The sequence below is a fragment of the Numenius arquata genome, chromosome 1 (genome assembly GCF_964106895.1).
Source record: "Numenius arquata chromosome 1, bNumArq3.hap1.1, whole genome shotgun sequence".
In the NCBI taxonomy this organism is placed as follows: domain Eukaryota; kingdom Metazoa; phylum Chordata; class Aves; order Charadriiformes; family Scolopacidae; genus Numenius; species Numenius arquata.
The window spans coordinates 112302903-112373719 of NC_133576.1; the positions used below are offsets into that span (position 1 = coordinate 112302903).

Genomic DNA, 70817 nt, shown 5'->3' on the forward strand with positions numbered 1-70817 from the left:
TGAGGGGACGAAGTGCGGGACTCCCGCCCCGGGAGCTGATGGACCCAGTCCCCGAGGCTTCAAGCCCGTCTTAGGCGGGGCTGTGCCCCTCCCGGAGGTGCCAGCGGGTGCTCCTGTGTGTTTCATAGCGTGAAGGAGGGGGGGGGGGGGGGGGGGGATATCTCACCGTGAGGTAGAGATGCTGCTTTAATGTTATTGTCACTGTGGGTCATTAGGTGTAGTCAAAAAAACCAACCTTTGTCACACTAAGTGCGCTGGCTTTCACTACCCTTATGGATAAAGATTGTGCTCTGTCAGATGGGGGTGGCAGGAAATAATTGAAAATGAAGCAGAAGCTTGTCTGCTGGTGGCATGAGCGTAGAGCTGCTGTAGGATGGATGCTGGTATCCACTGTTTCTCCTGCTGATCTCTCTAACTAGATGTGTTTGTCTTCAGACCAGCAGAGCAAGAACAGGCAAGATGACAACTGTGAAGTATGAACAAGGGGCAGAGCTGACAGAAGGGTCCAGGTGAGTGGAATGAACTGCACCAGCATATGGGCTTGGAATTGAAGTATGCTGTATGTGGTCTCCTGTCTAGACTTTTAGTGCTTTAAATCTAGCAATGAGAATAATGGAGTGCTTGAAGCTTATATAGCATACAGTCTTTGTGGTTCCCACTCCATTCTTCCCGCCGCCCCCCCAAAATGCTGTTATCTGAGAGGAGTGATATCTTTGAGAGAAATACACTGTTATGATTGACTTCTTGGAAGTAGTTAAGAACTGAATAAGAAGTACAAAGCACCCAGCTCTGGTATAATAAACTCATGGCAGTAAAGCCTGCTGTCTTCTAGCATCCAGAAACACTGTCAATGTCTTTTGTAGAGCAAGATGCTCTTGCTCTGCTCTCTTTAGAAGCTTCAGGTCTGAAGTTCCCTTTAGCCGTGAGCAGTCAGAAAAGCTTATGCTCTGTATGGAGAATATGTGTGTGTAGGAACTAGGCTTTTCTAGTATATTCTCATTTTCCTCTCTTCCACACCCAGACTAGATGTAGTAGCTTGTGGCAGAGAGCTTGTTCCAGCTTGGACAACAAGTAGATATAGAGTGCTCAGCAAAACAAACTCCCTCCGAGGAAAGCATTATCTAGAACTGAATTTTTGTGTGAGAGCACAATGGAAACAGTGTACTCGGGCTTGGCTTCTGTTTTCTTTGTGTGTTAAAGATTGGCTTCCTAACCCAAAACACTAGTGTTGCTCATTCTTATTTTGGCTCATTTTAATCACAGTAGATAAGAAAGTGGCTTTTGGTGCACTTCATGTGTCTACAAGTATAAGCAAGTGACCTGCAGCAAAATTGCTGTAGCAGCAGCAATCTGCTTTAATGAGTGAAGCATTTCAGCTGTACATTAAGAGGAGACTTGCAAGTGAAATCCTGTAAGAATAGCCGGGAAGCAAAGCTGAATGGCCACGTATCACTAGAGCTTTGGTTCAGTTCTAGGAAAAAAGTGAGGATACTGGTGTCTAGAGATACTGGAGCTGGAAAACTACCTTTAAATACCAAAATTGTTGGGGGGTGGGGAGGGAAATAATTCTCTTCAGCCTGATACTGAGTGCAGGTGGTGAACCATCAGTATGGGTTGCTGACACTGTAGGAAATGCATCATTAAACTTCTTGCTTCAAAGGGGATTAGCCCACACTGCAGAAGCAGTCTGTTGTGGGGCATGAAGAGTACTTGGGTCCTCTAAGTTGGTACACTAAGGCTTCAAGCATGCTGGATTGCCTCAGAACAGCATGGAAACATCAATATTAAATATGTGTATTTAGTTGCTCCTGCCCAAGAAGCAATGATGCCAGGGACAGAGCCACAGCAGACACTGTGGCTGTGCTATTATGCAGCATGGTATTTCTGTGGAGGAGGCTGAATTAGGAACTCCTGGATTTGGATGTTACACTTTATTTTCCTCTGAAGTCAATCACGTGGCCTTCAGAGCTTCTCAGGTGGCTGAACAAAAACGTGATCTCAAGAGACCCTTTTAAGGAAGTTATGGCAAGCAGCCACTACCCCGAAAAAAAAAATGCTGTTCTAGCACTAGCTCAGCTGCTGCTCTGGTCTTCCAGTTTCCGGTCTGGTATCCTGCTCTGCACAAAAACATCTCTGTGCTATGGCTTTTCCTGGTGAAAACATTCGTTCTCTGAACAAGTAGTTTACTGTAATAACATTAATGTCTTTTGGACTCTGAAGCAATTTTGCATATGCATGCTTCCAGCACTTCCAGAGTCTGGACTGGACTGTTAAGTCCTCAGTGGACTCTTGGATGCCCTACTTCAAAGTCCTTTATCCTATCGCCGAACACATCTGTTCCCTTCCTCCCCCAAAAGAGAAAGTTTTGAAAGATGGATTGCTAACAGAAACTTGATCGGTACAAGCCAAGAGGTTCTGCTGTGCCAACATAACGAAAGTCTTTCTTCCCCTGGTCTTAGGCCTAATGGGCCTGTGCCGCGGTCCAGGCTGCTTCTCACTGCTCAGCTGACAGTTAATATTATTTTCTCTGGAACAATGTATAAACCTGACATCTGTATCAGCCTTTGACTTGTATTATTCCTCTGCCAGCTCTCCAACAGCAGAAGAGCCCACAGTAAAGATTGATGATGGTCGTGATGAGGAAAATGAACCAGACAGCTGTTCCAGGTAAGCTAGTGATATACTAGATGCCTTGCTTGCCCCCAAAAGTGGAAACCTTTTAGCCAAAATAAGAAGGCAGATGGCTTGCTGAAGTAGAGATAAGCCCAGTAAATCACTTGATATTGACATTTGTTCTAGTATATCACAAAGGCAAGTAAGTTCAGGAAACTTCTTTATGACTCTAGAGATGAAAGCCCAAGGCAAGAACTAGCTACAAGTCCCTTATATTATGAAGAATGCATAACCCAAACTGCATTAATTAAATTTTCCCATAGTAACAAGTTTGGGAGAGCACAGAAGAACAAATGCTGGTGAGAAAATGAGGTAAATGAGTATCTGAGGCAAATAATAAGCATCATGCCCTTGTCAAGACTAAACTATCTGAACTTGCTAGTGATTAACTCTGTTCTTGAAATAGTTATTTTTCTAACAGTGTTTAGCTCTTGTCACCAGACTACTGACTGTTGTAGCATACTTAGTCAAGTCAGTGACAAGTGAATAGACTTGTTTTTCTGTTCCTGCAGCTCAAGAACAGTAAGATTAAGCCTGTTATCTCAGTTTTTCTATGTGACAACACATCTTTCTAGAATTCAGAAGCTGGCATTTACAAATGCATTTCACAAGGGCTATAAGCTAAGTTCTTGAGCAAATGTGCTGCATTTTCTTCAACTTATTTAAGATGTTGTCAGACACACCACTCCAATTTGGCCTGTGTTTCAGTCTTTAGTGTATCTAATAAAGGTACTTGTCCTTAGACTGTGGAAGTTGAAGTCTTGGTGTACTTACTACATTTGCAGTGTAGGACTTAATGGATGAAGATATAGACCAAAAAACTGTTAGTGTAATTACTGCAGTGCTTCCTTAGATATTAGGCATTCTGAACACAAGGAAAACCCCCTATATGCTAGGCTGCCTTCAAGACAAGACTTGTTATTACATCCTTGACTTCTATGGAGAAAAGTGGGTACTGCAACCTAAGTATCTCCTTCCTGCTTAAGGGTGCAGATGCTTGCTGGCTAGACCTTGTTTCTTAGTTTAAAGTCTCAACTAGTATTAGTTTTGTTATTAGGAAAGTTTTCAATTAGTATGGGCTAATTCAGTAAGCCCAGCAAGATGCTTCCTCATCACTTCAAAGATACGCAGCCTTGTTGTAAAGGGAGTTATTGAGGTGTTAGGGATGTGCACCTGGTGGAATGCAATGCTCAAGTTACCTTAGAGGAAACAAGTAACTCAGGCAGGATTGCTGGGGTGCAATATGCATTATTGAGCTGACAAAGACTTCCTGTAACAGTGGTAATCTCTAGTGGTGGTGAGGAGGGGAAGTCTAGTGACTGTATATAACAGGAAAGATAGGGTAGATATATGAATAATACAAAAGGAATCTACCAGTGCTTTTTTTGTCAGTATGTCAGAACCTTTGGTAGGTCCTACTGTTAGTGATATATATGGAGAAAGTGTTTTCTTTTAAGTGTCTAAGAAAAGACTGAGTGCTTACAGTAGTTAAGTAATTCCAAGAAGGAAAACAGATTGCCAGTCTGCTAAGTAAACTGTCAGAACTTGGGGCTTGCAGATAATTGTTTCTACCTTAGTTCTTGGTGTAACCTAAAGATACTTTCAGCTAGTGAGATAGTTACACAAAGGCCTAGCTTTAAACCAGAAGGCTTAAAGCATACCAAAGGGGCAACAAATTTTCTGTTACTGGAAACAGGAGGTGGAACCCTGTTAGAGCTGGAGATAACACTCACAATTGCAAGAACTTAGCTTCAGTAACCCATTTTCTGCCAAGGCACTTGAGTCTTTAATCTGAAAGCCAAACCAACATTTCTTTTAAAGGTAGAAGAGGGATTTTTCTTCCTCTATTCCAGGAGCACAGAAGCAGTAGTGGAGTTATTAACAAGTGCAGCTTTTTCCAGGCCTGGAAAAAATTTTTCTGATATAATAAGCAAATATCTTGAACAAGATGCCTTAGCAGATGTTTATCCTCTTTAATGTTCCTCTTGACCAATAGCTGTTGTGTAAGCCCACTTCTTGAAGCTTATAACTGGACATTAAGCCAGACTTCTAGTGGTCACTGGAATTGTGATGCTGAATAGTGTTAAGCAAAAGTACATACTGCTGTACTTCTAGGGTCTGTAACTGGTGAATACTACTTCTAACAAGTGGTCAAAGTATTGCTTTCAAGTACTGTCTTAACCTATATACTTCATGAATGCAGCTGAATAATCTCCTCTTAAAGAAATCCCTACTGTGCAGAATTCTAAAACTAAAATAATGTTATAGTGCTCTTGTGGCTAATATCAGTAGCAAAATGTCACTTGTCTTGATGCCAGTTCTCTTCTCTTGCAGTGCAATTAGGAGAAGAATTTCCCCATTTGTGATGTCATTTGGATTCAGGTAAAAGATCGTGCTTGTAATGATATTGGTAAGGTAGAAGTAGTCCTTATTTCTGGTGTGAGAACTTGAAGAGTTCCTTGAACAACAGTGACTCCAGCCTGCTCTGTCGGGAAAGTACTGAATCCCCTATAACCCCCTGAAAGGGTGACTTGAGAAAAGTACTTTGGGAAAGAAGTCTTAAACAGATATGACTACATTCTCCAAAGAGCTGGAAGTCAGAACTGTAAATGCTGTTGACTGAGAAAAAAGCTCTTTAATGGCTTACTCCAGACTGCGGCAGCCTTTGAACAGTCACTTAGACACCTGTATGCAGTCTAGTTGCTGAAACAAGGTAAGCCATTAAAGACAGTTATTTTTAAGGGACCACACCAAGTCATGACTGGGAGGGAAGGTATGTAAGCCAAAAGACAGCACTAACACTTGTGTGCCTTTAAAGCATTCAGGTTTGTACCACTTCTAGGTAGCTGTGGAATTATGGGTTAATAACTACAGCTGAGTCTGAGGTAAATACACAGTTCCACATGGTGGATGTATTCTGTGCAGATCACTTTAAAATGCAATTTGAGTCCTTCAGCTGCTTATACAAGCAAGCCTCAATCTGTATGTAAGAGAACGCACTCTCACTGAAGCAGCTTAAAAAAACATATCTGGGCTCGTGTTCTTCAGTCAAATGTCACCAATTCATTCCTACCTCTCAAGTTGTATTTTTCTTTTTTGCAGAGTATTTGGAGTCGTACTTATCATTGTGGACATTATAGTTGTGATTGTGGATCTGGCTATCAGTGAGAAGAAGGGTGTTAGAGAGATTCTTGAAGGTGTTTCCCTGGCAATAGCACTCTTCTTTCTCATCGATGTTCTCCTGAGGGTGTTTGTTGAAGGGTAAGGCATGGGCAAAAGTTAAGTGAATGTGGCAAGCCCTTAAGCTAGTAAGGAAGCAATAGTTCAAGGCCGGACTATGAATGTGTCCTGTAGACTAATTTTCTGGTCATGGAAAATGGCCCCATCTTTTCTTGGTGCTGTATATTGTCTGTTACCCTTCTACAGAATAATTTGTAAAGTGCTTTTGATATAAGTGAGCACTTGGAAACTGCATCAGCTTTGCTGTGACTTATGTGTGTAGACCAGGTGTAGGATTATTTTCTTAGCGAGCGTTCAGTGCTTAGTGTTAAGAACTGCTTCAGGAGAGCTTGTCTCTAGCAGTAGTTCTGTATAGGTGATTCTCTTCCTGAAAGTGTCTCAGTCTTTTCTATCCATATGGGCACCTGTCTAAAACTTTCCTTTGTTTCAGGTTCAGGAACTATTTCCGGTCTAAACTGAATATTTTGGATGCATTCATAGTGGTGGGCACTCTGTTAATTAACATGACGTACTCCTTCTCAGACCTTGCTGCAGCAGATCAGATACCGAGGTAAGAATGGTATGGCAGCTCTTAAATGTGAGCTCTCTCTTCTTGATAGTTTTCTGAGAACCTTCTTGGGCACCTCTAAGCTAGGTGTGTGCGTAGGAGGTCACAAATACAGCTGTGATAGTATTTCATGGTACAGACTAATGAAGGGTAGAGACAGCTGACTTTGGTCTACAGTTATGCAGTCTACAGACTGTCCCTGTCTCAAAGGCAGAGATGATCTAAATATATCGGTTGAGGTAATTAAAAGCTAATAGTGAGACCATCAAGTGCTCTCACTCAGGGATTTTTTTTTTTTGGGTGGTAAGGTGAGCAGCAACCCTGATAGAGAGGAGAGTCTGAAGAAAGCGAGAAAGAAGAGTTGGATTAAAGTAGCAAATGGAACATGGTAGCATATATTGGCTTTTTCAGGCATGCCCTGGTGAGGAGAGAAATGCTGTGCATAAGTTAATTCAAGTCACATTTCAATCTGTTTTCTATAGATCAATGATAACCCATGAGAGGAATCTATTCCTGATGGAGAGAGAACTGCAACTCTAAGATTAGTTTATCTGCACTAGGTTTGAATTAGTGAAACATGCTTGCATCAGTGAGGGAAGGAAGTTGAGGGTGTTTTGGTTGTGTGTTTTTTTTTTTTATTAAATAATCACCCCCCCAATTCAATTTGCTACTGGGCCTAAGGAGGAGAACATTCTTCTAGAAGAAACCATCTCAAAGTCTAGTTATTGAGGAACCCAGAATAGTTGGACAAACATCTGGAAGTATTAGTTGTCTCTTCAAATGCCAGCTAAACTCGGGTTTCAAAGAGTAGAACTGTCAAAGGAGTAGCTTTTGCAGCCTCAGAATCATAAAAGGCTGTTTCCTTCTAGGTCGTCTTAAACATTAAGCTGAGTTTAATGATTACTTCCTGCTTCTCTGGGCATGTTTTTCTAAATCAGCTTTCATCTTATGGCAGCATCCAGTTAAAGGTAGGAGAAATAACACTGTGACAGGGTAATCTGTGCTGCTGTCTTTACTAGGCTGTTAGTAGTAGGCCTGATGCTGCACTGACCCACCCTGTTGCAGACCAGTGTGTGCAAGTTCCTTGTATTCTAACTTGCTGAAGTTGACGGGGATTTAGAATAGGTTTTTTGGGTCACATAAAAGGGAGTTCACGCTGATCTCAGAAGATGCTCAGCTGGGGCCTACCATCTCACCCATGCAGTTCTTGAGACCCTCTGTAAAGTTTCTCTTGTTAAGGGCTCCTCAGTCCTGCTCTGACCAAAATATTGCTACCTGGCACTAGATGATACCTCAGACTTGGCCAAATCCCAAATGCTGAGATGGTCTTCCCGCCTAACATTACAGCAGTGCCCACACAATCCAACTAATTCCCAATAGCCTACCTGGCGTTTATTACTTTTCTTTCCTCACAGACCTTCCTCAAGAAGCAAACAGTAGTCTTAAAGCGCCTGATATATCTCAGAATAGTTAAATCTGAGCAGCCTTTATGTGAATGAGAGCATATATGTGACAAGTGAGATTTCAGTGGCAGTCCATAGAGGTAACATGCCCTGATGGAGGGGTATGGTCTCCGTTTCTAATCTGATCTAGCTGGGTGTGCATTGGGATGAGTTACCCGTTTGCGTGAAGTCTGACATGTTAAAGGACACTGAGGAATGAGAGTAGGGTATTAGTCTGGGAGCTAATGTTTAATGAGCTAACTTCCTAAAGGGCAGAATGCAAACTGCTTTTATCCTGAACAGCTGCCACTCACAGTTGTAGTTCAGGCTGGGGAGAGTGGCCATGGAGTCTTCACTCCAGTGTTGGTTTATCTCCTTGGCTTCTAGCTCCAAGGGGACTCTGTTTTTAAAACAGCAGGGTGGTCTGAGACTAGGAAGGAGCTGGGCGGGAAAAAACTGAAGCTTTCCTCCAGGTGTCCAGGACAACCTTGTTTGGTTGACTTTAAGCTTCATGTCAGTGGAGAGCAGACTGTCATCAACTGGAAGGTGATGGGATAATGTTTCTATAATACTGTAGGTATTCACCAGGATTCCTACCTAAGTGTATCAGGACCTGAAATACGTGCATATGCTCACATAACTCCTTAAGGAATAAGTGTTAGTTTGCCCTAATCCCTAAGGGTACATGAAAGCAGCTGCCCCTGTTCAGTTGTTTCCATAGAACCACTCGCATAAGCATCTTGCCTGCTTCAAAGTTCAACAGCAGTTCAAAGTTCCTCAAACCAAATCATCAGCTTAAATTGCTGAATGATTAAACACAGGGTTTTATACTGATTTTTTTTTTTTCTTCTTAGGTTTCTTAATCAAGGTATGATGTATAGCTTCTTTTTTCAGGTAGCTACTTACACTTAAATGTATACTTGAGAACAAACTTCAAGGAAAAATAACTTGGGGATAATAACATAGGTAGTGTTGTTTGCTGGAAGGAGGTGCCTGGGAAAGCCTGTTTGAGCATGTAGGGGGTTTCCTAGTTCTGCTAGGTGCTCGGAACATGTACTTCCAAAAAAACCTCAATAAAACAAGGGTATTCTTCAAGCATAGTATTCTTTCTCCAAAATCAGCTTGATAAGTCATAGTTTTGTATATGAAACAAAGCTTTAAACTGTCTCTGAAACAGCTTTTAAATAATTTTAAGCTTTCCAGCTAAGTTTAGTTGTATTCATTTTCTTTCATGGTGAATCTGACTCTCCTCTAGAATGGTTACTTTCCTCCGAGTTCTGAGAATTGTCATCTTAATAAGAATATTTCGCCTGGCTTCACAAAAGAAGCAACTTGAAGTGGTGACCAGGAGAATGGTAAGTTGGCTTCTTAATGTACGTAGGCTGCTGTTACCATTTCCAACTCTATTTCTCCAGGCAGCCATCAGTGGTGAGCAGCAAGGCTGCCCACACAGCCTATTGGTGTCCCACTGATAATATGGCTGAGGCAGCATGTCTCTTCAGTGTCCCCAACAGGGTACCAGAGCTTTGCCCCCAACTTCTAGTGTAGCTAATAATTCTTAACTTTGCTCAAGTCAGCAGTGGCTTGATCTGGAAGGCCACCATATCGAAGTGATTGCAACACCACCTTGTGGCTCAACTGATAGTTTGTGTGGTACACAGATTGTTTTTCCTCAGATGGGGGAGGATAGGAATTTTAATGCTTCTATTGCTTATTCCAGACAAAACCAAAACAATCTAGCTATTGAAGCCCTATCCATTGTAGACACCTCTTGTTTTCATCAAGGGCACTACAGTGGTACTTTAAGCTTCAAGTATGTCTTTTTGCTCAGAAATAAGCAGTCTTGGTTATGCTGCCCTTAACTTTCTTCTTTCTTCCTTCAGCCCCCAAACACTCAAATAGCAATGACAGATTCATGCTGCAGTCTGCAAAGAATCTGCAGTGGTGTTTCCACTAGAATAAACTTGATACTTCAGGGTAAAAATTCTTTATGGATCTTCTACCTAAATGCTAACACAATAAATATTATTCTTGGCTAATTCTGTCAACCTTGCTATAGCAAAGTGAGGCTCTGCTACTCATGACTTGATTTCAGACTCCAGGTAGCTGTTTTTTCCTAGAAACAGGCAACACTTGTTGATCTTTGGCATTCCTTTGGAAGACTCTCTATTTATTATTTTTTTTGGCAGGTCTCTGAAAACAAAAGGCGTTATATGAAAGATGGCTTTGATCTGGATCTCACTTACATTACTGGTTTGTAGAAGCAAATGACACTTTGCAGCATGTTACGTCCTGCTAACACTAGTCTGTTAATAAGTGCTTGACATGAAATACAGGCAATGTTTTAGACTAATGAAACTTAAGTATGAAGTCAAACCAGGCCTACTCCTTTTCTGTGGGATTTTGAAATGTGGATTCCTGACTCTGATACTGTTCTCAAGGATTAGCCTTCTGGGAGAGAGGTTGTACATGCTGTATGGAATGATACAAATTCTCCTGAGGCCTAGGGGACTAGAGCTGAGAAACTGTTGACTAACTCATAGAATTTCTGGCCTGTGATTCTATGGAGACTGACACTTAATGGTAGCTGATGCTTCAGGAAGCATTATTCTCCTGTTCTACCTATACTAAATGCAGAAGAAAACCTCTCTCAAATGAGTAGGTGGTTCTTATAATTAGGGTAGAAATAAGCAGTTTCATAATGATGCTGCTTTCAGTTGTGTAGTTCCTACATGTGGAGAGGGTTCCCCAATCCTTCTGATTGCTGTCTCTTCCACAGATCGCATTATTGCAATGTCATTTCCATCTTCTGGGAAGCAGTCTTTCTACAGGAACCCTATAGAGGTAAAAATCTCTGCTCTACCAAGTTCAGTATTTCTGAATGCTGTTTCACTACTAGGTTCCCACGAGCTTGCGTATGGACTGGATTGTCAAGTCAGTCCTAGTCCTGCTGTCTTAAAAGATCTGCATTAATGCCCTTTAGAGCTATGCTGCCTGATAACATGGAAACATAAATACAGCGGGGAAGATAGTTGCAGTAGTACTTTTATTCCAGACAAGAACCTGAGCTATTGGGCTGAAAGGGCCTACTCTCCAAGGGCAGTTTATGAATGGGGTTGGGGTGGCAGTGGAAATAAAGAGTAGAGTACTAACTACTCTGAACTTGTATCTTGTTGTTGCTGTAGGAAGTTGCAAGATTTTTGGACACCAAACATGCAGACCACTATAAAGTCTACAATCTCTGCAGTAAGTATGTTTAGCTGCTGACTGTATTGAAATACTGCTAAACAGGAAAACATCTTTTCAAGGTATGATGCTGGCAATACTAGATCTCCAGGAATTCAAAGTCTGTCAAAAGTACATAGTTGTTTCTGACTACCTTGTCCTGAATGTGGCTACTGACTTTTAGTATCTAATATATTGTATTGAAGCTTGCAAAGGAGATAAGGGATGCTTCACAGTTTAGAATTCCTTGCTCATGCTGTACAACTGCTTCAATGTTCCAAAACTCCTACTACAGAAGTATAAAATGAAACCTGGGCTAAAACTTGGGGTGATGTTGGAGGATTTTTCTAATGAAGGCTCAGAAGAATGAGGTGAATGAATAGTTAAAAGATCTTCTGTTTAGAGGTGGCTAAAACAATGAAAAATACTTCAGGAACAACTATTCTGTGGCTTGTGCTCTCCCAGTGGAGCATCAGAGCTGGAAGCAGACAGGGTGTGATATAGAAGCATTGATACTGAAGTTGTGAAAAAGTAAGACTGTCTTCTGGCTAACAGGGGTAGATGAGGGGTCACAGACGAGGAGTGTGGTGTTAACAGCTCCTTAACACTTTTTAGGTGGTGTTGCTGTCATTGACCCTTAGAGTACATCAGAACATTAACTTTCAGATCCCTAAATAACCCCTATGGAAAGGAATGGCCCTCTGGGCCTGTAGGTGAATTTTCACTTAAAAGTGAGAGGTGTGAAAGTAGAAGCTAAGAAGCGTGGTCTTAGCCAAATTACTCATAGTTTTTCCCCTTTGATCTGTCCATTTTTACTACTGTACTTCAACTAATATATGCTCAGACCAGCAGTTGTGTGTCAGTAACTTTCTTTGTTGCAAGTCTGTTGCCCTTCCTGTTATAATTCCAGATCTTTCTTTGCAGGTGAGAAAGGCTATGACCCCAAGTACTTTCACTACAGAGTGGAAAGGATCTTTATTGATGACCACAATGTCCCAGCGCTACAGTGAGTCTTGTCAAGAAACATATGTTACGACAGTTCTTTTGTGAGCACTTGCTTTGATCAGCTAATTTTCCTCTTATGCAGAGACATGCTGAAATTCACTGCCAGTGTCCGTGAATGGATGAGTCAAGATGAAAAGAACATCATAGCAATTCATTGTAAAGGAGGCAAAGGTAGGACTTCTGTAGCATACACAGATTACACATGAAATTACATATTATTCTTATCATGGCTTCTTTGATGTAAGTATGGCCTTAAGCCATAGCATGGGATGGGTTTAGAATGTAACTTGACAAATTTGGCGGATGCTGTGATGACTAGCAACAGTAGAGCACTGTGTGTTTAGTATTACACAGCCCCATTTCTAGGTGCCTAAATTGGCTTTTAATCAAAGCTGGTATCTGATATCTTAAGATAGTCTTCACTAACTTCCTGCTGTCCTGACTGCTGGGAGAGCAGTCTCCCAGAGATAGGGAGCTGCTGAAACTGTTATCAAAAGTGTTATGCTGTTGCTTTGGCTCCCTGGCAGTCACCCACACTGAATATCCTGCACTGTAATATACCTCAAGCTTTTTAATTTCTTGAGGTGGGGGGTGGAATGTTGTAGGTACTGGATTTTAAATCAAGATATGCAAGGTATTATGCAATAGAGTATAATGTATTCTTATGGGAACAGGCTACTCAAAGCTACTGCACATGAGCTGACCTATTGGTGCTATGCGCAACCTGTAGTAGAGCGGGAGCTGTTGAAGTGCATATATAGCTGTACAGCTAAGTCAAATTTCCCTGCAAACTTCTGCCACATCTTCAGCTGCCTGATGTTACTACTGCAAACACTTGGCTTAAACCAGGTGGTTACTTAACATAAAGAAGGCTCTTTCCCCCCTCTTGAACCACAGCTTAAAAGGTTTTGCAAAACTGAACATTGAAATTACCTGCAGGACAAAACCAGCTTGAAGAACCAGTGTAGGGAGGGGTGACTTGACCTCTGAGATCTTAAGCTCAAAACTGAGACTCTACTGGAGTCTTAGTGCTAGCAGTCCTGATGCCTTCTTAGTAGGGTTGGTGGCGGGGGTCGGGGGGGAGTTGGAGCAGAGAAGCAGCTCTTGAGGCTTAGAGCACTGGTAAGTGCCAGTCTTTAACCTAATCTAGTAGCATGTGCTTAACTCTATCCCCTGCTAAATGCAGTGTGCAGATACTTTGGAAGCTGGCCAGTATCTCTAGGAATACTACAGAGAAATGGGAATGCTTTCAAGGAACAAGTTCACAAACCGCAGTACTTTCTTAACTCATTCTTCACAGAAGTACAGATGCTTGAGTACTCTAGTGTCTATTATGTGCTGTTATCTCTTCTATATCAAAAGTTAGAACTTCACAAAAATAATCCCAAATACCTTTGAACTCCTGTAGTTCAATTTGTCTCTTACTTCTAATACAGGCAGGACTGGAACAATGGTCTGTACCTGGCTCATAGACAGTGACCAGTTTGAGAGTGCAAAGGTAAAAAAACTGTGTTTTTTTATTCTTCTAGTATTCAAAATGCCCCTTTAGAACCTATTGCTAGGTGTGAAATGCACTAATAACCTCTATACTTGAACAAGGATACTGTGAACAATCTGTTCTACAAAAACGTTCTTGCAAATCTTGCTGCTATGTAAATTCCTTTCTGATGAAGAACTGGGAAAAATAGAATTTAACAGGATACCAACTTTGAAGGCTTTTTTTTTGAGGCATAGTAGACCTAGGATCTTGAGCAACAACTTTCTTAAACTGCAGATAGCTTCTGAGCATGCTCTACTGAAGATAGTGTCAGTGTTTTGAAGTGTAGTGTGAGTCATCAAGAATTGTCCTGTCTTGACTGCCAGCATTACAGCAAGAAGCCTTTCTGGGGAAAGGGAGAAAGATCAGCAAGTCCCAGCTGGGACAGATGCATGTGCTGCTTTATATCTCGGGTCCAGTGTATCAGTCTGGAGACCTGGGTTGCAGAAGGCCCAGGTCACTCAAGGTAGTCTGGCCAGAGTGTGTAACCATCTAATAACTTGCTTTTTTGAGTCTGGCTTTTGAAGGTCCAAACTAATGTTCAGCTTGGTCTGCCACACACCACATGAGACATATAAATGGTTCTAAAACAATTGCTTAAAACATTGCTCTTCTCATTCAATGAGCTTTATTAGCACTCTCTCAAGGATGACAGGCTCAGTGTATCTGACTTCCTAATTAGTACTTTTGTTACTCTAGTTAAAAGCCTCCTTTAGAAGATACCAAAACAACTATTGCATATTTTTACTTGCATTCCCTTATTGGAATTGACTAATGTAATTCTAGTTTACTATCCGCTTCTCGGGAAGGGGAATGGTGGTGGAATGAATATCTTAGCCCTTGAAATTATCTTCCTATGTAGGAAAGTTTGGACTACTTTGGGGAGAGAAGAACTGATAGAAGCACAAGTACCAAGTTTCAAGGAGTTGAAACTCCATCCCAGGTAAGCTTGAGCAGGGTCAGTAACAGTAGCCAAACCAACACTAGCCTTGTGAGTGCTTACACTACCCCACCTCCCCTGCCTTGTTTCAGAGATGTAGGTTCCTATTAATGCTTAACTCCTGAACTTTCTGTACTCTTTCTTGAAGGGCTGGAAGACTATCAACTAGTAGGGTTGCACTGCATCTTCCCCCCACTCTCCTCTGTCCAAGCACATTCCTTATGCCTTTCTCTTTGTAGTATCATCAAATCTGAGTTATGGTATCTAAGATAACAGAATTGCTGAGATTAGGAGAGCTTTCAGTCCAACCCCACTGTTAAGCAGGGTGAGCTAGAGCAGGTTGCCTAGGGCCATGTCCCTATCGGGTTTGGAATATCTCCACAGCCTCTCTGGGCAACCTGTTGCAGTGTTTGCCCACCCTCACAGGAGCATGACCCTATAAGACAACTGGGCTGTTTATCGAGGATGTACTGAAGCCTGCAGCCCTGCCTGGGGAGGAATGCATCCTCTAGAGACTGCATTCACAAGGAAATACTAAACAAGTCACCACCTCAGACCACAGTTTGGGGCTTTGCTCATTTTGATTCACAGTGTACCAAGGGATTCAGAGGTGTGAGGTGAAGCTGGTGACAGAGGTGGTTTAGTTGCTGGCATAAAATAAAATGGAAGTACAGCTGTCCTTCAGAATGTGCTTCTTGTACATTTAAACATTCTGCCCCTTTAAAAAGCTACAGAATAAAAGCTCATTTCTTGCTGAACTCAAAAGTACAGAATTCCTCTTAGAACAAACTTAAGTTTAAATACTGCTTAAAAATGTAGATGTTGAATTTGTCTAAAATTGTTTGAACTGGGGAGGGGAAGGAGAATGAATGGCAATTTTCTTCTTAGCTTTGGACTTAGCTCTAAGAACTTGACATAGAAGATCTATTTAATCCTACTTCTGACTAATTAGTCTATGTGGGGTATAGAAACTGCATAATGTGTCTGGGTTTTTTGCATTACAGAGTAGGTATGTTGGGTATTATGAGATCCTGAAAAACAAGTATAACTTGAAACTCCCACCAGAGAGACAACTCAAAATAAAAAACCTCAAAATCCACTCTATACATGGTAAGAATTCTTGAATTTGGACGTTCCTCTATCTGGTAATGGTTTCCTAGTACAGGCAGCTGATCTCTACTGTCTCTCTTGACAAGCCCATGACAGGAATGTAGACTTACTGGGATTTGAGTATTCAATTAAAATACAATGAAGAGTATTTTGGAGTGCAATTACCCCCTGTGTTCTTTCCCTTTTTGGGTGTCTGGTCAAAAGGTGGCTCACATACAACCTACTCTGTTTTGGGAGGGGAATCACTTTTCAAGTGAGATTAACTCCACATGTGGAGCTAGATATGCTCTTTCTCAGCTTGATATACACACCTGTTTCTATACACATGTGCTGATAATCTTGATAAAAGGCTGGAATTTCAGCAGTACCTGTTCAAGAGGATGTTGAACTACTGTTCTTGTTTAGTCAGTGGAGCTAGACCCTACATTAGCCTATTCCTGCTCCACTGGTAGAATTCACTGCTACTTCAAAATACAGCTTTCAGCCACTGAATCTTGAACTACCTTTGGGATTTGACTTCTAAGTCTCTACCATTCTGAAGAGAAGGCACTTAATAAGATTGCCCTTGGTTTTCATGACCACTTGTGTTTCCAGCTAATATATATACTGTGGTATAACGCAGCTTTTTCTTCCTAGGAGTTGGGAAGGGCAATGGAACTGATATGAAGGTGCAGATAATAGTGAAGAAGCAAGTTGTACTGGAATGTGTATGTGCCAGTCAAGGAAACTGCAAGGTGAGAGTACTATGAAATTGTGTCAGTTGAGTCACAGAACCTGAAAGCTGACTTACAGGTCAAAAGTGTCTTCCCATAGAAGATGAATACTGGGCATAAAACTATCTAAATAAACAGATGTTGTAAATTCTGAGAGAATGTAAAAGCTAAGCTTTTTGCTAAATCCCAGGAAGAGTAAAATAGTGAAAGATTTTCCTAGAAGTCAACTGAACACAATAGCTCACTCTAACCAGTGTAGCTAAAATAATTGGATATTTTTCTAGCACTGCTATTGTATTTGTATACCATGAATGAGTAGCTGGGTATTGTCATGAATTGGTCCCTTGTCTCTCTGTAGTAACTTTTTATACTTTATTCTGTTATCAGCTCTTCTTTGATTCTGAAAGTAACTCTGTAGTCATTGGTTTGGAAGACAGCCCTGTTATAAGCGGTGATGTGAAAGTCCGATTTGAATCACATTCTGTAAGTACAACAGCATGAAGACCCTCACTGGAGTGCTGGGAGAGGCTGCAGTGCAAACAGCAGCTGGACTGTGTGGGGCAGAAGCTGCGTTGAACTCCTGTGTGGGGTGGCCCCGCTGTAGCAGCTGATGTTATTCCACCTCTGTGCAATGACTGATGCAGCAAATGTTGTTGTATCAGCCTGTACAGGTGAGGGAGGCATCTGGCTGGTCATATGGTATCACCAAGCTATCTTAATTGAGTACTTGCTGCTTCTAACATGGGTTTCTTACTTCATTGTATTAAATTTGAGAGACCTAGGTGTGAAATACCTTCAGTGAAAATAGTGATCTGAGTGTGATATTGGGCTCTTCAAGTGTACCAACTCTGGCACTGTAGCTTTGTAAACCAAACTACTCAGTACAGGTGGCTACTCTTGCTCTGCAAAAAATGAGTCCTATTGTCTAATGAAGTCCTTGAATAAGGTCTTTTGTGTTTAGGATCTCCCAAAAGGCTATGATGACTGCCCATTCTTCTTCTGGTTCAACACTTCCTTTATTGAAAATAACAGGTAAGTGATCATAGTGACTGCCTTCAGATCTGAGCTTCTGGTGTCTGAACAGAGGTGAAACTTCTGAAGTGTGGTACTGAAGGCTGAGAAAACTGGCTGATCAAGCCTGTCTTGCCTTCTGTGTGGGCACTGGTCTCTGACTCTCAATTGTAACTTGCAAGCAGGCAGTAAGCACTCACACTATGCCAAGTGCTTTAAACATCTGAGCTCTTTATCTTAATCAACTTAATCCTTTGGACTCTTTTTCCTCAGCACTCTATTGTAAATGAACTTGAGTTCAAAAAGGTAATGCTAACTAGTCAAGCCAAAGGCAACTCTGCCATCATAGAATGGTTTGGAAGGGACCTTAAAGATCATCAACCCCCCCTTGCCATGGGCAGGGACACCTAGCACTAGAGCAGGTTGCTCAAAGCCCCATTCAGCCTTGCCTTGTACATTTCCAGGTAACAGAGATCCACAACTTCTCTGGGCAACCTGTTCCAGTGCATGGCTGCCTGAGAGGCTGGAACTAATTCAGCAGCTTAGCAAGCAAACATTAAGACCAGAGTTAGAGGTACTGATGCTTGGGATTCCAAAGAAATGCTTTTCTACTGCTTCTCTTGCTTTTGTAAAAGTTAGAAATTACTGTGGGTTTTCTTGTTGAGGCTAGAACTCCTGGGAGAGCTCCAGTGAGGGAAGACTGGGCTTGTCTGTCTCACTAGGGGAGTGATGTAAAAACGCAGAGACAGGAGATCCTTCTCTTCTCTCTACCAAACTTGACAGATTTAGACAGAGGAACAGTGAACTTGACATTTGATATAATTACTGTGTTCCCATGACTAGAATAGGAAGGAAATAATTCTTATTTAATTGATCCCATCAGAACATGTGGAGAGGTAGCCATGAGTCTGTGTTCATAACTCTAAACTTAATATGCTGAGCCAGCATTGCACCTTGCAGCTGAGGTGCAGACAGTTAGACCAAAGCAGTGCCAGGAGAAATGTATGCCTGCTGTCTGATGGGCATATACAGTGCTATCTCAAGTTTCACCCAAGTGCTTTGTTTCCTGCAGGGCTAGGGAGGATGCCCAACCAGAGCTTCTTTTAAACATAATTTAGTAGAGACTCTCCCTTTCTGCCCAGAGAAGTCTGGTAGACCTGAGATGGACTAGGTCTGATCAGCAGTGAAAGAGCTGCTAAGGCAGTGCTCCTATCTCTGTATCTCTAATTCAGCCACAGCTAATGGGCAACTAGACGTGAATTTGGTAAAAACTAGAAGTGAAGAATACACCTGATGAGTTTGACAGGGTACTGAATCAAATCTTTGCTGTTAGGGTGGTCAGTTAAATTCCTGCCACTTGCATCCCGTCAGGAGGCCTTGAGCTGAGCATAACACTAATTTTACTCTAACAGTCTGGCACTGTGGGGCTTTAGAGAGAAGAAAAAAAACAAAACCCCACAAATCCATCAGGTTGACTGTATGTTTCTCAGACTGCTTCAGATCCAAAGCCCTGTGCAGGCATGGCTGATGTCTATCTGAATTCAAGATCTGGGGTTATATTTAATATTCCAGTGCTGAGCTTAAGTTCTCTTGACTGGCTGAAAGGACAAACATGTCTTGGGCTGTAAGATCTGCTACTGAATTTTGTCTTTCAGACTCTACCTTCCCAGGAATGAGTTGGATAACCCTCACAAGTCTAAAACATGGAAAGTCTATAGTGAGACATTTGCTGTGGAGGTGAACTTTATTGAACCATAAGTGAAAGCCGAAAGAAGGGAAACGCATAAAACTTGCCTCTTTTCCTGGAGAATGATGTCTTGCTGCTTCAGTATGAAGTGAAGCAGTCTCATTTTGGTGTATGTAATGTATTTCTGTGTAGATACAACTTCTCAAATAAACTTACATGAAGTTCTGTTGTGCAGAGCAATAATACTCTGAAGAGTTCCTTAGTGTGAGCTGACTGTTATGTCATGGTAATGAGCTGTTGGATCCTTTTGGAGGATGTCCCTACATACAGGTAATCCCTACTTTATTAACTTAAGACAATTGCAAGAGCATTAATGTGATGGTGGGTGGAGAGCAGCAGTCTGCAGGAGACTGTTGGAAAAATCTGACATGCCTTCCCTCAGCATCAGGGTTTTCCAAAGTCAGTAGAACATGGGAATTTGGAGGGAGAAAGATTCATCTACCCATGCCAGACTACCGCTTCTTAAGTAGGAGTCTTGGTATTGAACCTCGCTGCATCAGAAATCCAGTGATGTAGGGTTTTGAGCAACACCTGGCCTGGGAGCTGAATGTGGGGTTGGAGGCTGCATAGCTGCTGCTCTGCTGCTCTAACTCCCTCAAAGGGCTGAGATGGCCACATTCCCTAACCCTTCCTTAGGTCTGGATGTCATCAGCTTAGGAGTGTGCAAACTGCCTGGGATGAGTTAGCCAGGCTTGCCTTAATACCTGCATGTGATGGATTTGATGCTTTGAGCTAATACTGCAAATGCTCACTGATCCCTCTTGAGCTGGACCTGGAATGCACAAACTTCCAGGATGCTTATTCTGCTTCCAGCTGTTCTTGGCAGTGCAGCTCTCTGGTGGGGACTGTTCAGGTCTTCCTTGATATCAAATGTGTGTTGAGGTTCATGTGTACATCTTGGTCCGGTTGCTTCCTTGATCTTTTCATTGTTAGGAACCAAGAGTGGAAAGGGAGCGACAGCTTTCCATAGCTAATACCTACTTAATGAAGTAAGCAAAGAATTCACGTACTTTCCCTGTGCTCACTAGAGGGTAGTGGTATACTATGAAGCATGTGTGGACTCAACTTCTGTTATTGCTGTGCAATTACCTTTAATTACTGGAATTACCTGGTATTTAAGAGCTGGACTGTTGGAAACTCCCACAGTGTTGGAGCTTCTATCAGTGCTTCACGTGTGGAGGCTGGAACTTGTCTTGAATGACCAGCAGTGTTCCAGGTGGAGGACAGAGTGAGCCTGGGTCACCCAGATACATGTAGTCCATACAACCTTGTTCAGTTCCGTATATCTCCACGGATAGAGTTTTCATATAAGACTTGATCTTATCACTACTTTTCCTTCCTGGTTGGAATTCCCCATGTTCCAAGTTGTAGCTGTTGCAGCTTGTCCTGCCCCGGTGTAACTGTGAAGAGCCTGGCTCTGTCCTCTCCCATGAATGAGGTAACTGTAGACAGCAGCAAGATACCTCTTCAACTTTCTGCTGTGGGTGAACAAACTTGGATTTCTCTACCATCCATCCTCGTTGCCTTCTACTTGACTTGCTCCAGTATGTCACTGCGTTTCTTATACTGGGGAAAGTGAAACTGGATGTGGTATTCCATGTCTGATCTGACAGATGTCAGAGGTATGAGCAGAGGGTCAGAATTGTCCCATTTGCTGGCTCTAGAGCCTGCTGCTGCAGCCCAGGGTGTGCTGGCTCATGGTCAACTTCTGCAGTGCTGTTCCCCAAACTAGCGTTGCTTCAGGGGCTGCAGGTGTCACTGCACATAAACTGCCCCTCAGGGTTAAGGGGTGCTGGTAGATTTAAAGCAACCCCTGCATCTCTGGCTTGAGAAGGGGAAGGAATCGCCTGCTTATCCAGGAGTAAGACCACAGCTGCAGCACTAGAGGGCGATGGAGCAAGAGGGCAGACCAGGCCTCGGTGTTGGCACTGAATGGAGGAGGAGCTGGACTAGGATGCCGTTTTATTGCAGCTAGAAGTGGCTGATGACTAAGTTCCTTTTGGCTTAGCTCAGGCAACTGGATATCGCTGTCCTAGGATGCCCTTTCTAATAGTTTGCAGGGCTGTTAAGGTGAACCTTCTTCCCGCTTATGGAGCAAGCTCATCTCCTCGTGTGGCAGCAGCAGCAACGGCTGTATCAGTGAGTCAGACTTTTCTAGCTGCAGCATGCAGTGACTATTGTATAAGCAGGAACGAATAAGAAAATAGCTGTATGAGGGAGACGGATTTCTCTTAGGAGATCCAGGCACTACTGCTTAGAAGATAGTAACAATAGTTCCAGAGCACCCTGCAGCGCTGACCTTGTCTGGCTTCAGGGTAGTGGACACTCATCCCTTATATATGTGGAATTCAAGTGACCTGTGCTGGACTACCAGCATTCTTCTGGCAGGAAATTTAACCTTACAGGATATATCCTAGTAATCAACGATGTAGACAGTCAAGTTGAACCTTCATAGTGGGACTGATTCTGGTAGTAACAAAGCACCAGGCTTTATTTTTCCATAGTAGATGATATAAAACCTGCAGTTGTTTTATAGCACTTTGTTATATCTGGCACTTTCCCTTCAGTCTTGAGGGGTTTATACATTCATTGACTGCAAAAGCCTTTTCCTTTAATTCTGAAGGGGCAGTGCCACTGACTTCAACCTCTCTTTGCTCCTCAGCTAGACAACCTTCTTAAGTGTACTTGCATAAACAAGTCAGGCACTCAATTAACGAAATCAAACTTTATTCCCCTGAATTCCAATACCAACATAACAGTTGTTTAGCTCAGAACTTTATACATGTGTACAGCTTAAGCAGCTGTGAATGGAAAGATGACTGCTTACACAACCTCCCAAAGGTAAGCCCTCCAAATGCATGTCTCTTTCAGCCACCAGCTTCTTGCTGTAGGTTCAGTTCCAAATATCCTGCTTCTCTCGAAGCTTCAACTTTTGTATTAAAAACTGCAACCATCAGCTTTAAAAAATGAAAGCAAAGACAAATCTAAGAAATAGATTGATTCCACACCAGTGGAATACTCCAGTCCTCACCTTTTTTGTAATTATTAGAAACATATACAAATATACTATTTCTCTTGGGTAGACAACTTGGAAAAGAAGGGGAAATACAACTCTTAAAGCCTCACCCTTGTACCTGAATTATCTAAACATTTGGCATAAATTCTTTTGAAATACTGACTATGCACAGTGCTACTGCCCTTAGTGTACTGGTCAGTCAGGGTAAATTGGTACAACAGACACTGAAGATTCCTCAACTCTGCCCTGTTTTAACTGCCCTTCTCCTGGATGCCTGAAAAGGAGATTCCGTTCTTGCTGCAGGTGAAGGCTGGGGAAGCAAGAAGAGTTTGTGGAACTGCCACTACCACCTTTCATCAAAGAGTAACCAGTTGAAGTGCACCCTGGCTGAGCTGTGAGAGGCAGTAGGTGATGAGATACTTCTGTCTTCAGCTTTTTCCTGTCTTGGGGATCTGAAAGGGAAACCGAGCTGTCCCAGTTGTGACTGTTGTCACTTGTCACTGACAAGTTGTGGTTGCTGTGGCAAGCTGCTGCTCTCTGTGCAGCTCTGGTGATCATGGTGAGTCAGAGAGCTTGTCTGTGCTCTCCACAAAGGTGAGCTGTCATAGCACACAGGTGACATCCTGCTGTATAGCTCCAGGCCTGAGGCATAATTTGTATTTCTCTGAGACCTGCTTTGTCTTCTCCCAGGATAGGCAGTAGCTGCTTCTTACAAGGCAGAGCACACTTGTAAAAGAACATCCTACTTCAAGAATGAGAGTGGCATCTAGAAATGGGTGTTACTATATCATTTTGGCTAACACTGACTAACTGCATGTTTAATCAAGTAACGTGACCAAGCAGGAATGCCCTCCAGGCCTGAAGGTGATACAAATGATCCAGTCATATGAGCTTTTTCCACTCAGCTGAAGAGACACAGCAAGTAGCCAGACTCTGGCCCAAGTAAGCATGTGCTACACCATGGAGACCATGGTGTCAGTTGTCTTTAAGAACTCAGTTCTGGCTTTCTGCTCCTCTTCAGTCTCCTCTCCTTCAAACACATGGACTCATGTCAAGGTGACCCAAACAGGAGCCTGCAGCAAGCTACAATTCTGTGCTCAGAGCCAGCCACTATTTCCAGCAGTCTCCCTTACACTGTTCAATTCAGTGGTGCTTTGCATATTCCAGCACTTCTTGAAAGGATTTAGTAACTCTATGTTTTTATCTCTTTATGGCTTTAAGTCATACAAGGTAGGGGGGAAACACTTCCTACTTTTATAAGTGCATTTGCTGGGATAGAGTATGCATTTCAGGTTCCAACTGCCATAACCTGAAAGTCACAGAGCAGAAGGGAGCTGGAGAAGGGCAGGGATCTCAGTGAAGGGTTATGTATGGACAGGACTACTGTCACTGTGACTCAGAGACTTGCCAACAAAAACTGGGAAAGTTCACCACCACAGCACAGATTTTAAAACAGTGCTTTGCCTTAAAGAAATCACAGCTGACTGCTGCATGTTACATTAAACCCAACAGGTCAACATAAGTCTTTCTAGCACCATCACAGGTCAATAAAATACATTTATGACATGCAATGTGCTTTGTGCAGAAACTGCAAGATGGAGATGATGCTGGTCCAATTCAAGCAGCATGTACACATCTCTATAAAAATCACCTGAATTTAAAAGATTACAAATCCTAAACTGGAGTTGAGTTCCTAAAATTAGGTCACTGATTTGGCCCTGCTCAGACCAGGTTCTTGATCGTTTATTTAAATGATCCTTAAGCAACCTTTTGTTCTCCATCTGCTAGATGATGTCAGTAAGAATCTACTTGTTTCATCATAAGTTTCCGGCTGTACTCGTAGGCAAGGAACAGTGCCCCATTGGCCAGGAATGCACGGATCATAGTTGGCTTTAGTCCAGAATACAAGGCAAGTACACCTGGAAATGAAATGAGAGCCAATTAGCAATTGATTAAATTGGCTGTCTGCATCAACCACTGTGCTTTTACTTTCAAAGGAGACTGAAGTAATGCTGCTGCCTAGAGGTGCACGGACACAGAGAGCTGAGCTCACCCCTATAGCTGCTGACCCCAGTGTTACTGGATATTGCTACAGAAGGAGTATCTAGAGTTGCAACAGGAGTTTAGCCGTTTAAGTGCTTACATTAAAGCTTATCTATCTCAGGTATGACAGGGTCTTCAGAAGGGTACCTTGGTCACCTGAGGATACAGTTCACAGAAGCTGTACCACAGCTGGCAAGGGGACAGAAAGAACAGCGGGACTACATTAGAGCTGTGTCCCAAGTGAGACCCCTGCTCTGAGTATCTTCTCTAGCAACAGGATCAGGAACTCATATCTGCTGCTATGCACATTCTTATACCACCTTCTGAAGTGCTTGGTGCAGGCCTTTTGCAGAGATGAGACACTGAGGTTGATGCCCCAAGTTGCCAGGGTAGATAGGACTGATTTATCAAGCAGCCCTTGGTCAGCACTTCTAGAAGTGAAGAAAAATTCTGTACTGAACCGGTTCCTTCAATTGTCATGGATAGGTTTGATTGCGGGTAATGGAGCTCAATCCTTTATCTGCTTTTAATGCATACTGAGCTTTTGTTAGCTTTAAGTGAATGGTCTCCTGAACCAAGAGGGACAGCAGGTGCAATAGGTCTCAATTTCTAGATTCCAAGCTTTCCAGACTACATGAAGCATGAATATGCTTGTTAGAAACAGTTATTGTCCATCTCCAATATGTTATCAGTGGACTAGATTTCTTAAGCAATTTTTGGTATTGGAGGGTATAGATTTCAATCTGCAGCCCTATGGATTCAGCTGTACACTATTCACTCACCTTCAGTTCTCACAACAGTTACAAATGTTCCCATAAAGCCTGTCTGTTTTCCAGCCATTGAAAGAACCTGAATTCTGGATTTGACACAGTCCACCGGATACACAGCAATCCACAGACAGCTGCCCCCAAAACCACCACTTAGTAGCAAAGGAATGGGACCTGCAGTTAAAAAAAAAAATAAGCTTTTATACACACCACAAAATATTCACCAACATAAATATCATGTTATTTCATCTACAGAAGTCAAAGAGAACACAGAGGAACCTGCTTATGACAGGAGAGCAGTTTCCACTCCCCCACAAACCTTTAAGTTAATTTTAAGCCACTGGTAAGTTGCAAGTCTAACTAGAAGCTCAAAGGTTGTAAGGAGTGCCTCCTCCTTTACAGGCCATGCTAAAAAAGCGTAACTCAGACTGTATTAACTAAATGAACTCCACTCCTTTCCACTTTAACTTTCCAACGTTAACTGTGAAATGGTTTAGAGTAACATCACATAGTGTCACCTATAGAGATTTGGTACAGTGAAGTTTGTGATCAACCATTTTTCATGATGCAACCTCATTTTGTGTTACAGCTCAGATGTTTATAAATGTTTTGCAAAAACAAGGACCAGAATGCATACAGCTGAAATCCTCACTCCCAGCAAGACAAAGTATGATTGTGCAGTCTTTCAACGGGATACAAGCGATCTTTATTCTGGCATCTCCTCATTTATTTATTTTTTCATATCTAATCTTCCATCTCAGTGTTCTCGTACTGTCATTGTAATGACAACTAATGGTCAGCATACATTTCAGCATATGCTTCAACACACAGTTCAAGAGAATACAGCTAGACATGCAAATCGCTCTAACCAGTGGCTGAAATTAAATAATTCAGAGTTGTGTTATACTATAGAGTCAGATATTTAAGTAGTTTTGTAGTGTTACTGTTAGCTCACTGTATTTATTCTCCATCTACAATACATCCTGCTCCATTGGAAAGTAGTTACTTCAATAATTCATGACTATATATACACAAGATGTGGACCTCCATATACTGTATGTCCAATTACCTTCATTTTACATGTATTTTACAACTGCTGTGCATTCTTAGCATATCTCCCTCCCTTTTGTCCCCCAGGACAGCAGGCTAGAATCCAACTGGAAGAAGGGGCACTGTACCTAATTCATCTTTTGATCTCCCAGAGGCAAAGAACGTCCGGCTCAGCTCATATCCTCCAAAGAAGAAGAAATAGCCTGGAACTTCCCGCAGCAAAGTGCTTGACAGGCCACGGTAAAATCCAAGGGGACCATCCTTTTGAATAACACCCTTCACTACTGACCAAACTGTACTGATAGAAAGGTTGATCCAGTTAGTGATGCTTAATAGCCAGATAGTAAGAAGGTTACAGAACAATAGGCAACTGCAGCGACAATCAAGGGTTAGATCCACAGTGCGGACAACAGGACTCAGGTTAAGACTTGGAATAAAATCCTGCCAGGAGCCCTTCACTGGTGCCTGAAAAATTTCCAGGCTGGGACACTCCCAGCCACAACTCGTCTCTGGTTAACAGTGCGCTACAAATGTGCCACTGAATTAAAAGTACAGAATTAAAAATAATAAATAGACATAAAAGGGTTTCAGAGATACTCTGCAGGGTGTATACTTACTTGTGTCCCTGGATTATCTTTCCTGACAACTGCATTTCGTGCATGGCCTGCAGCCGGCACTTCACCAGCTCTGTGGGACAGAGGACAAGGGTGGCAAAGGCAGAGGCAAAGGAGCCTGCAGCTGCGTTCTGCAGATCACTGCAAGAGAGAAACTGCAGAGGGTATTTGGGCACCGACCTTCAGTGCAGCGGAGCCACTGCACCAGCAATCAGCTTCCTGATCCTGTACTCTAAATATTGAGAAAAACCGATGGGCAGTCTTGGGGGAAAGAACCTGAAGGGAAAAGGGCAGCTGCTTGAACTAGGGAAATGAAAAACCTGGCTCATCCCATCTTCATATACAACTCAAATACATCATTTTGACACCTGAGAAGATATATTGCAACCTTTACCCTTTTTTGCTATACTTTAGTGATTGCAGCAGAACAAACATTGTCAAATCTTCCCCTTCTTGGCTTTTATAAAAGTTTCCATAGATTTGTTTTACTGGGCAACTTTTGGGTACTAGTTACTTCCTCAAAAAAAAAAAAACCTAACCAGGAATAATGATTACCTCATGCAGATGTCACTGTTCCCAAATTCACCTTACCAGTACTAATACAGGTTTTCAGTGGAAGATGCTAGAAACCTGAAACCAAGGCACAATGGACCACTGTAATCTTTCCATGGAGGTGCTGCCACGAATGAAACTCTGTGAATCCGAGAGGGTGCAGTCAAACATAAGCCACACCACTGAACAGGACAGCACCGTAATCTGCACTGACTCACAGGACTCCAAAACTGGGATTTGCTTTGCAGTGATTTTACACGTATGGCAAAGTCTGGGCTGCTAAACTGCCAGGACTCAAGAGGCTGGTACTCCAGGATCTTACTACTTTATGATATATGCTTAAAATAGGCTCCTACAGACCCTGGTGTGTTGGACAGGAGCTGCACGATAGCACAGAAGCTCTTCTTTCAGAGCCTGGGGAGTCAGCACAGCCAAGACTGACCTTGCTGCTGCACAGAATGTCTTTCCATGCCAGGGAGATGTTAGCCCAGTGCCCAGCAGTTTTATACACTTAGAGTATCAGAGCTTAAAGCTACAACTTTTCACCTTAGATCACAGAACTGAAGTTGTGACACGAAGCAAAGCTCATGACGTGATTCAGATATGGCGGTGACAAGAACTGTCCAAGTGGAAGAAATCGGTAACCACCTGCAGAGCGGCAACTGGATAATATGCAGTAAATAAGAAAAGGCAACACTGATTGCACAACGCTCTCGCAGCGCACACACAGCCTGGTGTAACAGGGACCTGAGATGCAACCCACTCAAGGTGAAGACAGAGCAAGGCAGAGTTAAAAATAGAGTACGTGGCTGAACCCTGCAGTCATTAAGCTACGAGCTAGAGCAAGGCAATGAGGTTACACTTCGAAGAATTAGGAAAGGAAAATATGGAAGAGGTGCCTTCTAACTATGCAATAAAGAGTGCACAGAATCCTTCCGCCTTCAAGAGAGGAAAAAAAGAAACACTCAACAGTTCCTACCAGTCTTGAAAAGAATTCTGACACATGTATAAAGGACTAGATTTAGCCGTAATTCAGATCTTTAATACTTTCACCTGTTGATCTTGAACACAAAAATTCAACTAGACCCACTGTTTAGGCTTTGGTCTTTAATATAGTTGGCCTCATTGCAGAAGTGATAAGCCTTAAATCCCGTTCAAGTTCCCTCTCAACTCAAAATGCCAAATTCAGTGTTTTTTTCTGGATGGGAGAGTTTTGATCACGCAGCACAGGAGCAAGAATCCTCTACTGTCACACAGATGCTTCTTCTATAAAAGGCATTTAGCTTGTTTTTTCAAAGAAAACCTGCTGAAGATGACTAGTCACGTACTGAGGAAGTCAAACTGAGGTAAACAAGGATAATAGTTGTCTCAGTTTAGACTTTGGCATGGAATTAAATCAGTTTGGTTGGACTAAGTGGATGTTAAAAGATAAATGAAATTAAGTATTTCTCTTTCCATTTGTTTTCTTTCTGACTCGCATCAGCAGCATGCATTTCTTTAACTGGAAAAAGTAGTGTTTTGTAACTGTTTTGCAAGGCTTCACACACTGACCGGGGTCTCCCTAAACACAAGCAGGCTGGGCAAGCTTGTTTCCAAGCCATTTGAAGGTATGACTGAAAAGGTAACTTAAAGCAAACCCAAACTATTATAGCTGGTTTTGAGAAATAGCAAACAAAATAATGGAAAAGTGAGAAGCAATTGCTTAGATACGCATAAGAAAAACGGTCAGGTTCACCTCAGTTTGTGATCTGACACGTTTTCTTCTTCAGGCTAAGACAGCGCGACAGTTTTAAAACAGCAGAGGCAACGAAGGTAATTGTAGTTCTTTACTTGTCATGTCTGGAGGATGGCCACCTCATCGGGGTTTCTTCCCTTCCCTACAGCACACTACAAAGGCTTCTCGACTCTTCCACAATGAGAGTAGGTGGAAACATCCTGGACAGACCACACGTACTCAGGGCACCACTGCAGACCACATGAATACAATTCTCTCATACAGGCACATTGTAAGATGCCCCCACAATGATCCAGATGAAGAGTTCAAGGGAGCAACAATAAGGGAGAAACCTTTCAAGTAAACTTAAATCCTTTAGTGTTTTGTCCTAGTACAGCCATGCAATCACACTATTTGCTCTTCAATCAACAATGAATTAAACAGCCATCCTAGATCTGAGAAGTACCTGTACCTGACCAAGGAAAGAAGGGTGAGATGTCAGAGGCACTTGCTATTGCTGCTTATTTAAATTACATTCCCATTCCATACCCTACTCCAAAGATGTATAGTACACCTATGTATGCTGTTTGAAAGTTTTCTGCGCTACCTCCCTTACATACACCCTAAACATGCTGCCTCAGTCACCCAAAGATATGATCCTAGGACCTCTGCAAGTCTGTGGTCTACCTCCCAGGAGGATCACAAAAGATGGTTAAGAAGCAAAGCACACTGTTGGTAGGCCTACCTCCTACATTTTAGTGAAAAGTAGAAAAAGATGAGGGCTCTGTAAGCTGAGCAAGCAGAAAAAGCCCTCATCTAAGAAAGCAATAGAAAGGTGGAAACAATTCTGTCTCAGCTAAGAGGTCTCAACTGCCAGAAAACAGCAAAAGAGAATGCAAGTAGACAGCAATTAATGTGTTTCTTCATTATTTCATATTCCCTTCGCAGCAAGCCTCAGTCTTAAGACACAGCACATCTTAACATATGACAAGAGAACACCTCATATAGTGCCACTTAGGTCACCTGTGTCATTTCAGAGATCTCAAATGCAGGATCATGGCCTCCCCAGCTACTTCCATTTGGAGACAGACATGACAGAGGCAGAACAAAGCTATTAATAAAAAGCTGGGTGTGGTTAACTTTGCGTTACTCTTTGAATGGATGGCGTTAGGACAGAACGAGAAGTCTTTTACACACGGTGGGGCAGCACAAGGATGGAGAAGGTGCAGCTGCTCTCTGTGCTGCACAGAAGACATACCTTGACAAATGCGTAACGGTAAGGCACACTGAGACTGCCGGACCACTGACAGCTCTAAAGTGATGTACCTGGAGGAAAGACATCCTAGCTAGAAAGAGAGTATGATCGTTATGCCAGTGCATAAATCCACGACTCCTTCACACCCTGAATACTCCGCACCACTCCAGTCTCATGAGCTCAAACCCAGACACATTAGAATTACAAGAGTTTCAGAGAAAAGCAACAGGGACAGTTAAAGGAATAGCTCCCGAGTGCTCACTGACTAGGAGGGCTGGGATCCTTCCACCAAGGGAAAAAAAAAAAAAAAAAAAAAAAAAAAAATCAGGCAGGAAAGAAGGGCACAGATCAATGGATAGAGGTCTACAAAGTCCCAGCTGGCACAGAGACAGTGGCTATGGACCAACTGTGCCTCTTCCAGTTACAGAATTAACAATTATCACCTGCAGAATTCCCTGCCAAAGTGCATCACCGATGCAAGGAACTTAAAAGAATTTGAGGGGAGACTGGACAAGTGCTTCAAGAGAGATTCAAAGTCACAGACTGGATCACATCAGGCTCAAGAAATCCTCTGAACTAAGAGCACAGCCCGGCAGAGGAGTCAGAGTAAATATTAAACACTTTCTTCTCTCTCATTTCTCAAGCAACCACTTATTGCCAGTACTGTAGACAACACACTACACAAAATTAGACCCTTGGTCTAACCACCATTACATTCAAGCTTTTGAAACTTAAATTTAAAAAGCAAGGCAATATTAGAAAAATGTCCTTTCCCCTTAGCATGTCTCCCAGTAAGAGGAATCATTACCTTCTCAGCAAAGTCAGAGAAACCTAGAGATCAAGGGAATACCAACTGTCAGGTGTTGCAGTGCTTATTCCCTATGGTAAGATGTTCCAGGTCTTGAATATTCCAGTTAAGTTGTGATTATCTAAATCAGCCAGCTGCAGTGACAGGTAGATGGCTCTGTTGTAGTTAGACACCACATCCTACCACAAAGGTCTGTGTTCCAAAACTTACTACACTACATACAGGCAGAGGGGAAACTGGGACGTCAGTTGCACCCTGACAATACAGTATTTGCAAGTAGCAGCTGCATGACGTTATGTATTTATTTTAAAATATGAAACACATTTCTACTACTAACCTGAGCTTTGTTTTCCTGTCAACTCCAACAATTTTTCTTACAATTTGTTGGCAAAATCCATAGCACATGAACAGAACGGAGTTCTCCGCGATGTTGGCTACAAGTGCTGGTGTGGTTCCCTTGTAGAAGCCTCGAAACCCCACTTGCTTATAGGTTTTCACAAAGCAGTCAACAATTCCTTTGTACATGTCAGGGAACGTCTGCATCTTCACCTTGGCAGTGTCAAAGGGCTGGCCAGTCACCACGCATGCTGTCCCACCTAGAGCAAGCAGAAGAAGTCGAGAAGGTGGCTGAAGGTTATTACAACCGAAACGCCTATACACAAACAGCACTATTAGGAAAATCACACAGAAAGCAAAGATGAAAGAATTCTCCACAGGAAAAGACAGCTGCACTGATTTTAGCACAATGGCATCAATTGTCAGTGGTAACTTTAGCTGCCTGAAGAAAAAAAAAAAAAAAAAAATCACATATAAGAGCAATAACAGCTTGGTTCTCATTAAGCATTTCTTTACTTTACTAAAAGCAAGCATCTAAATGAATCAGTTCGCTTACATAAACGGGTACTGAATTAGAGGTATTGTTTTACAATCAAATCACTTGTGTTAGTGAATCAAGCAACATTTTCCCTTGCTCATTAATGCAGTGGTTCAGAAGCCATCAGATTTTATGTTCCAACAATAACAAAAAAATGAAAAATTTGTAATCAAGTGAGACAAAGACCCCCCCAGGACAAGAGGAACACTGCCAAGAGAGTGCTAGAACTGATGATGCATTAGAAATTGATAACAAAGATTCAAGCTTTTTACTTCAAAACTCTAGATGATTCTTATTTACATTTATTCCCACATACTGGAAGAAAGTGTCCAGGATAAGCTAAAAAAGGGCAAAAGGGCAGAGTTTCTCAACATGTTATCTTTTCCAAACTGAACTGCAAGGTCAATACCCTGAAAACTTGTGAGGTATTTCCATCAATGTCATCAATAACCGCTTTGCCCACAGTGCAGTGTTCTTTCACGAGTTTTAACTCAATTCAGCAGTCTGCAGAAAGAGCCAACGTTACACTTTCGCAGTAAGAAATATCAGTGTGCACTGACAGCAATCTATTAGGAGCCAATACCCAACAGGAAGCGTATGACAGGGGTACCTTATATAAACTTTATGGTTTATGTGAGGCCCCACCTCGAGTACTGTGTCCAGTTTTGGGCCCCTTACCACAAAAAAGACACTGAGGTGCTGGAGCAGGTCCAGAGAAGGGCAACGAAGCTGGTGAGGAGTCTGGAGAACAAGTCTTATGAGGAGAGGCTGAGAGAGCTGGGGTTGTTCAGCCTGGAGAAAAGGAGGCTGAGGGGAGACCTTCTCGCTCTCTACAACTGCCTGAAAGGAGGCTGCAGAGAGGCAGGGGTCGGTCTCTTCTCCCAAGTCACAGGCGATAGGACTAGAGGAAATGGCCTTAAGTTGCGCCAGGGGAGGTTTAGGATGGATATTAGGAAAAATTTTTACACTGAAGGGGTTATTAAGCATTGGAATGGGCTGCCCAGGGAAGTGGCTGAGGCACAATCCCTGGAGGTATTTAAAAGACTGGTTGAGATAGTTGCTTAGTGACCTGCTTTAGTGATGTTTTTTTATCAGAGTTAGGTTGATGGTTGGACTAGATGATCTCAAAGGTCCCTTCCAACCTAGACCTAGACAATTCTATTATTCTATTCTATGGGGGTTTTTTGGTTTTGGTTCTGGTGGTTTTTTTTTTTTGTTTTAACTGTATCAGTTTTGCTTTTTTAGCAAGAGAGAAGAACCATCCTAAAACAGAAGCCGTTCTTTAAGCAAAGCACAGTTGACATGCATATACCTTAAAGCGGGCAAGTTAACAAGATGCTTTTCCAGCTATGAAACTGAAATAATTCTCTGTAAATGCAGATAATGTAAAGAAACTGAAATAGAAACAAACACGTGAATCTAATTAAGGTTATTTTTCTTCTAAGTGGGGAATGGCAGAGTGAGCAAGTGTTTGTTTAACTAGTGTGATTTCTAATCGATTTTACTCTTTGCAAACACATTTGTGTTACATTGTTGCTGCTCCTCTGCAAAGAGGTACTGCAGGTCTTTCCGAGGAACCCAACCCGCGTGAAACTTCATTCTCAACCAGAGGGATCATTAAAAGCTTCATGCTTCTTCGCTCTGAAGAGCTGCTTCCTCTGGGAGGGGTAACAAAGGCCATGAAAAGCAGAGCTGGAAGGGCTCTGCCAATCCTACTTGCAGGCAAGTCGGGTAGGTATTAATCTACAGGACAAACACTAGGGCTCCTGTGTAAAGGTAGAACCTAAAACATCCACACGTAGTAATATAATGGCTGCTGGAAGGGGCCCAAGAAAACCACAAATGATCTTGGGAATGCACAGCTGAAATATTGGGAGTTGACTGTGAACAGCTGTTCCAAAAAGAGAAAGGGCTCTCCTTACGCTGCCATTGAAGGTGGCACAAGCAGCCCAGTAAACCACAGCAGTGAACTTTGTAAGCCTCAAGGTAAAGATCAAGAGTCCCAGTTAATATCTAAAATATTAAAGAAAAAAATAATTCTTCCAGCCAGCAGTAAAGAGTCTAAAAAAAAAAACCAACAAAAAAATCAAAGCTAACTAGAAAAACAAAAAGAAAATCCACCCTCTTTGAACATTTAGACAAATGTGGTCCTAATAATAACATGGGAACGGGTTGGGGTGGGGGGTGGGGGAAGTCCTACTTAATCAAAGAAATGATTAGAGGTTGCTCAGATCCTAGGCAAAGGACTATGACCCGCAGGCAGCTAAATGACTTATTTATTCTTGCTCAGAATTTACTTGCCCCGATGTGTCATTACTTATCAGCTAGTCAAGACTGTATCTGGAGAGGAAAGTAAAACCAGGTTATGCATTTGCTGGAGGAACAAGCTGTTTGCCTAGCTTTCCGAGGGGTGCAGAGGCATATGTAACACAGACATGAGCACCACCAATGAACCTAGGCAATACAAAGCCAGGATGTGGAAAGAATAAAGAAAATAAAATACTAGAGGAACAGTAAAACTATCTATTATAACAGAAGTAGCGAAGAAAAAGAACAAGAGCAATGATTTATGACTACTGAAGTCACACGGGAAAAGGTCTGAATTCCTTCACCTTATCTGAAGGAAGAACTATACCAGAGAAGAAAACAGCATAATTAGTTCTAAGTTCCTCTAAGCTCTGCTGCCAAAAGCCAGACAAACCTCAAGTGCATGCCCTGACAGAGTGAACGTGGGCATGGAACAGCAGCATCAACCAATATATTTCTAAGCTAAAGCTAGTTGCTTTGGCTCTTGTAGTAGCCAAGATGAAGCACACCAGGCTTCAACACAGAAAGACAGAAGAACTTCCTAAGCCAGAGCGCTCCACTGCTCTGATTGGTAACAGCAGCATTCCTGAGCTGAAGTACCTGGAAGGAAAGCAACCACACCTCCCATTTAAGCACCTGAGAACATCCACAAAACTGTCAAGAGCTGCACAGATAATTAAGTTGCTACTTTGGGAAACAAACCAGATATAATAGCTATTCTTTGCTGACACAAAATCCAAGGGGAATGAACAGACTAACAGAAAAGTATTTTTTCTAAGGCAATGACAGAATTATAGCAGAAATACTTCTCTTCCCTTGCAGGGAAAGAGGGTGTAGTCTAGTCAATAACATATTTTGCAAAGGCTAATGAAGCAGGTATCCACTGGGCAAAATGTGGTGGCAAATGAAACACTTTATGAAGGTGCCACATTGTACTCACGTTATCTGTCACCCCTTGCTCTCTCTACACTAAGTAAGGTTAACTCCACTCTGACAAATAACTGCTTCAATAACCACCTTGAATGCACTTAACACCATTAATATTGCCATACCCACAGCATTAACACAGTCATAAAAGGACTGATTGTAATAGATAGTGTATGGGCAAGAAAAACCATTAAATTGTTTAAACTGATTGCAACAGTACAATAAATAAATCTTTCTTTCCACCTTTTCTGTATGAACATTGCCAAATTAACTATCCTATCCCAATGTTTGTCATCCAGACATCATGTCAGCTTCCATTGCAAACTAGTACCTCTGTGGCTAAGCCTGCCCTCATGACAAAAGCTTTTCCAGTACCTTCTACAATAGCTTTTTTTAACCACAGATGAAGCTTAGAAATGTCAAAGATAGCCCTTTTCCCTGTAGAGTTAACAACTGCTCATGGTAGCGTCAATGAGACAACGCAACTGTTTCCACACTTGTGATTGCCACAGCTGGTCCAACAGAACTTTATAGCATGGACTAGACTGAAGTAGAAGTCAATTAAGTGACTTTATGATCCATCAGTTCTACTACTGAAGTTTCCCAGCTTTTAAAGGTTTACACCGGAATGTTGTCTGAGCCAATAACCCTTCAGACAGCCTCTTTCCCGTTTCAATTAGAGAGGATTCCTGTGACAAAAACAGCACCTCAGTCACTTGCACACTGAGCTAACTGCAAAACTCCACTTGTGACTGATTCTTAAAACTCATGTAAGCATGAGAACTAACCCTGAAACTTAAACCTCCTCCTGGAAAATTATTAGTCTGAAATAAGGATTACACCTTCATGTTTTGGCAGAGCTTTCACCTGGTAGGAGCAATAGTAATACAGTTACACCTCTGGCTGAGGTCAGCTGCTTCACCTCCATCTCCTTAACATACAGAAGGCAAGGCTCTTTATAGAAATGGGAAATTGCTTTTACACTTGTCAATGGTATTAAAATTGTCCCTTGGAAGTCTTGTGCAATTAAGTTCTCTCCAGCATTACCTGCAGCTCCTGCTGTGAGGTCAATAGCAGCCTGAATAGCTGAGTTGATCCTCATGCTTCACACTTGTTTATCAGTTACTTCAGAACGAAGTCTCTCTCTTTCCTGGCAGGTGTCGAGATATTTGTATCCTGAGAGAAGAGAAAAATGAAGCATTCACGATTTACAATAATAACTAAAGCATCACACGAATGCTTTCACTTCCACTCTTCCATTTAGCTGCTCTAAACCATTTAGAGACAGAAAAAGTTTGTCCCCAGAACTGAGATGTAGCATATTTGTATTTTGACTGACTACTTTTGCCGCATTAGGCAAGTCCTCTGGAGTATCACTGCCAAGCTTCAGACTACTCTGGCTTTCCAGATTCCAGCCTCCCTGGATCTCTCAAATGAAAGCAAAGACTATCTCCAGGGAACAGCGTTGAGCGTTACCTTTCTATTGACTATAGAAGCATAGTCCCCATCAGGTGTCTAACGCTGGCTGGCATATTTCCCCACTGTTTCAGCTCCCCACCTATCAAGCAAAACAGAGAATTGCTCTCTTCATGGTGAGCAGCAGCTAAGAAAACTGTATTCATGATGATACAGGCACATTAGGTACTTCTATGTGGCACTCAGAAGATACGAGTAGAAAAGGAATGAATATGAACATCTAGATTTGTGTCTGGCTGTCATGTTCCCAGTGTAAGTCCCACACACATCAGTATATTATAAATAAAAATTACACCTCATCTCTCAGGAAGGCAGCTGGAAAGCAGAAATACAAAGATGACACTTTCAAATAAAACATTGAAATGAATTCCGTTCTCAGGTCAGCAGCAAGGTAATTTCACTGGGCATGCAGGTAAAACAAGCTGGCTTATCTGGAGTAAAATCACTGGGCCAAAGAGCTCCCACTGTTTCAGAATCATGCCGCTGAGCTAGACACTTGGCTGGTGGTACTGTCAAAAAAGTTGCATGAGTCTTAAAAAGCACACAAATACACACATGAATCAGCTCTTCATTGTGTTAAACTTGTCTTCAAGAATACATCAGTAAACAGAACGTTTTTCATAGAATGGTTATAGTTGGAAGGGACCTTAAAGATCTAGTTCCACCCCTCCTGCCATGGGCAGGGACACCTCCCACTAGACCAGGCTGCTCAAAGCCCCATCCAGCCTGGCCTTAAAACACTTCCAGAGATGGGGCATTCACAGCTCCTCTGGGCAACCTGTTCCAGTGCCTCACCACTCTCACAGTAAAGAATTTCCTCTTAATATCTAATCTAAATCTCCCCTCTTCCAATTTAAAACCATTATCCCTTGTCCTGTCACTACGCTTCCTCACAGAGTCCCTCTCTGGCTCTCCTTCCTGTAGGATCCCTTCAGATATTAGAAGGCTGCTATGAGGTCTCCCCGGAGCCTTCTCTTCTCCAGGCTGAACAACCCCAGCTCTCTCAGCCTGTCTTCACAGGAGAGGTGCTCCAGCCCTCTGATCATCTTAGTGGCCCTCCTCTGGACCCACTCCAACAGGTCCATGTCCTTCCTGTGTTGAGGACTCCAAAGCTCCTCACTCTTCTACATACTGTATGCTTCTTTAGAAGCCTGTTTTCTCCCAAAACATATTTTGGAGTAATATGAACAGGAAACAATTTCCAGTAGGCTACATAGAAAGAATAATTAAAAAAAATCCCACACTGTATGAACCACACCCTCTTCAGAACTTCTACATTACAAGCAGAGACCCTTGCGTACAAGCAAGGCTTTAAGAAAACCTGTCTCTAAACAGCTTTATTACTCCTGAAGCTTAAAAAAACCCACCCCAGTAGGCCAAATACTGCCACTTACTAACTACACATCTAATCCGTTTAAGATGTGTTGCAGGAATCTGAACATAATGGATATAAAAAAGTACTACACTACCCTTGTAACAAGTGACACTACTATATGCTATTCCCAAATTGTGGTTACAGATTCGAACCGCTTCACTAGGGACAGCATAGTATGCTAGGCGCTATTTCAAAACAGAGGCTCCAAGACCAAGTTACACTTCGTGATCCTATACACCTCATCAGCTTTCACACAGCACTCTGCGGTTTTGGTTCTCGTTTAGAGCAAGAAAAGAACGGCAGATGAGCGAGACTGCCTCTGAATGAAGGGAATTACTAGACAGCAACAATTGCCTGCCTTCAGTAAAACGTGCACGGCTTGCATCATGCTGAGCGCTTATCAGCTTGTGCCAGTCCCCAAAGGGAGCACACGCCACATCACCCACAGATACCCACTGAAAGCTTGGCAGCAGACAGACAAAAAAAAAAAAAAAAAAAGAGATGCCTATAAAAATATGGAAATTTTAAGAGCCAAGGAAGTTTAGTTCCCTGATCCGTAACAGTACATTGACACTTTCTGAACATTTAAGACTTAAGTCAAAACTACACCGGTGTTATATATGTACATACCTCCCTCCTATTTTTTTTCTGATTCGTAATAACAGCAGTAGATTAAAACCTGCTCGTAGTTATAGCAAGGCAGCAACTCTTGTTACTTCCAAATCAAATCCAAGCCTCAAACCTGGGAGCACAGAAGCGCTGGTGAGCATAATGGGTCCTTGTAGAATCCTCCACCCGCAGCCCCAGACATTATTCTCCGCCGATGCATCTCCAAAGACTAAGTGAAGACACCCAGAAGGCAGCACTGCTCCATGCAGGAGCCCGGGAAGGCAGGCCGCCTCTCCGATTCCCAAGGTCACAGCAGGCCACCACCGGGCTGTCACACGTGCTCGGGGCCGCCGCGGAGACGGGCTCTGCCCTGGCCAGCCCCGGGCTGGGGACAGCCGAGAGGAAGACTCAGGCTGCAGCCGCGGCAAGCCCCAGACCCCACATCCCCCCTCGCGTTTTGAGCGGCGAAGACCCGGCCTGCGTTTGGCGGGGAAATGGCCGAGGCCCGCCGGGGCAGGCGGCAGCCTAACCCCGCACCGCCCCCGACCCGACGACCCCCGGCTTCCCGGGGGGCCGCCACACCCTGAGCTCCGAGGCCGCGGTCGGCCGGCCCGCCCGCCCGCCAGGCCCCATAGGCCGCGGGGCTTCCCGGCTCCCGCCCAGGACACCCATCCGCTCCGCGACCGCCCCGGCCCGTTCCGCCCGCCCATGGAGAGGACAAGGCCGGCCCCCGCCCAGGCCGCCACCGCTACCACCACTCACCACCGCACGCCGCCCGCCCGGACGGCCCCGCCGCCCCGCCGCCGCTGCCCCTATAAAGGCGGCTGAGGGAAGCGGGGTGGCCCCCCCGCGGCCCCGGGGAAGGCGCGGGCCGGGGAGGCGGTGGGCGGGCGGGCGGCGGGGCCGGGCCGGGCCGGGCCGGGCGGCGGCCTCCGGTGCCCCCGGCGGTGAGAGGCGGTTCCGGGCGGGAAAAAGCCCGGCGGTGGGCTCTGCTTAACCTCACTGAGCAGGATTTAAATGAATTTTTTTTTTTTTTTTTTTTTTAAAGAAGGATTTATTTAGGAATTAAGTACCCTGAAACACCAACCGTGTGTGCCTGCGGGGGAGCCGCAGCAGAGCTGCCCTAATTCCCAACACCGGTATTTATCCAGTTCCACTGGAGCTTTTTTATTTTGGCCTCCTGCGGTATTTGACACGTCTTTCCAATGTCATTCGAGCAATCCAGGAGAAAGAAAATTAACCTGTGGCCATCTTTTTGTACTACATGCCCGAATGCCAATCAAAAATGACAACTCCGCCTTCCCTAAAAGACAATATTCCTCATTATGCTCCATATACTTGTTAGAGGACTAAGCCATACGGGTTTAGAGCTATTTTATACTTTAATATAAAAATACAGCAGTCTAAAATCTTATATCTAAAGGTGTAAAGTTATATCTTACATCTTGGATACTGAATAAAATAAAAAGGATTTTCTTCCGTCTCTTTAATTGGGTTGAAGAGCCAAATAATTTTGGAGATACAAAGTAAGAAGTGTTCCTGTTCAGACATCTGCTAAAAACATAGAATCATAGAACGGTGTAGGTCAGAAGGGACCTTAAAGTCCATTAGTTCCAGCCCCCCTGCCATGGGCAGCGACACCTCCCACTAGAGCAGGTTGCTCAAAGCCCCATCCAGCCTGGCCTTAAACACTTCCAGGGATGGGGCAGCCACAACTTCCTTGGGCAACTCTAGCTTTACTTGCACGTGAAAGACAGTGACCTGTAGCACATTAACCTGCTACATATTGGACATGGACAGACATTCATAAGCAATTTGCTGCAGATCAACAAGTGACTTGTGCTAAGCTAAGGCATCGCTCTTGTGGTCCTAATTTTTTAGCAATATGAAGTGGAATATGGTGGCTTAAATCACCGTGGTGAGGGTTAATATCACTTTCCTCAGCCTAAACTGTGCAAAACTCTGTTCCCCCCTCCTTTGGAATAGGAATTAATAGAAATGCTTGCAATAAGGCTCTTCAGAAGCAACACCCAGGTGAAAGCAGTAGGACACTGTCCAGCCTGTGGAAAGGTAAATGAGAATTATCAATAACATATAACAGTGATCAGTAATACTCGAAATACTCTGCCAGACCAGGGAAGCGCTTCATGCCTGCAATCCCTGCTGAGCTGCACATGCGTTTGCGAGGATCAAGACACGCAGATCTACATATTTGATTTCCATGGTGTTTTCCCCAAAATAAAACTGACTGCTGCTACTTTCAAAACCCAAACCAAGGAAAAACCATTATAAATACCAGAAAGTTAAATGTGCTTTTTTTCCTGTCACTTTGATTGCAGGCTTTAGATATGGCTGATTTTTCTAAATGTTTATTTTCTTGAAACATTCCTTTTAAATGGTTTGGGACTATTCTTCAAAATATGGCAATTGTTAAAGAAAATCAGGCTAGGTTAAAAATGGTTTTGGAAACAACTACATCAAATTGTAAATTACTTTATTGCTTCGATGTAGAAATAATTGCTGAGTCTGTGGTAACCAGTTAGTGGTGGTGAGTTAGTTGTGCATCTCAAATGATCTGAAATAATTAGAGATTACTGTTTAGTCACACAGAATTTTGACCCGTGTGCTGACTTCCTTTTTTTGCAGGACTGCAGTGTTGTTGGAAGATTCGATTGGTGAAAAATATCTAAACCCTAATGTAATGAAGCTTGCAACTAATATGCCATTAAATTGTGTGCTGCCTGCTTTTGCCACTTGCCAGCTGAAGCAACCAGCCCTTCAGTATTTCAGGATGCTTCTTCAGAACCACGTTCCTCAGACAGACCACCAGGCCTGGTCTGCTCTTGTTTGGACCCTGTACTAAAGATGGAGATGGTGAGAGCACTTGAGATGTTGCCTGGGAGATTTTATAGCCCTGAAATGCAGCATTACAATGAGCATATTGCCACCACATGGCTGTGGGAAAGTAACGGAAGATTGGCGAGGAGGATTGTAAATACGCTCAAGTGACTCGCACCTGGGGTGCTGGAAAACACATATATCACACTAATTGTTGTTTCGTCTTATAAGCTTGTGAGCAGAACATCCGCCTTTAGATAACGTAAGCCTGTGATGGACTCAGGGACACCTTATCTTGCCACTTGAGATTCCTGCCCTGTTGTGGAAGAAGATCAAAGCACAAGGGGAAGAACTATGCCTGCTCGAACCCTGGAAATACCAGCTAAAGGAGGGAGTCGGCCCCCCCGCTTCACTTCTGCACGCTCTGGCTAACAAGGACTCTGGCTAACAGGGACTCTTGCTGGCTCCGCGGTACCTGCATCCCCAGCTTGCCTGCCTCCACCTGGGTGTCACTTCGGAGACTCCAATTTGTGAGGTATCAAGATTAAACTCATTCTGTTCCTTTATCTGTGGTTTCTTGGCTGTTCCTGCGTCCTGCCTGCATCGGCTCACACATTTGGCGTAGCCGGCAGCTCCAGGAACAACCATGTCACGGCTAAAAAATATATGGGGGCGGGGGAGGAAACTGAGACCGTCCCCTATATTCCAGATTGGCCTAGTAACGAGTACTGGACCCCCGTTGCTGTCTTTTTGGCTGAATTGTCTCCGCCATTGGCATGGCCTGAATTAAATGACAGGATGGTAATTAACCCCCAGGCAATTGAAATGGCTATGCGTCGGTTACCGTGGAAAACTGCATCTCATTCTTCACGTAAATTAGCAGGGAATTTAGGATGGTTATTTGCTACTGTAGTCAGAGCTCTTCACTGTGAAATAGTTACATTAAGTAGTAAAGTGAAAGATTTGGAAAAGGAAAATGAGTCTCTACAAGATGTAAGAATGTTTGCACGAGAGGTAATCTCCCTTAAAACAGAGCGCTGTTCTTCATTGAAGGAAACTGTGGACCGGTTGGTAGCACGTATAGCGAACAAACGAAGGTATAAAGACGGTAAAAATAATGTTACAATGTCCCAAGTCCATGCTCTTACCAGTAAACCCTCATGGGACCCTGATGAATGGGATGGAAATATTTGCACTGATTCCTCTGACTCTGAGATTGAGTATGAATTTGATCCGGATGTAAAGGACACTGAGGTGATGGAAGTACAACCCCGTATACAAATGATGGGGCAGCAGCAACAAGCTGATGGAGCAGTGCAGATTACGCGTACCTACACTCCGAAAGAGTTAAGAGAATATCTAGACATTTATCAACAAAAGAGCGGTGAAAATATACTAGCGTGGATGCTACGAGTTTGGGATGGTGCAGCTGCACCTATTCACTTAACAGCCAGTGAAAAAGATTTATTGAGCCCTATAGCTAATGACGATCAGGTGAGATGAGGGTTTCTTTAATTGCAAAATATCAAAGGTCCTGATGGGAGAGATATTGTTGCACCTACGCTATATCAATGGTTGTGCGCAGCAGTTTTAACAGCATATCCAGAACCATCCCAGTTAGCAACTTCTCTTGCAAGTTGGCATACAATGGGAAAAGGTATTACTTTGTTAAGGCAGGTTGGGATGGCTCATGCGGTGGCTACGGGATCTAATCCAGATGACGTGCCCATAACAAAAGTTATGAGAATACAGTTTTTGAAGCAAGCGCCTGACTTGTTAAAGCCTTTAATCGTACCAGCAGTGACAGATGCCACAGGTACTATAGGCGCCTTAGTAAATAAATTGAAGGAAATTGGGAATGTAATGTCTGAGCCACCTGTTCGAGTGATAAACAAAAGGAAGCTGACAAAACCACATGTAACTACTCCTCATGCCACTCTCCTAGGAGCCGTATCATTTAGTCACATCCCCACACTGGGGGAAACCCCCCCTTGGAGATGTCCCTGTATCTCCTGTGAAGGAGGCTCCCCCTTATGACGACTTAACAGTAGAGCATAAAAAAGATGCCTGGTTTACAGATGGAAGTGCGACATACACAGCAACTGGACAAAGACAATGGAGAGCAGTTGCACATGCTCCCTTACCAGGAATCATACTATGGCAAACAGGACTACAGGCATCCAGTCTGTGGGCTGAATTGGTTGCAGCATCTCTTGCCATTTTAGAAGGACAGGGACAATATCTATATACTGACAGTTGGGTCGTATATAAAACTCTCACAATGTGGTTACCGCACTGGGCCCAAGAAGATTAGCGTGTGCAAAAATACCCTATATGGGGTGGAGATATATGGCAACAAATTTGGCAACATGTACAAAACCATCCCTTAAAATCAAGGCATGTCTCAGCTCACCAAAAGGATGACTTGCTTGAGTTGCAAAATAACAGGGAAGTAGCTAATATGACCTCTGCTGAAGTACATGCTTAAGCCATAAATGCACATATAGCTTGTGGACATCAATCAGCTTGCACAGCATGAGCATGGGATGTTGCTCACAATCAGCCCCCCCTATCATTACATATTTATAAAACATGTGCGCATAATTGTACCACTTGCTCACAGCTACATTTAAGGGCACTACATAGACCATGCGGAAAGATTAAATGCGGTCAGTGGGCCTTGAATACCTGGCAGATTGATTATATAGGCCCCCTACCCCTAGCAAGGGGGTGGCAATATATATTTACTGCTGTGGATACAGTATCAGGACTGTTCTTTGCTAAACCCACCAAACATGCTAATCAACACAACACAATTGAAGCATTAGAACAGCTTATCCATCAATATGGCCCTCTTCATCAAATACAAAGTGACCAAGGAACCCATTTTAGTGCGCAAAATGTCCAAATCTGGGCTTAAGAACCAGGGATGGAGTGGATATTCCACATTGCATGCCACCCCCAGGCTAATGGCTTAATAGAAAGAATGAATGGAATGCTGAAGGAACAACTGAAAAAATTAACCAGTACTAAAGCTTTACAGCATTGGAGTTCACATCTCACTAAAGCAGTTTTTTTACTAAACAGTCGAAACATTCATAACCAGACACCTTTTGATCGTATTACAACACTCCCAGTGTAAAGCCTAGTAAAGACTGAAATTCTCCCAGATGGTATCTCTCCTAAAATACTAGCAACAGGGAAAAAGGAAGTGTTTACACCAACAGACTGCACAGTGGGATCACAACCTATTGCCATAGATTTAAAGATTCATATAACAACCCCTGAAAATACTGTATGGTTTTGTACCCCAACATCTCCTCTTCTATTACATCCTTTGTTAATATCAGATTCTTGAGTTCTTGTATTTCAGGTATCCTTGACGAGTACCTGTGCCTTATCTAGAGGAGACAGCATTGGAACAGTGTTGCTGGTATTGCGTGCCCAGCATCGAATTGAAATCCAATCTGAAAAAGCACAACCTATAGCTCTACAATCGGTGCGGGCAATTACCCCACATCAGGCCATCAAACCTGGGGTAATATTAGCTGAAGGAGCTGGAGCAACAGCGTATGTATTACTGGAAGGAGATGACACTCCTGTGTTCCTCCCCTATCACAGGTTGGCTCATCATGCTTTATAGTCTGATACTACAAACACACATCATGCATACACCTCTGTGAAACTAGCATGTAAATACTTAGATTTGGTTAGCCTTTACTGTAATTAACTCATTTACCTTGCATAGTAAGAAAGGATTAACAGTTGTGAACCTCAAGCAGCTCGTTTCAGTGCTGCATTAGGCCCAGCAGCTGTATTCTAGAGTTATACTGTGCTAAGTCACTATGATATTAATAATTTTCACTTGCGGTTTTTGTTTTTCCTGAATAGGTAACGGCTGTATTCTAATGATTATGAAGGGCTTTCTCCTCCCTCAACACCAGAAATGCTACTTCAAATCTGAAAATATCTGTTGCGTCACATAGCTCATGAAACAACCAGACTGAAGCACAACATTCAGTGTTATCCAGGACTGAATGCATCAAACGGAACAACCTACTAGTGGTGTCTGGCTGGTTGAGGGGTTTAATTCCTGGATTGGAGGAACAGGACACCTGACTCAAAGCATTATTGTAGAGATAAGTTTATTCCTTTTTCTATATATGTGTTTATCTCTGTAAGTTAGTCTGTACTACACCCTGTAAGTTTAAATGAACATCTCCAGCTTTGTTAATCCCAGCAGAAGCGGTCTCTTGAGCGAGGGGGTGGAATGTGGGAAAGTAATGGAAGATTGGTGAGGAGGATTGTAAATACGCTCAAGTGACTCGCACCTGGGGTGCTGGAAAACACATATATCACACTAATTGTTGTTTCGTCTTATAGGCTTGTGAGCAGAATGTCCGCCCTTAGATAACGTAAGTCTGTGATGGACTCAGGGACACCTTATCTTGCCGCTTGAGATTCCTGCCCTGTTGTGGAAGAAGATCAAAGCACAAGGGGAAGAACTATGCCTGCTCGAACCCTGGAAATACCAGCTAAAGGAGGGAGTCGGCCCCCCTGCTTCACTTCTGCACGCTCTGGCCAACAAGGACTCTGGCTAACAGGGACTCTTGCTGGCTCCGCAGTACCTGCATCCCCAGCTTGCCTGCCTCCACCTGGGTGTCACTTCAGAGAGTCTCCGATTTGTGAGGTATTGAGGTTAAACTCATTCTGTTCCTTTATCTGTGGTTTCTTGGTTGTTCCTGTGTCCTGCCTGCATCGGCTCACACACTGGCTATTTCTGTTACCTGCACCTATGTCTGCTACACCAAACCATACTTTTTGCCCCCGCACTGTGCTGGCGCAGAGGTCCTAATGGACAATTTGTTTGGGGTTTAAGTTCAAACTTCCCCTCAAAGGATTTCGGCAGGAAATAAATGGACACATGTGCAGGGAGCTTGGCTTGCAGGAACATGGAAGTACTTTTGGGGACTGAAGGGATCTGGCTTTCAGGGACCGAAGAGATTTGGCTTTGGGATGTGATGGCCTACTGTGTGATGGGTGGGGCACAACCCCCTTTAGCAGAGTGTTTCAGCACTGGAGGGATGGGTGACCTCTGGGAGCGGAAAAGCTGGGAGGGGGATGCCAAGGAAACTTGGCTGATGCAAGAAAGGAAAGGGTTTCCTTGCAACGTGTGTTCCTTTCCACCCTGCAGGATCTCAGCAGTCCGAGCCTGTCTCCTGGGCCCACCATCTCCAGCCAACCACAGGCAAACCATTTGCTCCCTGAAAGCTGTTTTTCCCTTCCTAATTCTTAGGGAACTCTTCCTTTCCCAGGATGAACATTGGTTCCTTGCAAGTATCATCCCAGAACAGCAGCCAGAACTGCAGAAACAAGACCATCAAAACTCACCCAGCACCGTGCAGTGGATGTTGTCCAGGCTATTTGGAGGGGTAGGTCAAACAGTACAGCACCACAGGGGCGTTGTACATGGAGGAAAAGTAAGATGGCTTCTTACCTTATGCAGGTGATAGTGATTTGGGTACTGATGTAGTACTGTCGACTGCAAGTGAGAGGACAGTGTTGTCCTTTCCAGAGTAGGCTGCAGTCAATGAAGTGAAGGTTTGTGGGACAGCTTTGAACCACGTTTCAGAAGGATGTTTGACCCTAACCTGATGCAAAATAGACTCCCCAAGTCAGAGGTGAGGAGCCTCAGCCCTAGATGTTTCAGCCTGGTGGTCTGTTCCTGTTGCACCAAATTAATTACTAGCATAGACGGTCCCACCACCTTGGGAACTCCAGGACTTCCTGGACTGCAGTGTCTTCCTAGGAAGCGTGGAGATTGAAGACCTTACTACAAATCTATCTGGAAGCACAGAGTTGAGAGATAGTGCAAGGGGAAAAAAAGCTCATGTTCTTGCTAAAGGGATCGTTCTGAAAGAGAGAGGAGACTAGCTGCAGCCACCATTTTATCCCTTGGTATTTGCTTGCTGTGACTATAAACCAATAGAGAATGTGCAGGTAAACAGTGCAGCTGGGCAGCACAGGATGTGTTGCTGTGGAAAAAGGCAGCTGAAGACCAACAAAATAATTTTGAGCAGATTTGATGACACAAACATTACTGTGACTGCTAATTCCAACAGGAGTGAAAACATCCAATGTGTTCAGCTGTGTTTGAGGATTGTGTTGATATGATCTGATTTACAGCAGTGTAAACCACCCGCAGAGACGGGTCTTTGGAGGAATGTTTCTTTGCAGAGTAAGAATTGTACTTTCAGGTTCTGTTTTCTATACTTGTTGCTTAATATTCTTGAAAACTACCAGTTGCTATGGAGTTATGGTGCTCTGTGAGCCTTTTCTGGCTGTTTATCAACCAACTGCAACCCAAAAGACCAACACACAGAGCTGAAAATGGTATGTTTCTTGGACATTTTTGTAAGGCTTCTATCCATTCTTCTAATGACTTATGGGTCAGGCATGCAGTGGAGCTACGGAGAGCTAGTTACTAAATATCAACCAAACTCTGGGAACTGCCTTGGTACATTGCCTCAGCCAGGGCTACGTGATACTACCAGGCAGCAGCTCACAGGGAAGGAGGGTTGTGATGCAAAAGAGTGGGTTTTTAGGAGTAAAAGTTATTTGTTAGTGAAGTTACCTAGATTGGAAGATCTGTGTGTGGGAAACACAGGGCATTTGTATACCAAAGGTATAAAAGTCTCTTGGGCAAAAAAGACATCTTACCACAAAAAAGACATTGAGGTGCTGGAGCGGGTCCAGAGAAGGGCAACGAAGCTGGTGAGGGGTCTGGAGAGTAGGTCTTACAAGGAAAGGCTGAGGGAGCTGGGGTTGTTTAGCCTGGAGAAAAGGAGGCTGAGGGGAGACCTTCTCACTCTCTACAACTGCCTGAAAGGAGGTCGTAGAGAGGCAGGGGTCGGTCTCTTCTCCCAAGTCACAGGCAATAGGACAAGAGGAAATGGCCTCAAATTGCACCAAGGGAGGTTCAGATTGGATATGAGGAAAAATTTTTACACTGAAAGGGTTATTAAGCATTGGAATGGGCTGCCCAGGGAGGCAGTTGAGGCACCATCCCTGGAGGTATTTAAGAGATGGGTTGACATAGAGCTTAGTAACATGGTTTAGTGATATTTTTTTATCAGAGTTAGGTTGATGGTTGGACTAGATGATCTCAAAGGTCCCTTCCAACCTAGAGAATTCCATGATTCTATGATTCTACAGTCTGGGCTGCAGTGATCATGCTCTAGTGCAGTTCACTCTCTTAAGAAGTTTGAAGCCCAAGAGGAACACCGTCAGGACGCTAAATTTTAAGAAAGCGAACTTCCAACTCTTCAAGGAGTTAGTAAATAGGACCCCATGGGAAACTGCCCTTAGGGACAAGGGAGCAGAACAAAGCTGGCAGATCTTTAAGGATGCTCTCCATAGAGCACAAAAGATCTCAATCCCAACATGTAGGAAATTGGGTAAGGAAGGCAAGAAACCACCATGGTTGAGCCGGGACCTGCTGGTCAAACTAAGGAGTAAGATGGGGCTACACAGGAAATGGAAGAAGGGACAGGCAACCTGGGAAGAGTATAGGGATGTTGCCCGGCTGTGTAGGGATGAGGTCAGGGAGGCCAAGGCACAGCTAGAATTGGACTTGGCAAGGGACATAAAGAAAAACAAGAAAGGCTTCTACAGGTACATTAATCAGAAAAGGAAGGTTAAAGAAAAAGTACCCCCCCTAATGAGCAGCAGTGGGGAACTTGTATCAACGCAGGAGGAGAAGGCGGAAGTTCTCAATAATTTTTTTGCCTCAGTCTTCACTGGCAACCCCTCTCCTCCTAGCTCTTGTGTTGATGGCCCACAAGTTGAGGATCCAGGTGACAAAGTCCATCCCACTATAACTGAAGGCATGGTACGTGATCACCTAAGGAATCTGAAGATATACAAGTCCATGGGACCTGATGAAATCCATCCCAGAGTCCTGAAGGAACTGGCTGATGAAGTTGCAAAGCCACTTTCCATGATATTCGAAAAGTCATGGCAGTCAGGTGAAGTCCCTGCAGACTGGAAGAAAGGAAACATCACACCCATTTTTAAAAAGGGTAGAAAGGAGGACCCTGGGAACTACCGACCTGTCAGCCTCACCTCTGTGCCTGGGAAGATCATGGAGCAGATCCTTCTGGACACCATGCTTGGGCACATGGAGGACAGGGGGATGATTCAGGACAGCCAACATGGCTTTACTAGAGGCAAGTCCTGCCTGACTAACCTAGTGGCCTTCTATGATGAAGTGACTAGGTCAGTAGACAAGGGGCAACCTATGGATGTGATCTATCTGGACTTCTGTAAGGCCTTTGACACAGTTCCTCACAACATCCTGCTTGCCAAATTGGAGGGATACAGATTTGATGGGTGGACGGTTCGGTGGATAAGGAATTGGCTGAATGGTCGCACCCAGAGGGTGGTACTCAATGGCTTTAAGTCCAGATGGAAAGCAGTGACAAGTGGTGTCCCTCAAGGGTCCGTGCTGGGACCAGTACTGTTTAACATTTTTATCAAAGACATAGAGAGAGGGATTGAGAGCACCATCAGCAAGTTTGCAGATGACACCAAGCTGTGTGGTGTTGTCGATACACCAGAGGGATGGGATGTCATTCAGAGGGACCTGGACAGGCTGGAGAGGTGGGCCCAGTTGAACCTCATGAGGTTCAACAAAAGCAAGTGCAGGATTCTGCACCTGGGAAGAAACAATCCTCAGTATAAATACAGACTGGGGGATGAGGTATTAGAAGGCAGCCCTGAGGAAAGGGACTTGGGGTTGCTGATGGACGAGAAGCTGGACATGAGCAGGCAATGTGCTCTCGCAGCCCAGAAGGCCAATCACATCCTGGGCTGCATCAAAAGAAGTGTTGCCAGCAGATCCAGAGAGGTGATTCTGCCACTTTACTCTGCTCTGGTGAGACCTCACCTGGAGTACTGTGTGCAGGTCTGGAGCCCTCAATATAGAAAGGACATGGACCTAATGGAGCGGGTCCAGAGGAGGGCCACCAAAATGATCAGGGGGCTGGAGCACCTCTCCTTAAATTAGGACAGACTGAGGGAGCTGGGGTTGTTCAGCTTGGAGAAAAGGAGGCTCTGGGGAGACCTCATAGTGGCCTTCCAGTACCTGAGGGGGGCCTACAGGAAGGCTGGGGAGGGTCTGTTTACAAAGGCCTGCAGTGACAGGACGAGGGGCAATGGTTTTAAGTTGGAGAAGGGGAGATTTAGATTGGATATTAAGAAAAAGTTCTTTACCATGAGGGTGGTGGAACACTGGAACAGGTTGCCCAGGGAGGTGGTTGAGGCCCCTTCCCTTGAGATATTCAAGGTGAAGCTCGACGAGGCCCTGGGCAACCTGGTCTAGTTGGGGGTGTCCCTGCTGACTGCGGGGAGGTCGGACTAGATGACCTTTGGAGGTCCCTTCCGGCCTGGACCAATCTATGAATCTATGAATCTCTGAAATTGCTATTGTAGGCAATAGGGAAAAAAAAACCACATGGAGAACAAAATGCACACGGACAAGTGAGTATTGCCAAAAGTCAGACAGAGTTTGAGGAAACTGGCCAACAGCAGCAATTCCCAGTCCACTGGATTTTTGTTTTCAGTTTGGTTTCAGACTGATTTAAGCCAGACGCAATATTTTCCTTCTGTTTCTGGTACGTCTGAAGTTTCTCTGAACCTCTTCAACTAGATCAGGGTTCTCATTAGTATTTGTACTCACAACAGGAAGACATTTTCCTCAGCAACAGCTGATGGCCTCAAGGCAGATCCAACATATGTGTTTTTCCCCAGCCTGGACACCCCAAAGCCAACATGGGCGTATCCTGGAGCACAGACTGGAAAACCACCAGATTTCACCTCTTTGGTATTTTTAATCCCAGTTATTCTTCAGTTGTGGACAGATTTTGTCCAGAAGAAGGAGGTTGTCTCTTTTCCCCTTCCCTTGACAGCTTGTGCTTCCGACCTGATACCTCTGAGCCATGGTTGACATCGTCTACCCAGCTGGAAGGAAACTAAATCATTCCAACTGACCCTTCCACTATCTCTTGCTTGCAGACATCCAGCTATGGTTAGAACTAGGTCAAAGGCTATTGTTAAGAAAGCTGTGGGCACCCAGACAGAGGCCCCACACAAACACATGGGTGTCCAGGCCTCGGGCTGCAGGGAGTGCCGGGGCCTGGCCCTTGCCATGGAGGGGAGTGGGGACAACACCTGTGTCAGATGTGAACAGGTGAATGATCTCCTCAGCCTGGTCATTGAGCTGAAGGAGGAAGTGGAAAGGTTGAGGACTATCAGGGAGTGCGAGAGGGAGATCGACTGGTGGGCCCACTCCCTGAGAGTAAGGGAACATGTTGAGACCTCACACACACCAGAGGACCCCCTCTCCACTTCTCACCCGGCAGTAGAAGGGAATCTCAGAGAAGAGGGGGAATGGAAACAGGTCCCTGCTAGGCGAAGCAGGCAAATCCCCTCCCTCCCCCTTCCACCTCCCCAGTTACCCCTGCAGAACCGGTACGGAATCTTGCAGGAGGAACTGGCTGTTGGAGAGGACGGTGGTACATCTAGGCAGGAACTGCCAGAAAGACCAAGTCGCCGTAGACCTGGCATCACAACTAGTTCCAAAAGGAAAAGCAGAAGGGTCATCGTTGTGGGTGACTCTCTATTGAAGGGGGCAGAGGGACCAATATGCCGTCCTGACCCGCTTCACAGGGAAGTCTGCTGCCTCCCTGGGGCACGGGTCAGGGATGTGTTGGACAAAGTTCCTACTCTAGTCAACCCTTCTGATTATTACCCCCTGTTAGTATTTCAGGTGGGCAGTGATGATGTGGGAAGAAGGAGCCCAAAATCAATTAAAAGAGATTTTAAAGCCTTGGGAAGGGTTCTTAAGGGATCGGGAACACAAGTTGTGTTCTCCTCTATCCCATCAGTGGCTATTATGAGTGAGGAAATTAATAGGAAGAGACAGCAGGTCAATTCGTGGCTTCGGGACTGGTGTTATCGACAGGGCTTTGGGTTTTTTAATCATAGGTTGCCATATGAGACACCTGGCATGCTGGTGGCAGGTGGGATGTGCCTGTCCCAGAGGGGGAAAAGAATTTTGGGACAGGAATTAGCAGGACTCGTTAACAGGGCTTTAAACTAGATATGAGGGGGGAGGGGGGGATAACTGGGCCTGTTAGGACTAAACTAGATATGAGGGGGGAAGGGGAGATAACTGGGGCTGTCAAGATTAAACCTGAGGAAAGCATGCCACGGTTTGAAGGAGGCCACATTAGTGAGGACTCACACTCTGACATTTCATCAGAGAAAGGTGATAGATGTTTAGAAATTACTGCTAGAGAACAATGGGAAAACCCTTTCCTAGAAGGGGAAAAGGGTACTAGGCTAAGAGTTAACAAAGCTCATGGACAGAGCTTTAAGCCGAAAGTTAAGGGGGATGGGGATAAAACCAGGCCCGCTGGTAATGAACCTGAGTGTCAAGGGCCAAAGATGGGGGTGAAATCAGTAGCCCAGGTCAAGTGCATCTACGCTAATGCACGTAGCATGGGCAACAAACAGGAGGAGCTAGAAGCCATTGCGCGGCAGGACAACTACGACATAGTCGCCATCACAGAAACGTGGTGGGACGATGGTCATGACTGGAATGCTGCAATAAGTGGCTATAAGCTCTTCAGAAGGAATAGGCAAGGAAGGAGGCGGGGGGTGTGTGGCTCTGTACATTAGGGAGTTGTTTGACTCTATAGAGATAGACTCCAGTGATGAAAAAGTGGAGTGTTTATGGGTAAGGGTGAAAGGGAAGGCTAACAAGGGGGATTTTGTGCTGGGAGTCTGCTATAGACCACCCAACCAGGATGAGCAGGTTGATGAGGTATTCTATAAGCGTCTGGCTGCAGTCTCGCAAACGCCAGCCCTTGTTCTAGTTGGGGACTTCAACTTACCAGACATCTGCTGGAAATATAACACAGCAGATGAGATGATGAGATGAGCAGATGAGGAAATATAACACAGCAGAGAGCAGGCAGGCTAGGAGGTTCCTCGAGTGTATGGAGGATAACTTCCTGACACAAATGGTAGGTGAGCCTACCAGGGGAGGTGCCTTGCTAGACCTACTGCTCACAAACAAAGAAGAGCTAGTGGGGGACATGGAAATTGGAGACCGTCTTGGGCTTAGTGACCATGAAATGGTTAAGTTTTCCATTCATAGTGAGGTAAGGAAGGGGGTTAACAAAACCTCCATCTTGGACTTCTGGTGGGCAGACTTTAGCCTGTTCAGAACCCTGGTTGGGAGAGTCCCGTGGGAGGTAGTCCTGAGAGACAAAGGAGCCCAGGAAGGCTGGACGCTCTTCAAGAGGGAAATCCTAAAGGCCCAGGAGCAGGCTGTCCCCATGAGGCGCAAAATTAAAGGGCGGGGAAAATGGCCGGCCTGGATGAACAAAGAGCTCTTGATGGGACTTAAGGAAAAAAGGAAGGTTTACCACCTTTGGAAGAGGGGACAGGCAACTCAGGAGGAGTACAGAGGTTGTGTTAGGTCATACAGAGAAAAAATCAGGAAGGCAAAAGCCCAGCTGGAACTCAACCTGGCAATTAATATAAGGGACAACAAAAAAAGTTTCTATAAATACATCAACAAAAAGAGAGTGACAGAGAATGTCCATCCCTTACTGGATGCGGGGGGAAACCTTGCAACCAAGGACGAGGAGAAGGCTGAGATACTTAATGCCTTCTTTACCTCTGTCTTTAATAGTCAGACCAGCTACCCCCAGGGTGTTCAGCTTCTTGGGCTGGAAGATAAGAATGGAGAACAGAACAACTCCCCTGTAATCCAGGAGGAAGTAGTTAATGATTTGCTTATGCACCTGGACATGCATAAGTCTATGGGGCCGGATGGCATTCACCCAAAGGTTCTCAGGGAGCTGGCAGGAGAGCTCACCAAGACTCTCTCCATTATCTATCAACAATCCTGGTCAACAGGAGAGGTGCCAGATGACTGGAGGGTGGCCAGTGTGACGCCCATCTACAAGAAGGGCTGGAAGGAGGATCCCGGAAACTACAGGCCTGTCAGCCTGACCTCGGTACCGGGAAAGATCATGGAGAGGATCATCCTGAGTGAGCTCTCAAGGCAAGTGCAGGGCAGTCAAGGGATCAGGGCCAGCCAGCATGGGTTTATGGAAGGGAGGTCCTGCCTGACCAACTTGATCTCTTTCTATGACCATGTGACCTGCTTTCTCGATGAGGGGAAGGCTGTGGATGTTGTCTACCTGGACTTTGTTAAGGCCTTCGACACCGTCCCTCACGGCATTCTCCTGAAGAAACTGGAGAATCATGGCATAGACAAGTGTACCCTCTGCTCGATAAAAAACTGGCTGGATGGCCGTGCCCAGTGAGTTGTGATTAATGGAGCAAAATCTGGTTGGCGGCCGGTCATCAGTGATGTCCCTCAGGGCTCAGTTTTGGGGCCAGTCTTGTTCAATATCTTCATTGATGATCTAGACAAGGGGATTGAATGCACCCTCAGTAAGTTTGCGGATGACACCAAGCTAGGTGGGAGTGTTGATCTGCTTGAGGGTCGGAAGGCTTTACAGAGGGATCTGAACAGGTTGGATCAATGGGCCAAGGCCAATGGGATGAGGTTTAATAAGGCCAAGTGCCAGGTCCTGCATTTTGGTCACAACAGCCCCAAGCAACGCTACAGGCTTGGGGCAGAGTGGCTGGAAAGCTGCCCGGCAGAAAAGGACCTGGGAGTGTTAGTGGACAGCCAGCTTAACATGAGCCAGCAGTGTGCCCAGGTGGCCAAGAAGGCCAACGGCATCCTGGCCTGTATCAGGAATAGCGTGGCCAGCAGGAGCAGGGAAGCCATCGTGCCTCTGTACTCGGCACTGGTGAGGCCTCACCTCGAGTACTGTGTTCAGTTTTGGGCCCCTCACTACAGGAAAGACATTGAAGTGCTGGAGCGTGTCCAGAGGAGAGCCACCAAGCTGGTGAGGGGTCTAGAGAACAAGTCCTATGAGGAGAGGCTGAGGGAACTGGGCATGTTTAGTTTGGAGAAGAGGAGGCTGAGGGGAGACCTCATTGCCCTCTACAACTACCTGAAAGGAAACTGTAGAGAGGCGGGGGTTGGCCTCTTCTCCCAAGGGAATAACGACAGGACCAGAGGAAATGGTATGAAGCTGCGGCAAGGGAGGTTTAGATTAGATATTAGGAAGAATTACTTTACTGAAAGAGTGGTCAAGCACTGGAACAGCCTGCCCAGGGAGGTGGTGGAGTCACCATCCCTGGAGGTATTTAAGAAACGTGTAGACATGGCTCTTCAGGGCATGCTCTAGTGCCCGGGATTGTTGGTTTGTGGTGGGGTGTTGTGTGTGAGGTTGTGGGTGTGGGGTTTAGTTGGTGGGTGCTTTTTTTTGTTTGTTTGTTTGTTTGTTTTTTTTGCTTGTTTGTTTGTTTTTGTGTGTTGTGGGTTTTTTTTGTTTGGTTGGTTGGTTTTTTTTTTAATGTGGTTGGACTCGATGATCTCAAAGGTCCCTTCCAACCACTAAGATTCTGTGATTCTGTGATTCTGTAAAAAGCGCGGCAGTCGTGCTGGGCACAGAGAGTGTCTCCACACTCCTTGGGCACCTGAGCTCCCTCTGAAAACGGCGAGAAGCAAGGCAGTGAACAGGATATGTGAAACATCGCCGTGGGACCACGTACACACCAAAAGCACCGTATGGGCTGGAACCGGAGGCCTGGTGGTTTTTTTTTTTTAATTTTTTTCACTGTCGCAAGCTTTAGAGAAAGGTGACAGGTGCTTGAATTAGCTGGCTGTAAAGGAAGTTCCTTTTAAATTTCTTGAAACAGTTTATGCTCTGAAATACATGATCATCTGTCCTTCAGAGGGGTAACTTTGCTCTTCAGATACCATGGCAGCACTCCCCTGGACGCTGCGACCTGTTTCCTTTGTCTTCATCCGTACTGCTGACAAGTGAAATAAAGACTCGTTTTGGAACTTAAATCTATGAAATCTATTAAATGTATTCCTTAGGACTGGGATGTTTCGGCAGAGGACCAGGATCCCTGCTGCCAGCCGTGCCCACCCGAGCTGAGCCGAGCGGGGCGGGCGGAACGCTGGTGCCCGGAACGCTGGGCGCCGTTCGCGTTCCCAGCCGGCAGCACCGGGGGGACAGCGCCGGGGGACGGGCCGCCGCCGCTCGGGTCGCCGGGCCGCGGGCACCATGTGGAGCCGCGTCCGGGGCTGGGGCGGTGGGGCTGGCGGCTCCTGTCGCCTCGCCGCCCGGCTCCTCTCCGGGCCAGCGAGCGCCCGGGAGGCGGCGGGGGCAGCGCGGCAGGCGGGGACGCCGCACAGGTACCGTCGTCTGCCGTAAATCCTTCACCTGGGGGAGCGGGCGCCCGACGGCGACGGGGGGGCGGTTTGCCGCGTCGCCGCCCCCAACCGCGGTTCTCTGAGGGGACGGGGTTTGCTGGGCTCCCCGGGAAAGCCGCCCCCAACCGCGGTTCTCTGAGGGGACGGGGTTTGCTGGGCTCCCCGGGAAAGCCGCCCCCGGTGGGGCCGGGCCTACCGTGGGCGGGGGTTGCCTCGTCGCGGCCTGCGCACCGGGGGCGGTTCGCCGGCGTCGGCCTTGGCGTTAAACGCGTTTTTAGCGACTTTTTCCCGTGCCCGTGGCGCCTGCACCGGGCGGGTGGAGCGCGGGGCCTGCCCGGTGCCCGCCTGCTGCAGCCCTGCCCGAAGGCTGCCCTGTTCCCCGGTGCCTCAGGGCTGAAGCCCGATGGGGCAGCGAGGAGGCCGGGCCCGGGTTCGGACTGTCCGGCATTGATAGCGGTGGGTTGGTCGACAACCGGCTGAAGGTGAGCCAGCAGTGTGCCCGGGTGGTCAGGAAGCCCAACAGCATCCTGGCCTGTACCAGGAACAGCGTGGCCAGCAGAACTAGGGAAGTGATTGTCCCCCTGTACTCAGCACCGTGTCCTGTTAGGGGCCCCTCATGACAAGAAAGACATTTTGGTATTGGAGTGAGTTCCAGAGAAGGGCAATGAAGCTGGTGAGGGGTCTGGAGAACAAGTCTTATGAGGAGTGGCTGAGGGAAGTGGCTGGAGTTATCTAGCCTGGAGAAAAGGAAGCTGAGGGGAGACCTTGTCGCTCTCTACAACTACCTGAAGGGAGGGTGTAGCCAGGTGGGGGTTGGTGTCTCCTCCCAGGTAACAGGTGATAGGACAAGAGGAAATGGCTTCAAGTTGTGCCAGGGGAGGTTCAGATTGGATATGAGGAAAAACTTCTATGCCAAAAGGGTTATTAAGGACTGGAACAGGCTGCCCAGGGAGGTGGTGGAATTGCCATCCCTGGAGGTATTTAAAAGATGGGTAAAAGTGGTGCTCAGGGACATGGTTTAGTGGTGGGTTTTGTCAATGTTACATTGATGGTTGGAGTCAATGATCTGAAAGGTCCTTTCCAACCTAGACAGTTCTATGATCCTATATGTGACTGCTGTGAACAGCACTCCGGTGTGACCCCGGCAGCATTTTTGTACCAGCAGAGCTGTGCTGCCTGTTGGCAGAGGTATGTGCCCAAAGCGCTGGTCAAAAACTAGTATTTGGAAGTTCACTTTTACTTGTCATTTAAAAAGAGTTTTTTAATAAAAATGAGTTGTGCATTTTTTTTTTTTTTTTTCATTTCAAAGCTCTTTGGTCTTTTTGAACAAGCTCTGATACTGTGCTAGCCTAATGTATAGAGCAGGTTGGTTTCTTTCATATCTGTGTCTCCTTTCTAAGGCTGGGTGGGTTTTGTCTGAGCAGAAGACAAACCTGATGGTAGATGAAATACAGTAACGCAAACTGCAATGTACTCCTGACTTGAAATGTTTTAAGGCTTGCAGGCTTGGTGTGGTTTTCTGACACTGTAAGCGGAGATCTCTGAATGGATAAATAGTTTTCAGGAGCATGTAGCCTGAATTAATGAAAAACATGTGTTTGAAAAAGATCTGTGGAGAACAGCTCAGTGTAAAACAGCAGGACTCCTACTGTCTTCTCAATAATGTGGTTCTGAAACTTTCCTTAAATTTTCCTGTTAATTCTCAACATCGAAACTTAGGGTTTAATGCTGACAATTTAATGCTGACAATTTATTAAGTGCAGAGTGACTAAAGTAATAATATGGTGTCTGCTGATACTAGCAGATTTTTCTTTTTTAGCCAGGGAGAGGTGAGCATGAGGGGGGAAGGTATGTCAAAATTCCTTCAGATCTGTTGAAGTGTTTTATTTTGAATCAAAAGAAATATTTAATTGTAAGGTTTTTTTCTTTATTTTGACGGTGATTTTTAAGCCGAAAAGTAGTTTTAAATTTTAAGACTTAAACATTTAATTTTAGAGTGTTAAAAGAACAGTTCTTTGAATTTTATGATGGCTTTTTTCTAGAGAATGCAGTTGTGTCTGTGTTGCAGCAACATCCTGAGCAGCTCCCCACTGTCCTTCGCTTCACACCCTCACTGTGCCAATTTTGGCTTCTTTGCAAAAGCCACTTCTTTACCACTTCTTTGCAGTGACGTGGTAAACTAGGTAGAGGAGCTGTTTGAGAGGGAAGAATGACCAAAATGACTTTTTTTTTTTGTTTTTTACTGGGTTATCTTGCAGCAGGATCCATTTCCCCATATGGATACACAAATACTTGGCTGCCATATTGCAGGGCATAGGGTAGGGGAATATGATCTGTAGTAGTGCCACAAGTGTGAAACACTGTGAAGCTAAATGTGTGTGTGCAGTCTTTTTTCAGGTGGCTAGGAGTGATCTCTTTGTTGCCTTATTTTAAGAGTTTCAGTGGGTTTCTATAGTACTAATGAACTTAAGTATCAGGTACCAGTAGATTCAAGCTCTCAGTCTGCTACGTAATGCAGGGGTACTTTAAAAGTTTGAAGTTGTTAGATTAGGCATGGCTTATTTGTGGAGGAAATAAAGTTGTTTACGTGAATTTTGTGATGAAGAATCCATAAAATCCTAAGAGTTTTACATAGTGTCCTAGTCCTTCTCAAAAGTCAAAAGGAGCATGCTTGATGTTTACTTAACATACTCAGTTTGCACTCGATTAGGCCTAGATAGTTGTAACTAATGGCTTTTTTTGGTAGGCTTACCAAATTCAGCATTGGACCCTATTTGTAACTTCTGATTATTTTTTGTTTGTTTGTTTTTTTGTATTATGTAGCAAAATACAGAAACTCTTCAGCACAAGCAGTGTGCTTTCTACTGAGAAAGACGAATCTACTCCTTCCAAAGACAGCACTACTAAAGTGGCATCAAAGAGTCAGGGCAGCACGGCAGAAACACCGAAGCAGAAGTTGTTAGACATTATTGGTGATATGAAAGTAGAAGTGAGCTACAGGAAGAAACTCCAACAGTTAAAAGCACATGAGATCAAAAAGCAAGCCACAAACAAACTGGGAGGCCCAGACAGTGAAGGTACTATGCTTCAGAAAGCTAAAGAAGACATCTGGCGGTAAAGTATAACAAACTTTTCTTAGCCTCTTTTCTCCTTGTTTCAAGTTTGTTTTTTTCATTATCTAGGACAAAATAAAGCATCAAATGCCATGTCCAAGTATGGAAAAGGAGCCTTGTAAGGAAATGTAGCGTAGATGGAGATTGCAGCAAGTCATGGGAGAATCTAGCCAAAAGATGTATGCTTTCTACATTATGCTACCTTTTTCTGCACTGAGACTCTTGAAAGGTAGCACTAGCGTCTGCCTGTGCAGAGTTAATTTAATGAGAGGTGGGAGGTAATATTCAAATAAAATACAACAGAACTGAGAAAATAGGAAAAAAAAAATGGCATCATGATTGTCAAGCCTTGTTGGTGGCTCTCCTCCACAATGTGTTACGTCGTGTTTATAATCCTGCAGGTCTGTGTTGCCTTTGGTCTTCTAAGCTTCACATCCGAGGAGCTGTGCAGTGGTGTAAGGCTGCGATCTTCCCGGGTTTGAGAACAAGACCTTGTCAGTGTCATTTGGCAGTTGATGACTAGTGCAACGTAGGGAAAAACCTGCCTGTCCCCCTGACCACCCCCATTTGGGACAATGCCTAACTGTAACTTCTGAGTTATTAAGACATAGAATGACAGTACAGAAATGACAATTTAAATGTATTAAGGCTTTTTTTTTTTTTTTTTTTGTATTTCATATCTGTTGCGTCTCTTACAGAGGCAAATCTTTAAATCCAGAGCTGGTGGAGGCTGCTTCTGCAGTTGCGTCTTCCCTACCACTCAACAAGAAACAGACAGAATCAGAACTACTTGCACAACTAAGAAGACATGAAGAAACCACAGATAAACAGAAAAAGGGGGGAACTATTAACATACGGTCTGTATATTTGAATGTTATTCTCAATAATTTTCAAATTTCTGATTTTGCAGTGTCATCTTGAAGGTGACTGGGTTCTGTGCTGGAAAGATGGTCCTAAAAGACACATTCGGACAGGTTATATTTGGAATTAATGAATAACGGGAACATCATTGGTCTGGTTATACCAGACTCCCTAAATTTTGCTATCCTAACTCTAAAATGGTTTTGCAGAAATGGAATTGTTTTCCCGCCCAGGATCATCACTTTCTTGGACAGGCTTGCAAAATAACAGATTTTTTTTTTTTTCTTTTAAGCTTCTGAAATTCTCACACAATGGATGGATTTGTGGACGTTTCAGACATTCTGTCTGGACTGGTGAATTTTCATGACAGCTCTGCATAGCTGAACTAGAGCAGCTCTATTTATAGCCCCACCCTTCCTTTCAAAACTTTCCAGTCAACCCAAGAAACTCATCTCTTGGCTTAACTCCGTTTCCAGTGTGGCTTTCAAACAGATGAGAAGCATTTGTTTGGAAACGGAAACAGTTGTGCATGCTGCTTTTTTGGATGATGGCTAAAGACAGTTTTTTCGTTCTCTTTTTTAAGCTAGTATTTAGATACCTACTCAGAAAATAAGGCATTAAATCCAGGTGAAATGCTGAACTAAACAGAAAATTGGATCTTCAGCAAAATAGGAGTGTGAAGCTTTTATTTATAGCTGTTTGTGTTGTGAACTGCAAGCCTCTTATCTTAATTTATTCTGTGAAAATGAATTTCATAGAATCATAGAATGGTTAGAGTTGGAAGGGACCTTAAAGATCATCTAGTTCCAACCCCCCTGCCATGGGCAGGGACACCTCCCACTAGAGCAGGTTGCTCAAAGCCCCATCCAGCCTGGCCTTGAACACTTCCAGGGATGGGGCATCCACAACTTCCCTGGGCAACCTGTTCCAGTGCCTCACCACCCTCACAGTAAAGAATTTCCTCCTAATATCTAATCTAAATCTCCCCTCTTCCAATTTAAAACCATTACCCCTTGTCCTGTCACTACGCTTCCTGACAAAGAGTCCCTCTCCAGCTCTCCTGTAGCCTCCCTTCAGATATTTGTCGCAAACTAGGACTTAAGGTTGGCCCATTATTGTATTATTCGTAGGTTGCTCTAGGGATCAGTAAAGGATTTGATTTGTGTATTTATCAACGAACTGTAAACAGAGTAGCCAACAAACTGGAGATGTTTGTGGCTGATGTCAGGCTGCCCTGTCTGTAAATGAAAACTAAGGAAGAATGTGACAGATGCTTGCAAATGGATCGAGTTAGATGCTTGCAAATAGTTTGGGAAGCACAATGCTCAGTGAATAACTTTGTTAAACTAAATACATGTGTTTCAGAGGTTGTGAAGGGAAAAGGGAGAAACTGTGCAAGTTTCCCTTTTAGCCTGCATTCATGATTCTTTCTACCAAGAGGTCTAATAGTGGTTGTGGAGAGCAGAATGAAATTCTCTCCAAACGTGTGAAGTCTGTGCTATTAGAGGAGCAAGTATGGTTTTAAGTCATACATGCAAGCGTCTCCAAAGGCTGTGTGGGCGCTCTGTTTTCATAATGTCCTCTCAGCTTGAATATAGGAGATCTCAAGAACTTGACAGAAGCTTATCTCTCCCTGGGCTTTTGGAGCCAAAATGAGTAGCTTTCAAGGTTAGGCATCTGTTTGTTTTATGTAAGATTGATTTTTTTTCTGCATTTTGGGGTTTATTTTTTGTGCGCAGTGTTACTTAAGAGACACTTCTTAGTATAAATAGAATAAATAAGGAATACATTACCTAAAGAATATATTCATTAAACTATTAATTACCGATGAAGTTGTTTCATCTCTGTCACTGGGGTTTTTAGAAGAGCAGAGTACACAGACATCTAAATAATAGCATTGGCAGTGTGTGGCCAACTTAAACGTAATTAGAACCTCCCTCAATTTCTGGTAAGATGTTGGAGGACCATACTGATACTGAGCTAATACGTACAGTGGCAAACCTCATATGCTCCTGCACCTATTTCTTAAGGTATAAGGAACAATGGCTATTCCTTAAGGTATAAGGAACATGACAACAAGGGCTTGCTGTTCTTACCAGCCATTGCACTTTCCCTGAAGGACCTACCCAGCTATGACTGATGTGGAAGAAGGAAGGCATCTAAGGAAATTGTAGTATAAGCAAAAAGGCTTTTTTCTGTTGAGAGATTAAATTCTTCAGAAAGTCAAAAACCAAAGGCCCTGGAACTGTAAAATGCCTCTATCTAGTTGATTGATAGGTTAAGATGTGCTATTACAATGTTTTATAACGTGCTTGTGGATGAGTCATTATGGTTAGAAAAATCCATTTTCCTGAACCAAACCCAGCCTTTTTGGTTGGCTAGGAACGGCGGGGCTGGCTCGCTCTGCTTTGAGCTGGCAAGTTCTACTTCCTGTGGCAGCTTTGTGTACCAGCTTGCTTTTACCTGTGAATATTTCTTAATATTTTTTTTATTGTATGCTGAAAAGTTCCATTTTCTTCCTTGTTAGTTAGGTAACAGTTTGAAACTCTATCAATGGATGAGTTTTCCAGAAAGACCAGCAATTCCTGCTGATTTTCATGACTGAAAACTTGGTTAATAGTAACCTTTCACAGTTAGACCCTGAGGTGAATTTGGTACTTTTGGCATTCTGATCAGTGTTACAGCTGCTGATTTTTAAAGTCCAGCAGAAGGCACTAAAATGCTTTTAATATATTAGAAAGCAATTACATGATTATTTTGTGTTGATTTTTATTTAACAACAAGGGAATACGGGCAATTTAACTTTTTTTTTCCATAAAGGTTTTCCAGTCAATATACTGACACATTTTAAAAGACAATATATATACCCACATTATTTATAACTATTTTTTAGTTAGTAACTATTTAGTATATTTAGTTAGTAACTATTTAGTTAGTAAAACTATTTTTTACTTTAGTAACTCATTTAAAAATGAGATACCTTCACAAGCATTAGAGCCATATAATGCTCAGCTGCAAAAAATTGGGATACTGCTATTGACATTTATGAGGGTATGGAATAAATTGTACGTTGTGTGGATCTTTTGGTTCATACTAATTTGTTTTCCCAGGATTGTGGCATGGCCTCCAGAGGTCACTGTTGTATGCCGTTGCCTCATCGCCTTGTTTTTGCAGACAGCGAGAGGACAGTGTGTTCGCTAGGAGGGGAAAATATTAACAATACAGGAATTTAGTTTTCTCAGTGTGGGATGAAGTTTCACTCAGTGGAAATTACAACAGCGCTACACCAAAATAAAATCTGCAGCATTACAAGTTGAAATTTCAGCTCCTGTTTTGGGTGAGGAAGTAGTAAAGTAATTCAGACCTTAGGCTGACGTATATGCAAAGCTCCTTGAGTCTCTGTTTTTAGTGTTGTTGATTGGTGATCAGGAAGGAGAGAGAATCTGTGCTAATTACAAAAGCTCTACCTCTTCCCATGTCTGGAAAGCAGAAGTATCTAGGAGCTTGTTTTTTTAACCTCACGTTGTGACATGAGGTAATATCATGTAATATCATATAATATCTAACCACTGTAGGTGCACTGTGGTAGGAGTATTAGTTTGTAATCTGATATTTTTCATTACAAAGGACATTAAAAAGATCTTTGTAGTTTTAGTTAAAGCAGGGATGCTTAATGATGGAATGATGAATGTTGCTAACAGAAGTGTTCAGATACCAATGATGGGGTGACATTAGGACTTTCCAGTGGGAATGATACCATTGACTGCATGTTCTGATAGCTTGGTAACATAGTCTGTCCAGACCTGCTGTGCAAAAGTACAAATAAATCAATGTCGGCTGTAAGAAGAGCTTCTCTGAAGAAGCCTGATCCCCCTGTAGCACAGGAACACTCCAGCCTTGCCGGCTGCAGCCAAGCCACGCAGTTGGGCTGGGCCGTGTGTGACTGACCTTAGGAATTATGTCCCCTTGACTCTCAGAAGTGTGTCAAGCCTCTGGCCCAACACCAGCTCGCTAATGCCAGCAGACACTTCATAGAGTAATTTCTAGTGTGAGATACACAACTAATCTGAGATTGATTTTTTCTTTCAGATTAAAATGAAATGATTTAAAACTTGTTTTTGGATGCCTTTCTTTCAGAGTAGGTACTTGAAGCTCTATGCTATTCTTGTTCTGCCATTCACAACCACATCTAAGACTGAAGAGGAATCCTACTGTGCTGTGGCAATTAGCTTTTACAATTTTCCAGGAGTATTTCTTTCTTGTTAATAAAATCTCATTTGATTTAAACTACTAAAAACATAGTTTGAACTTCATTCAGATTTTCATAAAATGGCTATGCAGTGTTTTTGGCTTGGCCTATTTTTGGGTTTTTTTTGAGGCTGTACTTATGTCTTAAAACTTGAGCATTGTGATCTTGGATGACTGTATGTTACTGGCAGTGGTTGTGTAGAGAGAGAAGCTGTGAGGAATAGTTACCAGCTTGGTCTTTACCAACCAACAGAGTTACCAGTTAAGGGGACTAATGGGCAGAGGCAGAGAGGTGGTGCGTTTGTTCCTTTGCATGCAGAACGAGCCGCAAACCGCGCCGGAAGAGATCAGAGCGTTTGTTCTTCACGTATAGTTTTTGACTGCAGAATTATGAAGAAAGATGTGGTTTGTTCGTGCTGTAATATGATTACGCAATGCAACAGATTGCAGTGGATCAGGAAAGGTGACCTACTTATTAAGGTGGCATGATTGACCCATGTCAGCTGATGTGTGAAGGCTAGCTTCCTTTTGGTCTGCAGCAGCAGGGATCTGTCCCTGGGCAGTGCTCGTTCCTGTCCAAAAAACCTGGTGATTTTTGCCTCTCTGTTTCAGCGTATTCCTTGTATCCAGACAAATTCCTCATTTACTTAAGCAAAACATCCCTAGCGCACTCTGTGAATATTGGTATGCAGATAGATGAAATTTTTCTTTTAGTTGGAAGCTAAATAATTTCACAGAAAGTGTCCCTTGTAGGTTTAGTAGGCTGAAATAGTGCTTTTCATTTAATCTATATGGAATATAACAGCTGAGGTGGTTTAAAAAGTAAGACTTGAATGTTTGATGACTTAAAAATGCATGTATTTTGTGACGAATGTATAATTCTATCTTATAAAGGCTTATGAAAACAATTGAGAGTTTCAGGTTGATACATGTGATGAATTTCCTTGCTTTGTTAATTTGTTGAGTTTTTACATTCATGTTTTTAATTTCAGCAACGTTATTTCAGAAATGTCAGTTAAAAGGCAGTCCCCAGCTGAGAGAGGTGTGAGGATATCCAGTCGCATTTCCTTGGAGTTGGATGAGGATGGTCAAAGAATCAGGCCTGGAAGATTCTCACCTCAGTCTTTTGACTCCAGAAGGTATTTTTGTTGTATTCCCTTCCAATAGAAGGAGCGTGCCAAAAAAATTACTAATGGATAATATTTTAGATTTAGTTGTACATATTCATGTTACCATGATACTTCAGAGCTTTAAGAAATTACTTAAGGTCTTTTCAAAAAGTGCTGTTAACATTGAAATAAGCTTCTGTGAGAACACATCAGTTAATGTTAAACAGCTAATTAAATAATGTGCGCTTGTAAATACCAAATTTTAGATAATTAAAAATATTTGGTGCTGAAATGTAATTGTGTTTGTTTTAACTACTTTAAATTATTTTCACGCATAATACAATTTTATATCACTTAACTTTTTGCAAAATCGAGGCTTTGAAGGCTTATTTTCATCTAATGGAAAACTTTGATAAATATTCTATGTTTAGAAATTTTTTACCCATTCTGTTGGGGTTTTAAAGAGATTTTTAAGGTTCTTCTATTTTTTTACCACGTTGTTGCAACTGATAAGTGATTTTGTAATTTATTTTTCTATTGTCTGTGACATAGTTGTCTATGAAATGAATTTTGCCGTTTACATGATAAATGTAAATGGCTACTCAGGGTACTCCTTAATTTTATCTTGCTGCTGTTTATGTGGCCAGTCTGTTTCTCAATGAACTAAGGAATGCTCTTAGATTTTTATTATTTTTTTTTAACTCCTGTAAGTTATGCTTTCTTGCCTGTGGTCTTTTTGTTTTCCCATGGCAGCTCATCATTGCATTCCTTCTCAGTATATTCTTTCTCTAGCAGTTCTGTTTTTAATAAGGTTAACTTCTCTAATCATTCATTTAATTTGCAAATGAATCCCCTTTCCCTGGACTTAGGGTCTGGAAGTTGAGGGAGTTGTTTGTGTTTAGATAGAGAATGCTGAAGGCAGACTTTAGATAACTAAGAAAAAAATAAAGGGCATAAATTAATGGGTGGGTAGGTGTACAGTATTCTGCCCTCTTTGGCCGAGACATCTATTTCAGTATATCATAAACAGGGGGTTGTGACTTTCCATAAGCAACAAATTGTACCATATGCATTGAGCCATGTAGATCATGCAAAAACCTCAAGGATGTGGCTGTAGCCAGTCATTAGAAGAACTTAGCCTGCTTGCTGAAATGTTGCTGTGTACCTTCCTTGTTCTTGAACTACCAAACTGTTAAAGGTGTGTTAGGGAAGTATCTCTTGGGTCTTTTCAGTGCTGCAAGGCCAGCAAGCAGTGTTTTCTTTTCCTGATGCAAAGCTTGTGGAAAGTGCAAGAGGAGCTTCTTGTAATGGAAGTTGAAAGGAAGAAGTGGAACAGGGTTCTAGACTAAGCCCTCCTGACTTAAATATTTCTGTCCTGAGTTGCTGGTGTGAGGAGCAAGGGAAGTGACTTCATTATCAATGCTGAATAGCTCTATTTTTAGTTTGGGGATAATTATCAGATAGAGTTGGTGGTCACATGAGAGTAATTTTGTTATTAGGCTATGATTCTTGACTGACTATGAGAAAACTTTATTTAAGGTGTTCAGAGCTTGAAAGAATAGAAATAATATGATCTAGAAGTATAAACTGAAAACCCGAGCTTTTATGTGATTGTACAGTGTATATATTTTATCTTTGCTAAACTTTTCATCTATTAGCATACTGCAAAGGAAAGTGAATTTCACGTATGTTTGAGAACTTTTATTAAATTTATGATACCTGAGAAGCTGTCTCACCCTGTTTATGTGATGAAACTGTACTTGGTATGTAACTTCAGGAACAGTACCTTAAAATAGTTTTTTAAATCCCTGTATTGAGCAAACTGTCTCCAGTTTCAGTCCTAAGTTTCCTCCTGCCTCCCTGAAAATCTAATAAGTACACTTGCCTATTGATAATATGAAAAGAATGGGTTAGGAAGAATATTGAAGTGTAAATTGAGTTAGTAGATTTCAATGAAATGAGTGATGTTGCTTTATAGTCATTTGAACTAGTCATTTTCAAATAAATGTTCTTCCAAGTCGTGCTTGTATCTTCAGCCAATGTTATTGGGAGTTACACACAGATAGGAAAATATAATCCTAAATCAACATTCTTTTAAGGCTCTGTAATTAGATTGCTCTGTGCTGAAATAGATCCAGGGTAGTTACATCAGTAAAATGTAATATGACAAGAGCAGGTTTGCAAAAATAGTTGGGGCCATCGGAAATCTGCAGTAAATCCAGAAAGGAGAAATTTTAAGGTCAGGAAGGGCAGGTATTGCCAGGGTAACAGTGAATATGTAATAACATAAAGTAGGAATGGTTAGAATTTCAGTGGAAACCTGGAAGATTGTATGATTAAAAGAATCATTTTTTCTCAAATTCAGTGTAAGTTCTCAAGTTCTACAGTAAAAGCATTGATTTTTCTTTGTTTCCATTTATAAGAAAATTTATTTTGATTACTTGTTGAACTCTTGCATTTTATTTTTTTTAGTATAAGCTTATGCTAAAGATAAATATGATTGAAAATAGATGGTCAGAGTTTTAGAGCATCAGGGTGATGCTTTTTAAAATATATCATACAGATATACTTTGAGTGTTTGTCATATGGCAGAGAAAGTGGCTGTGTAATCTGCCAGATAGGCTATTTATGTCATAAAGCAGGAATTGTTTGATTTAGCTGTTGTGTTTTCTTTTCCTGAATTGTGCAATATTTTTTACAGGGGAAAAAACCCAAATCACCGGATTCACTTTTTAGTTGCAACTTGGTAAAATTGCTTGAGTCTGTGGTTTCATACTGTTTAGCTTTGTTCAGTTTCCTAAATACTTCAGTAAAAAAATGTCTGCAAATATAAGGTTTGATTTATGCTCATTCTTTCACACAGAAATGTTTTGGGAAGCTCTGTTACAGATGAATAATAAAGTCATAAACGCTTTCTCTGGGTAAAAGCCTGAGGATTTAGTGAGAGTCACTATCTCATTTTTTTTTTTTCTCCGGAGATCTGTTAGTCCATGAGAATATTTTGTGCTTTTAAATTTGTTATCTGGCAATGTTGTGAAGTGTTGTGAAATACTAAATATTGTTTTTCTTTTTTGTTTATGGAAGTCTCAAAGCGGGGAAGAGGCTTAATATATTCACTAAGGCTTCTACAGAAACAGAAAACGCACTGAAAACAGGTTAGTGGAAATTCAATAATTAAAAACTCAGTGAAGCCAAGTTCTGAATTTTTAGAATATCAAGAGATTCACTGTTGTGAAGGAGACTTATGACCTGTTAACTTCCTGCTTTCAGACCTATAAAAAAATAATACTTTAATGTAACTCTGATTTTTAGTAAGCAAAACTTCCATGCAGTGTAATAGATTAATGTTTTCCATATTGATCAGGACATTCTGTTACTGAACTTGAAGGGTAAAACTGGCTTTTTGTCACTAAGGCCAGTCTTCTGTGAGTGTGGTCAAGTTGCAGACTTGCTGCCTTCATTTTATGGCAAAGAAACACAAGGCTGTGATGTCAGGGAAGCAACCGTGCTCTGCAGGTGGCTAAGCATAAGCAGGGTGGAAAAAAAACTAAGACCACGCGTTCGATTCCTTTGTGGCTTTCTCTTTTTTTTTTTTTTTTTTTTTTTTGTGTTGCATCTGTAGGTTGAGAGATCCTGTAAGTGGCTGACAAACAATGCCTTGCTTTACCTACTGTAAAGCTCTTCATATATGTTTAGGATCATAGAATAGTTTGGGTTGGAAGGGACCTTTAAAGGTCACCTAGTCCAACCCTGCAATGAGCAGGGACATCTTCAACTAGATCAGGTTGGTCAGAACCCCATCCAACGTGACCTTGAATGTTTCCAGGGATGGGGCATCTGCCACCTCTCTGGGCAACCTGTGCCAGTGTTTCACCACCCTCATTTTAAAAAAATTTGGCCTTACTAGTCAGAATCTACCCTCTTTTAGTTTAAAACCATTACCCCTTGTCCTGTCGCAACAGGGCCGACAAAAAAGTTTGTCCCCACCTTTCTTACAAGTCCCCTTTAAGTACTGAAAGGCTGCAGTAAGGTCTCCCCGGAGCCTTCTCTTCTCCAGGCTGAACAACCCCAACTCTCTCAGCCTGTCTTCATAGGAGAGGTGCTCAAGCCCTTTGATCATTTTTGTGGCCCTCCTGTGGACCTGCTCCAACAGGTACATGACTTCCCTGTGCAGAGGGCTCCAGAGCTGCACGCAGCACTCCAGGTGGGGTCTCACCAGAGCGTAGTAGAGGGGCAGAATCACCTCCCTCGACCTGCTGGCCACCCTTCTTTTGATGCAGCCCAGGAGATGGTTGGCTTTTGGGGCTGCGAGCGCATATGTCCAGCTTTTCATCCACCAGTACCCCCAACTCCTTCTCAGCAGGGCTGCTCTCAATCCCTTCATCCCCCAGTCTGTATTGGTACTGGGGGTTGCCCCAACCCGGGTGCAGGACCTTGCAGTTGGTCTTGTTGAACCTCATGAGGTTCACACAGGCCCACTTCTTGAGCTTGTCCAGGTCCTTCTGGATGGCATCCCATCCCTCGGGTGCATCAACTGCACCACTCAGCTTGGTGTTATCTGCAGATTTTCTGAGGGTGCACTCAATCCCAGCATGTCATTGATGAAGATATTGAACAGTACGTGTCCCAATACAGACCCCTGAGGGACACTGCTTCTCACTGATCTTCATCCAGACATTGAGCCACTGACCA

At 43.5% G+C, this 70817-nt stretch overlaps 3 protein-coding genes across 3 annotated transcripts in view; 2 read left to right on the forward strand and 1 right to left on the reverse strand.

Moving 5' to 3' along the window:
• The first annotated feature begins 305 nt into the window (after nucleotides 1-305).
• On the forward strand, nucleotides 306-19380 carry LOC141464364 (phosphatidylinositol 3,4,5-trisphosphate 3-phosphatase TPTE2-like). The gene is made up of 18 exons (XM_074147233.1): nucleotides 306-509; nucleotides 2590-2667; nucleotides 5008-5055; nucleotides 5776-5934; nucleotides 6344-6463; nucleotides 9158-9257; nucleotides 10092-10155; nucleotides 10682-10746; nucleotides 11088-11148; nucleotides 12052-12133; nucleotides 12215-12303; nucleotides 13569-13630; nucleotides 14532-14612; nucleotides 15614-15719; nucleotides 16356-16453; nucleotides 16820-16915; nucleotides 17394-17464; nucleotides 19099-19380. Exons 1-18 carry the CDS (start codon nucleotides 460-462, stop codon nucleotides 19199-19201), a joined length of 1533 nt encoding a protein of 510 aa, XP_074003334.1. The 5' UTR covers nucleotides 306-459; the 3' UTR covers nucleotides 19202-19380.
• Nucleotides 19381-21898: 2518 nt separating this feature from the next.
• Nucleotides 21899-39445, reverse strand: SLC25A15 (solute carrier family 25 member 15). Its single transcript, XM_074147348.1, has 8 exons — nucleotides 39340-39445; nucleotides 38599-38710; nucleotides 36165-36293; nucleotides 31347-31605; nucleotides 26684-26821; nucleotides 26195-26364; nucleotides 25032-25190; nucleotides 21899-24125 (listed from the first exon to the last, which is right to left on the reverse strand). Exons 3-8 carry the CDS (start codon nucleotides 36217-36219, stop codon nucleotides 24001-24003), a joined length of 906 nt encoding a protein of 301 aa, XP_074003449.1. The 5' UTR covers nucleotides 36220-36293; nucleotides 38599-38710; nucleotides 39340-39445; the 3' UTR covers nucleotides 21899-24000.
• Nucleotides 39446-56625: 17180 nt separating this feature from the next.
• MRPS31 (mitochondrial ribosomal protein S31) overlaps nucleotides 56626-70817 on the forward strand; it is a 23823-nt gene continuing 9631 nt past the window's right edge. Inside the window, exons 1-5 of the mRNA XM_074152732.1 lie at nucleotides 56626-56776; nucleotides 59618-59908; nucleotides 60606-60764; nucleotides 66009-66155; nucleotides 69210-69280. Coding sequence (XP_074008833.1) covers nucleotides 56646-56776; nucleotides 59618-59908; nucleotides 60606-60764; nucleotides 66009-66155; nucleotides 69210-69280 — 799 coding nt within the window. The 5' untranslated portion in view covers nucleotides 56626-56645. The remainder of the gene's footprint in view (nucleotides 56777-59617; nucleotides 59909-60605; nucleotides 60765-66008; nucleotides 66156-69209; nucleotides 69281-70817) is intronic.

Coding starts and splice junctions, on each gene's coding strand:
- SLC25A15 (XM_074147348.1), bottom strand. CDS start 36,219: ATGAGGATCAACTCAGCTATTCAGGCTGCTATTGACCTCACAGCAGGA. Junction 25,191..26,194: donor GAGATCAAAAGATGAATTAG/GTACAGTGCCCC, acceptor TTTTAACTGCAG/GTCCCATTCCTTTGCTACTA. Junction 24,126..25,031: donor AACTGTTGTGAGAACTGAAG/GTGAGTGAATAG, acceptor TTTCATTTCCAG/GTGTACTTGCCTTGTATTCT.
- LOC141464364 (XM_074147233.1), top strand. CDS start 460: ATGACAACTGTGAAGTATGAACAAGGGGCAGAGCTGACAGAAGGGTCC. Junction 12,134..12,214: donor CACAATGTCCCAGCGCTACA/GTGAGTCTTGTC, acceptor CCTCTTATGCAG/AGACATGCTGAAATTCACTG. Junction 16,454..16,819: donor CCAGTCAAGGAAACTGCAAG/GTGAGAGTACTA, acceptor TTCTGTTATCAG/CTCTTCTTTGATTCTGAAAG.